A 72,089-nucleotide genomic window follows, 5' to 3' on the forward strand; every position below is an offset into this window, starting at 1 on the left:
AAATAGAAGGAAGGAAATATGTAGAGAAAACCAAAAGAGTAATGTCATTGTGTGGGTCATACCCGGGTGGGTAGATTACAGTACGAGATAGATAAATGGCTTGTTGGAACGTGCATACATGTGGAAAAAAAGTTGCGCTGAGTTTGTCGAAAGAAGGGAAAAAGTATGTGCAGAAACTTAAACAGTTAACTAAAATATGCGAGCTACCAGATAAGGGCCGGTTAATTATGAAGAAGAAAAAGGGCAAGTTAGAAGATAAAGGATTGTTACAAATAGCTTTGGCTTGGTATAGAACAGCAGAGAATTTGTCAAAGAAGGGTGGGTGGAGGAATAAAATACAGACAATAAGGGAAAGATGCCATGTTATGTGTATTACAAAGATACTGCTCTCCAGCCACAGCCCAATAATGGCAAACGGGGGGGGGGGGGGATTGACCTGTACTAATTGTGGCCAGCAGAATCCATTGTTAGCAGATTATTGTGTTGCATGTCACGCACCCCGTCCAGGAGGCCCGCCCCTCGCTACTCCTAGTGCCCCATCCTCATCTGTTATACCTATGTCTGCCCAAAGTTCCAACTCTTCCTGCAGCGGCCATGTTGCTACACCCATTGCATCACCTCCAGCTTCTGACCAGATGTCTCTTTGGTGGCGGCCATCTTGGCGCACCCTTCCTGTAGTGTGCTTCCTTCTGGTGGCGGCCATCTTGGCACACCCGGAATACAGGCCGCAATACACACTACACCCAAAATGTGTATGAGGAAAATCATCATGATCAGTGTGTGACAGAGCATTAGACGCCAATATGTATGAGAGTGGGGTTGACTTCTGTCAAGCCCTTAAAATATGGGCTCAGGATAACTTGACTGATCAATCCACCACCCTCACAGATGTAACTCAAGAGAAGGGAGAGTCGGTTGAGAAGTTTTGTGGGCGCCTTTTGCAGGTCTATAAGGACCTTGGGTTCTCCTTACATACTAAAACTCATTGCCAGCTGTTAGTGTCCGCCTTTATCCAGGGTTTACATACTAAATGCAGCGACAGTCTTGGAAACTCCTGTGGTGCCTAACCCACATACACTTCTCTCACAAATACCATCTACAGCAGCCTGGTTTACAGTAATTGATTTAGCAAAAGCCTTTTTCAGCATTCCACTACACAAAGACTGTCAGTTTCTGTTTGCATTTACATATCAGGGCAGGCAATTGACTTGGACGGTGATGCCGCAGGGTGCGCAGAATAGCCCTAATCAGTTTGCAAAGAACATGTCTAGCTGTCTGCTGCCGTGGCAGCTGGACAACTCTGAGGTAGTACTATTACAATATGTGGATGATCTTCTTTTGTGTGCCCCCACGGAGCAAATGTCCATCAGGGCCAGTGTTAGCCTCCTCAAGCATCTAGAAAAACTGAATTGTCGAGTCTCAGCCTTGAAACTTCAGTTCTGCCTCGGTCAAGTGGTCTTCTTAGGCCACTGCCTTACTCAGGGTGCCAGACATTTCACAGAAGAAAGGAAGACGGCCATCTACCTACTACCATTCCCAAAAGATCCCATAGAGCTGCAACGGTTCCTTGGACTATGTACATATTGCAGACAATGGATCCCAGACACCTCACGTCTGATGCAACCCCTATATGATGCACTAAAAGAAGACACTCTGGCTGATGTAAACAACAAGGACCACCAAGAACAGCTGCAACAAGCCTTTGAGCAACTAAAATCAAGGATAATGACAGCCCCTGCCCTTGGAAATCCGGACTATGCTCAACCTTTCCATTTGTATGTCTCTGAGACGGGAGGGCATACAGACGGAGTACTCACGCAGAGACACTGTACAAAGTAGCGCCCAGTCGGTTATTACTCAGCGCATCTGGACCCGGTAGCCAGGGCCTCCCCCAGCTGTCTACGAGCGGTTCACCCCACACAGCAGTTACTTGAGAAGACGGCGGACATCATCCTTGGACAAGAGACTCACATTTATGCTCCACACGATATTGCGGCTGTTTTGGCTTTACAGCAACCTAAACATCTGTCCACACAGAGACACCTGCGGCTGCAGTGTTTGTTGATTTTGCCAAAAAATGTGAAATTACATCGGTGTACCACCATCAACCCGGCCACCCTGCTACCGGCACCTGAAGGAGAGGGGAAAGAGGCTCCACCACATGATTGTCTGGAACAAATTACTGCGGAGTCAACTCCACTTGTTCTAGTGGGGGAAGTACCCTTGGATGATCCAGAACTTACGTTATATACGGATGGATTTAGATATGTTGACCCCCCTGGCAGGTTTCATACTGGATATGCTGTCACAACTGAAGATAAATTGGTAGAGGCTGCAACCTTACCACTGCCAAGAAGCTGGTCTCTGAAGTTGTTTGCCGGTATGGAGTCCCAGAAGTCATCGAAAGTGATCAAGGACCAGCCTTTTCCTCATGCGTATATCAAGAAATACTTACCATGATCGGATCAACAGTGGCGTTACATACTCCTTACCATGCACAGTCAAGCGGCAAGGTGGAAAGATTGAATGGCACACTGAAAAGGCAATTAACCAAAATGATGCAAGAAACTACGGCCCATTGGCCTGAGCTCCTTCCCATTGCACTATATCACATACGCACCACACCCATAGGGAAACACAAACTGTCACCCTATGAGATACTATTTGGGTCACAACCAGCTATAGCTAGATTTACCCCACAACAATTATCAGAAGAAACAGATCATGTTGTGCAATATGTGATTCAGCTTGCCAAAGCCTTAACTAACACCCATGCGTTAGTATCATCTTCTATTCCAGATCCAGCTGATGCAGAAGGTTGTCATACCCTCAAGCCTGGAGATTATGTGTATGTGAAGAAGCATATTCGGAAACACGGACTAGAACCATTGTATGACGGACCATACCAAGTGCTCCTGACAACCCCAACAGCAGTAAAACATGAATTTTCAGAATATAAGCCTAGTGATCCAACATGTGGCAATCCGGATGTTGGATATTGTAGTCCCCTGGGACAAATGTCTTCATGGTGTATGTTATCAAATAACACCGTTTTTGTCGATTTGGTACATAAATTAGTATTACAGCACTCTGCTTTATGGGATCTGCCATCAGCCACATATTGGGTCTGTGGGAATAATGCGTACAAACGGCTCCCAGTCGGAGTAAGGGGGACTTGTACGTTGGCCCGGTTAACTCCAGCCACTTATCTTATTCCCCATAGTAAAGTAGATTTGAGAGCCATCCCTCTTCATACCATCTATAAACGTGCTAAGGACAACACCCCACGCCCATCAGGAAGACCTCATTTAGTACAAATGAGTATACCCAATAAGATAGCCAGTACTGTCTTCCTCTACCCTATGGTTACAGAAATGTGGGACAAATTAGTGGAAGTCACTGATTACTTAGATGACCAGATTTGGAGTGTATTGGAAGTAATTAATACTACTGTTGCGGTGCAGAATCAACTTATTATAGTAGCTAATCAACATACTTTAGTGCTGGACTATTTGACAGCAGCTCAAGGAGGGATGTGTCAGGTTATAGGCCCAGCCTGTTGTCACTATACTGACCCCGACTCTACCATACGGTTAAAGACTAAAATAGAAGACATTAGGAAACTCAGGGAAGAGTATAATAAACATAATGAATTGACCAAAGACAATTGGTGGTCTGATACGTTCTACTTTTTAAATCCTGCTAATTGGTTTAAAGGGATTGGTGGATGGATTGCTGGAATATTACAAGGAGTGTTGCATATTGCTGCAGGCATCTTGTTAATATGTTTTACTAAAACTAGTCTTTTATTGTATCCCATTTTGCATGAGGAAAACCTGCCAGTCATCAGAGAGCAAGGAGGACGCTGCCAACCGACATCCAGTGCTATTATACACAGACCTCCCAGATGTAACCAGCATTGAGGACCTCAGCGACAAGGGAATGATGACCTTTACCCGCATGCCCCAACCAACCTCACGTCTGAAGATCACAGCTTTATGATTATGTCAACGAACAAGGGGGGATGGACATGCCGCGACGACCTCAATTGGTAACAAGGGCACTAATTGAGTGAAGACCAATGTCCCTCAGGCTTAAAACATGACCCTGGGAAAGCACCTCTATTGTTGATAATAACATAATTTTTAGGGGGGAATGTAAAGGACATATTAATATTTATGCTATCCAAGTGTAAAGGACATATTGATACTCATGCTATAGCAACTCCATTTTGTCTGCTTCCTTCAAAATCATGTTATTATACTCATAGGCGGATTATAATGAGGTCAATCCGGGCTACCGCCCGGGGCCCGGGACTGCCATGGGGCCCGGGGCCTGTGACCGGATTGACCTCATTATAATGTGTGACAGGAGGGCCCGGGAGTCGGAAGATGGAATCTGCTCTGCTGTGTCTGGCGGCGATGCGAGGATGACTCACCAGCTGCTGACTGTGTAAGTGCAGGAGAGGAGGCTCCACCCACCTGCTCCGGCCTCCAGTAGAGCACAGAGCCAGCTTACAGCATGGCCACTGCTCTCCCTGCCCCCTACCCGGGTCTGAATGTTACCTCTCCGCTCTCCCCCTCCTGCCCTGCAATTACACCAGAGCTCTGCAGTCGGGCCCCAAGAGGAGGGGAGGCTGCCCCACAGAGAAGATGGAAGAACCTGCATCATGTACAGAAAGGGTAAGTCCATGTGCAGTGTGTGTGTGTTATAGATATATATATGTATGTATGTATATATGTGTGTGTGTATGTATCTATATCTATGTATTTGTGGACCATCAGAGGGGCTCACTCGCTGTCGTGGCCCGGGCTGCTTCCTCTGTGCAGAACCGCTGGCCATGTCAGGTGAAGTGCCGGCAATCAAGCAGTGCCAGAGGTCCTACACAGATGCTGTAGAAGCAGCCCAGGCCCCAACGGCGAGTGGGCCCCTCTGATGGTCCAGGGCCATGTCTGTGACATGCCGGCGGCCCTGCACTGAGACATGCCTGAGGAGCTGCTGGACAGGACAGTTTTATGTGTTTATAAGATATGTACGTGTGCATGTGTCTGTGCGCATATCTGCATATCGTGCATCACAGCTAGAAGACACGGCCCTGTGCGCGCCAGTGTCTGCTAGCGTGACGTCATGCAGTGTGCCCTGCACTGCTTCTTACCACCATAGAGGAGCTGGACGACTGGAGCCGAGCAGGGGGACGGTGAGTGATGTGTCAGTGTGTGCAGATATCATTGTGTGATATGTCTGTTTATATGTATTTTTGTGTTTCAAATGTGTTTATGGCTATGTACCCACGATGCAGAAATGCTGCATATTTTTCCGCTTCTACCTGGCAGGAAAAACGCATGCAGATTTTACATGCGTTTTTCCCGCCAGGTAGAAGCGTTTGTCAAGCGTTTTTGCATGCATTTCCGCATGCAGGTTATCAAGCGCTTTCCAAGCGATTTTAGCATCACTTGGAAAAGTGCTTGACAACTTGTTCACACTATATAAATCCATGCAGCCGGCATATATAATGTGACCAAGTAATAGTTAAAAAAAAGAATATGAATGGTAAAAAATAAAGATTATACTTGCCTTCCGATGGCCCCCGGTCTCCTCAGTGATGCGTCCGGTGTGTTGGGCGGCTCACGGTGGTGTGAAAGGACCTTTCATGACGTCATTTAGTCATGTGACAGGTCACGCGACAGCCGGTCAGCTGTCGTGTGACCTGTCACATGACTAAATGACGTCATGGCAGGTCCTTTCACACCACCGCGACGCATACAACAGACCGGACGCATCGCTGAGGAGACCGGGGGCCATTGGAAGGTGAGTATAATCTTTATTTTTTTTATTTTAAATTCTTTTTTTTACAGGTACTATGGTACCCGGGTCTGGATGAGAGCCTCCTCTTCTCAAAACCCAGGTACCATCTGGACATTGAATCGCTTAATGTCCGCATGTGCACATGTAGTCATGCGGATATTAAGCGATTCAATGCAAGCCAATGGCGGTAATTACGCTGCGTGTCCGCAAAATTAATGGACATGCTGCGTTTTTTTCCGCAATGATAATCCGCCTTGGAAATTTCCGCAGCATGTGCACAGCACATGTGGATTGTCATTGGGGACCATGGGGCACGTATTACCAAGCGTTTTTTCAGCGTTTTCGCTGCGGAAATTCCGTGGCAAAAACGCTTGTAAAACGCACAGTGGGCACGCAGCCTATGCGTGTATGTATTTGTCTTTGTAAATGTCTGTATATATTTGTTTGTGTGTGTGCGGCCTCCTGCTGTATCTGGGGGGGGGGTTCCGTGCGTCCTCCGGCTGTATCTGGGGGGGGGCACCGTGCGTCCTCCGGCTGTATCTGGGGGGGGGCACCGTGCGTCCTCCGGCTGTATCTGGGGGGGGGGCGCCGTTACTCCTTCAGCTGTATCTGGAGGGGGGGGCGCCGTGCGTCCTCCGGCTGTATCTGGGGGGGGCGCCGTGCGTCCTCTGGCTGTATCTGGGGGGGGCGCCATGCGGCCTCTGGCTGTATCTGGGGGGGGGTGCCTCTGGCTGTATCTGTGGGGGGGGCGTCGTGCGGCCTCTGGCTGTATCTGGGGGGGGCGCCCTGCGGCCTCTGGCTGTATCTGGGGGGGGCGCCGTGTGGCCCCTGGCTGTATCTGGGGGGGGGGCGCCGTGCGGCCCCTGGCTGTACCTGGGGGGGGGCGCCGTGCGGCCCCTGGCTGTATCTGGGGGAGGCGCCGTGCGGCCTCTGACTGTATCTGGGGGGGGTGTCGTGCGGCCTCTGGCTGTATCTGGGGGGGGTGTCGTGCGGCCTCTGGCTGTATCTGGGGGGGGGCCGTGTGGCCACTGGCTGTATCTGAGGGGGGCGCCGTGCGGCCTCTGGCTGTATCTGGGGTGGGGGGCGCCGTGCGGCCTCTGGCTGTATCTGGGGTGGGGGGCGCCATGCGGCCTCTGGGGTGGGGGGCGCCGTGCGGCCTCCGGCTGTATCTGGGGGGGGCGCCGTGCGGTCTCCTGCTGTATCTGGGGGAGGACGCCGTGCGGCCTCCTGCTGTATCTGGGGGAGGGCGCCGTACGGCCTCCTGCTGTATCTGGTGGAGGGCGCCGTGCGGCCTCCTGCTGTATCTGGGGGGGGCACCGTGTGGCCTCCGGCTGTATCTGGGGGGGGCGCCGTGCGGCCTCCTGCTGTATCTGGGGGAGGGCGCCGTGCGGCCTCCTGCTGTATCTGGGGGAGGGCGCCGTGCGGCCTCCTGCTGTATCTGGGGGAGGGTGCCGTGCAGCCTCCTGCTGTATCTCGGGGAGGGCGTCGTGCGGCCTCCTGCTGTATCTGGGGGAGGGCGCCGTGCGGCCTCCTGCTGTATCTGGGGGAGGGCGCCGTGCGGCCTCCTGCTGTATCTGGGGAGGGCGCCGTGCGGCCTCCTGCTGTATCTGGGGGGGCGCCGTGCGGCCTCCTGCTGTGTATAGGAGGATTATGTGAAAGCTCATATTATACAGTATGAGACCCTACATACATAGGGAGATGTCAGCATACTTAATTGTCCTCAATATTAAGTCATACAATTAATATAAAAAATTAATTATAATTAATATATTAATATTGTGCAGAATTAATTTCACATGAACTATCACATGATCTATCAAAGGGGGATCATGTGACAAGTCATGTGATACATCAGGTGTGTGTGTGTGTGTGTGTGTGGGGGGGGCCCTTGCCGTCTAAACTGCCCGGGGCCCTTGCTACTCTTAATCCACCCCTGATTATACTCTTTGCATAACATACATTCTTTCCTTCTTTTCTAATGCTTCACATGCAACTTTCCCACACTAACTTTTTCTCTCAGGAACATTCTATGAGACACCCTGCTCCTGTTATCTAGCTAGTCTGAGCCGGGATGTACGACCTTGTAAATTTCCATCATGCGCCGAATTAACGATGATATATGACCATATGTTTGTCTCCGTAATAATTGCACTAACATTGGCCTAAGCCTGTAGTACTGTAGTACGGCTGTAGATGATTGGCTATTGATATACTCAAAACAATATAAAATGCTAAGTAGAAATAAACGGGGTTAGAGATTCTCTGAATCCTCCCATACAGAGCACTGCCTCCGTCTGGTTTTCTGTTGGATTGCGCAATCAACATAATAATTTGACACTCACTTGGTCAACCGTGAAGGGACGTTGGTGCCCTCCCTCAACAACCTGACCTCCCAGCTCTCACTCTGGACACGCCCCCAGCTTCCCAGTCACCTGACTCCTGTGCTCGCAGTCTGTCTTCCCCCTGCAACCAGAGGTTCGGCCCCGGCAGTTTCCTTGTTCTGAAAGTACTTACACCCCGATCTTCCCCCTTAAACCCCCGCTCTCCTTTAACTCGCCATTCCACGGGCAAGAGTTCCTTCACCAAATGTTCACATTCTTGGACTTCCTAGACGATATGGTGCCATATGAATTGATCTTGTTCGTAACGGTGAGGAGGCACTCCTGCTGTTGTCCTTTCTGACCGGCGTAGCTCAGTTTGACCGATGGGGGGGTGCAGGGTCACTCGGATTCCCAATCTCCGCCTGCCCAATCTCCGCCTGCCCGGTGGCTTCAACCGATGTTATTCCCTCACTGCCTGCATTGGGGACTGCAGGTAATCGAGGGCTGGGGCTCGGAGGTAGAATCATCAATTCTTCTTCGTCCACATCGTGGCTTGGGGCAACTGTGACAGGACCCTCTCTAGAAGCAGGTGATTCTTCTCCATCCTCGTCATCTTTAGACAGGGTCGCAGCATACTATGATAAACCACTCTGGTAGTGGCTCCTTCAGCCCCCTCGGGTTGAACTTCATACCCAGGTACTTCAGCGCCAATCCTGCGCTTCACTCGGTGCGGGGTCCGTACCCACCGCCTACTCAATTTGCCCCGAGGCTGCCTGTTCCGAACAACACCCGCTCCCCGGGCCTTAGAGCTGTCCCTCGAAGAGGCAATGTCTCATGATGTTTGAGCTCCTGAAACTTTTGTTGTACCAACCATCGGAGGGTCTGCCGTCGATGCCGATGTTCCCAGACCCAGGAAGACATCCCCGTCCGTGGGTAGTCCTCCTCGGGGTCCAGCTCTAACTCGGTAATCGCTCGCCCCTTTCGCCCGAACAGCAAGGTATAAGGAGTGAACCCCGTCGTACTATTCACTCGGATGTAGACCCACACCAGCTCGGCCACAAATTCAGGCCATCGTACCTTCCGATCTTCCTCCAACGTGCGGAGCATTTGGATCAGTGTCCAATTAAAGCGTTCACAGGCCCCATTTCCTTGAGGGTGGTAAGGAGTAGTCTGTGACTTCTCAATCTTGTACAACCGGTGCAGCTCTTCCATCACCCGGCCTTGGAAGCAGGCGCCTTGATCAGAATGGATCCTCTTTGGGCAGCCGTACACCCGAATGAAGTCTCAGCAGATGGCCTGCGCAGCTGACTCAGCGGTCTGGTCTCTGGTCAGGGTCACTACCGCAAACTTTGTGAAGTAGTCTGTCATTACCAGGCAATGTTCATACCCGAGATGCACCGGTCCAACAGTCAAATAGTCGGTCATCAGCACCTCCAAGGGGGCAGAAGACACAATGGTTTGTATGGGGACCCGTTGCTCTGGGGGCTTAACCAGCTTACAGCTCCGACATCTTCGACAAGTGTCTTCTATTGTTGCTCGCAGTCGGGGATGATACACCAGCCTCTGTAACCACTGAAACGTCTTCTCTGGTCCGAAGTGAGCCCCTCGTTCATGAGCCTCCTTAGCCACTACTCCAACCAACTTCTCTGGGATCACCATTCGCCAGGTGGTCCCGAACTCTCGCAGTAGCTGCACCCGTCGGTACAGCAGCCCGTCTCGCAAACACAGTCTCTCCCATTGTCCCATCATTTTCAGTGCTCCCGGGGACAGGGTACTCCTCTCTTCTCGACTGGGGACTTGCCGCAAAGCCACCCATTGACGTAATTGAGCAACTTCTCTGTCAGTCTGTTGAAGTCGGATCCAGTCAACTCTTGGCCGCCCTAGCACTTGTTCTTCTGACGTCTCTCCGATCTCTCCCTGCGCCACGGCCAGCGGTCCCACGAAACTTCGGAAGCTAGGGGTCTCATCCGCCTCCAAATCTTCATCGCGGTCATGATCAGGCTGTTCATATGTCACTCTGGAAAGGGCGTCGGCATGAGTATTCTCTGCCTTAGGCCGGTAGGCGATCTTATACCGATACCTGGCCATGCGGGCCACCAAACGCTGCTCTGGGGCCCCCAATTTCGCATTCTCCAGGTGGGCCAGCGGGTTGTTATCTGTTCTCACCAGTACTTCGGACCCGGACAAATACTCTGCAAACTTCTCGGTCATTGCCCAAACTAGAGCCAGCAACTCTAATTTGAAAGAGCTATAATTATCTGGGTTCCTCTCGGAGTCGTGAAGGGAGCGGCTGGCGTATGCAATCACGTACTCTTTCCCCTCCTGTACTTGGGATAACACGGCTCCCAGACCATGTAGGCTCCCATCAGTGAGGAGTATGAATGGTTGGGAGAAATCCGCATAGGCAAGTATTGGGGCCTCGGTCAGGGCCATTTTTAGGGCACGGAAGGCCTCTTCCTGGCTGCTTCCCCACCGAATCACCTGATTCTTGGAGCCCGCTGGCACTCCTTTAAGTAGCTCCAGCAATGGGTTGGCTATGCGGGTGAAGTTCTTCACGAATCTTCGGTAGTATCCGGCAAGTCCCAGGAAGGCCCGAACGTCCTTCACTGTCTTTGGGGTAGGCCACGCCTGTACGGCGGCCACCTTTTCCTGGGTGGGCCTGACTCCTTCACTGGACACAGTATGACCGAGATATTCGATCTGTTTGTAGAACAGGTGGCACTTCTGGGGCTTCACCTTTAGGCCATGACTCTGTAGGCGACTCAGTACTTGCTCCAGTTGCTGGAGGTGCTCCTCAAAGGTGGCGGCATAGACAATTATGTCGTCAAGTAAATCAGTGTCTCCTCGAAGTTCAAATCGCCCAGGCACCTCTCCATTAGACACTGGAACGTCCCAGGGGCGTTAGTCAGGCCGAAGGGCATCCAATTGAATTAGAACAGTCCCATGGGTAATATGAACACCGTCTTCGCATGGTCATGTTCGGCCACAGGCACCTGCCAGTACCCACTGGCCAGATCCAAGGAGGAGAAGTATCTTGCCTTCCCTAAGGCCGACAGGGACTCTTCGATTCGGGGTAGTGGGTAAGAGTCCCGTACTGTACAGGCATTCAGTCGTCTATAGTCCACACAGAACCGCAGGGTCCCATCTTTCTTCCGGACCAGGACAATTGGGGCTGCCCACGGACTCTGACTCTCCCATATCACACCATTCTGTAACATATGGGCTAGCATCTCCTTAACCTCTTTATACATCTGGGGAGGTATCTGCCGGTATCTCTCCCGCACTGGGGCAGTGCTCCCCGTGGGAATCTCGTGGGTAATGGCTTCGGTGCAACCAAAATCATCCTCATGGTGAGCAAAGACTTCCTGGTACCGCTCCAGTACCTCCTCAACCTGCTGCACCTGTCGAGGTATAAGTCCCGTCAATTCAGCCCGCATTCGTTCTAGGATTCTTCGTTCCCCCTTCGCACTAGCCCGGTGGGATTCTGGCGGCACGGTGACCGCCAGAGTCCAGGGGTCTCCTCGTACAGCGGACAGCTGTACCACATCAGGTCGCACCAACTTCTCTGGCATTCCCAGAATCTGGGCTATTTCCGCCCTGGGAGGGAGTGTGAGATCATCTTCGCCCAGATTAACACACCGCACTATAACATTGCCACCCTGAATGGTGGCCAGTGTCCGAGCCACCAAGAGTCCGGGGGGTACTTTGTCCATCGATGTTGGTTCTAATTGAACTTCGACCCCCTTCACGAGGTGTGCAGGCCCGTGCGGATAACGTGAGTACAGTTTGTCCGGGCGGTAAGGTGATCACCGTAGCTGCTGGCACTATTATTTTCCCCAGGATCTTCCCTTCACTCGACGTCTCCTGAGCCTGGGCAGCTCGGATTAGTTGTTGAATGACCCTCCTTTGGGGGTTCGCGGGTCCCACTGGCCTAGAGGAATCTCCTTCGACTCACTAATCAGGATTTGCCCAATCTCTTTCAGCACATTCATTCCGAGGGTCACCGGGGTCCACTTCAGGTTCCCCCTGCGACCAGGACGACTCCTTTTTTTCCCACATCTTTTTCACACACTCGGATCTTCATCCACACCACCCCTGCGACCGCGATGGGTAATTGATTAGCTGCCGTGAGTCTAATTACTGGACCCCATTCAGGCCGCGCTATCTCTGGAAATCGCTGTTGAAAGTAGGCTTCTGTTATCATAGTCACCTGGGATCCCGTGTCAATCAGTCAGTGAACAGCCCGACCGCTTATTTTGGCCCAGACAGTCGGGCTGGTGGAAACCAGGTCCTTGGGACTTCCTCTTTTTCTTTCCCCTTCCTCAGGCTCCGGGCTGTGTCCCCCAAACACGGAGCCCGCTAGTTTAACGGCTGCCGCGACAGGGGCCGCCCTCGGCTAGCACAGCCCCTGGCGTAATGTTATGCGTCTCCACACTTCCAGCAGGTCGTGTTTCTGTCTGTGTAGGGCTGCCTCACTCCTCTATGGAACTCTCCTGCAGAGGGAGGCCTTAATTCAATTCTTTCCATAACTGGGGCAATCGATCTGGAAACTAGGTCCTTGGGACTTCCTCTTTTTCTTTCCCCTTCCTCAGGCTCCGTGCTGTGTCCCCCGAACACGGAGCCCGCTAGTTTAACGGCTGTTGCGACAGGGGCCGCCCTCGGCTAGCACAGCCCCTTGCATAATGTCCTGCGCCTCCACACTTCCAGCAGGTCGTGTCTCTGTCTGTGTAGGGCTGCCTCCCTCCTCTATGGAACTCTCCTGCAGGGGGGGTCCTGAATTCAATTCTTTCCATAACTGGGGCAATCGATCTGGGTGTCTCTGGTGTCGGGGCAGGGGTCTTCTTGAGACTGGACCATTCATCCCGCATCTCCTGTATCTCCTTTTGCATCACTCGAGCCCATTCCGGTTCAGCTGCAGGTGGGGTGGGTACCTCGTTACTCCGGACCATCCCTGCCAGGGCCGTCACCCCCATCTCCTGCTCTCTCACACGTGCCTCCGCCCCCAGTTCTGGAAAAGTCATACGTGGGTTGGCGCGCAGGCGCTCCCGCAAGGCCTGCTTCAGCTGCACATCCCTGAGGCCTGCCACAAACTGGTCCCTTAAGATCACATCAGGGGGGCCCATTGCCAAATTCCCCATGTCGTCTTTTCTAGTGATATAGGCATGTACCCTCTGTAAGGCATTAACATACTGCATCACAGTCTCCCCCTCCTGCTGCACTTGGTGAAACAGCCATATCCTCAGCTCTCCTACATTGGTGGGATCCCCATGCATCTCCTCCAGTATCCGCACCACTTTTTCTACAGTATCCCAGTCATGGGGAGGGCAGTACATCACGGACTGTTGGGCCTCGCCGTCCAGAGCCAGTAAGGCTATTTCGGCTTGCATAGCTGGGGTCATCGGATGCATACGTGACATACTCCTAACTCTCTCAATCCAGTCCCACAGCATCATATTGTCCCCGGTGAACTTTGGGAGATTGCCGAACATGGCCCCCAGCGGCAAGTTAGATTTAGGGGCTCCCAGGATGGACTGCTCTGCAGTGTCTATGCCTAACGACTGCATCCTGCCGACTACGCCAAATGTAACATGGGTACTTTAGATTTAGTGACACAGATACACAGAGCGGCCAATACAGGGTTAATAAACAGGGGAGCTTTATGATAACAGGGTCAATCTCCACGCAGGGAGTAACAGGGGAAATATGGGGAAAAACAAGGGAAGTAGCAGGTAAAATTCTATAACTGACAGTTCACAGTTTAACTAGATGTAGCAGAGTCGAACTTGTTGTAATCGACAGTTTTTACACTTACTGACTCTTATCCTCCACAAGGTAGTTGCTAGCTGATGCCGGCGTTGCTTTCTTCAGGTTTCCCCGCCCAAACAATGCTCCGTCTTCTGGCAGCAGCGGGCGATCTCCGGTTTTACCTGCTGAGCCCCTAGTCCATAACATGGCACCTCACGTGCTCGGCTCCACGGAACCTGCATCTCTTCTCCCTCTAGTCGGCTTGACTCCTCCGGTCCAGTACTGGAGCCAGGAGCCTGGACCCTCTTACACTGCTCTCCTGAATGGGACTCTCTTGCCGCTTTCCCACGCAAAAGTCCTCGTCTCCCCCTCTGTCTAGCCACGCCACCAGTTTCCCAGTCACTTGACCTCCCAGCTCTCACTCTGGACACGCCCCCAGCTTCCCAGTCACCTGACACCTGTGCTCGCAGTCTGTCTTCCCCCTGCAACCAGAGGTACGGCCCTGGCAGTTTCGAATCCCTTGTTCTGAAAGTACTTACACCCCGGTCTTCCCCCTTACACTTCCGTTGCAGATAATGCCTGTGAGCGGCGCTATCACTGGCAGCTCACAGGCATCACGTGACCCCCGGCTGCAGCAGGCTCTGACATCCGCTGATGTCACGACAAGTGCTGGCAGCAGCTGGGGGTCTGGTTACCCCTTCCCCTGCATCACACCCGGCATCCAAAGCGTGCTTTCCCAATGAATGGGGAGAGGCAGAGCGCGCGGGGACCCCAGCGCTGAGTCACGCCTCACTTGTCGTGACGTCAGCGCGGGGTCACGTGATGCCTGTGAGCGGCCACCGATAGCGCCACTCACAGGCATCACGTGACCCCCGGCTGCAGCCGGCTCTGACATCTGCTGATGTCACGACAAGTGCTGGCAGCAGACGGGGGTCTTTTTCTTCCTGGTTCCATGGTGGATGCCAGGCTGTGGGCGGGGTTACCCCCCCGCGTCACACCCGGCATCCACCGCGTGCTCTGCCTCTCCCCATTCATTGGGAAAGCGCACGGTGGCTGGGGTCCACGTGGTGGCTGCTGGTTGGGGTCGAGGTTACCTCACCCCCGCGTCACACCCAGCAGCCACCACGTGGACCCCAGCGCTGAGTCACGCCTCACTTGTCGCGACGTCAGCGCGGGGTCACGTGATGCCTGTGAGCAGCCACCAATAGCGCCGCTCACAGGCATTATCTGCAATGGAAGGTATTTACAAAAAGTCTTAGGGGCCCCGGGGGGGGGGGGGGGGGGGTACATTGGGGGGGTAACAAAGTAGTGCACAACTTCTTTAATGTGGATTGCGAGCTTGTGTATTTTGGCTGAAACATTGACCAATACTTCAGGCATTTTTTACATGTTTTTCATCTCTCGTGTTGCATATTTTTTTTATCTTTTGCAGGGTGCAGCTGGACCGTATAGCGTTGGCTGGGGGAATTTGGAGGTGCAGCCTGCCTGATTTGATAGTATGGGCTTGTCCAATAGACTGTAAACCAGCATGGTACACTACATGTACAGTATCTGTGTGACTAATGCCCTGTACAAGCCTTATTCGTGTACATTTATAATACTAGGCAGCCACCTTCTCCATGAATGGTAGTTGTGTGAGTGGTTGTTTCAGCAGTATTTTGCACCTGTGTTGGTTAACTACTCGATCTGAAATGGTTGGTTGTTATAACTAACATTGCTATTGTCGTCTTCATCATCAAATTCACACTGAAAGCCTTGTCCACTGTGTATGTCTGGTATCTTTCAATGTACCCATCCATATCTAGCTGCTGCTGCTCCTCCTCCTCATTTTCCCTACTCCATATCCTGCTGCATGTGACATTGTCCTTGAGGGTTCCCAAGAGGTATAGGATGGTGATAAACACATAAAAGTTGCTGTTCTTCCTCCATCCCTTGTTGCATTCTTGTGTTTTTTTCCCAATATAAATATAAATGAATGACATAGTTGATGCCACAAATGTCCCTACTGACAATTTTAGTAGTCTCTTCAAAGGACCTTAGTAGGCTACGCATGTCCCTCATCACCTTCCAATGGTGGATTTCAAAGTAACCCAAGTTTTAGTTTGCATATTGCCTGATATAGTCAGTCACTGTTTTATGCTTTTCGTATGGACGACCCAACATGTGCAGCATTGCAACTTTGCAAATTAGCAGGTGGTCCCGCAGACCATTCAGTTTTTGCAAAACCTGGAGGCCATGCTTTGCCACGTAAGAATGGTTAAAATGCCCAGATACTCTCCTTGTCCTGTCCACCACATTCCTTAAGTGGGTATATTTCTTTAAAAATTTGTGCACAATCAAACTTAGGATGTGCACTGTGTGGGGATCATGAGTTACTTTACCCAAACTGTTGCTTACTACATTGCACAGTTGCAGTTGACTAGTCGTTCCGCAAGAGATTTTATGTTGATGCGGAAGAGCAACGTGTCTGCTGTATGACTTTTGTCACCCATGCTTATAAGCTATAAAACAGACTGGTAGCACTTAAAGAGGACCTGTCACTTGTTCAAAAAATTTAGTTAAAGAGAATCTGTCAACAGGTTATTACTATGTAATCTGAGAGCAGCCTGATATAGGGCAAGAGAACATGATTCCAGTGATGTGTCACTTACTGAGCAGCTTGGTGTAGTTTTGTAGAATCCCTGTTTTATCTGTTGTAGATGTAGCAGTAATCAGAATGCTGAGCTGTGTATAACCCCGCCAACACCACTGATTGGCAGCTTCCTGTGTACATTGTACATTGCCATTAAGCTGCTGATTAGTGGTGGGGGAGGGGTTGCACAGATTAGCCTAACTGCCATCCACATGAGACCTAATCAGGCAGTGATAATCTCCTGCTGCTAAAACACTGATTGAGTTGAAACTACAACACACAAGCTAATAAGTGACATATCACTGTAATCAAGCTGTCTTACTCTATATTATGCTGCGCTCAGATTAAATAGCAAAACACTCCTGACAAATTTCATTTAAATACTTTCTAAGAAACCCTGAGCTCCCCTGATTCTGCTGCACTTTTCCATTTTTTGCTGAGTTACTCTATTTATTCTGTCCCCATGGCCTGTGGCTGTAAATATGGCTCTGTGAGAGGGGGTCTATTCACCCGTACTTACAATGGCGATGGTCGCAGATAGCTTAACTCGGCTGCAAGCAGGCACATTGTGAAGAATTCAGAAGAGACTTTGTTTTTTTTAATAACTCTTGTTAAATGCATACAAGAGCAGGTAAAAAGAACTTTTTCCTGAGACAGGCTGAAAGCACATGAGCTTCTAATGGTGGTTAACATGGGGAATGAGGAAATGCAGGGGAAAAGAAGGGAGGGGTTAACTATATTACAGTCACATGAGAGGGAGACAGGAAGAGAGAAGGGAAAAACTTAAGGAAGGGGAACCTTACAGCAATGCAATGAACAGTAATATATAGCAACTCTGAGAAGTCTGTTATTGTCCATGAAATTCCCAATCATGGGACAGAACACTATTGTTAAGATACTTACATTTCTTGCTTTTGGAGAGTAGTATGTGAAATCTCTTCTTGTTGTTCAACTTTCTTCAAAGTCTTCTCTGGGCGCGTGCACTTTCACTCCTCCCTCTCAGACGCTGCCAATTTGGATGGAAGTTGGTCTGCTCCCTATTTCAGACGCCACCACCCTGTGATGAAATCGCTTCCTTGTGACCCCGATCTGGCTCCCAGGTCATGTCCTTCACACAAGTGAGGCCAATAGTACTACTGCACAGATGGCTGGATTAGTGGTGGTGGTACTGCTGCTGCTTTCAGCTTCCACATTCTCATTACCAGATGCTGTGGTATGGGTGGTTGTGCATTTTTGGTAGTTTTCTCAAAATGAATTGCAAATTGTTCGATTTCACAGTTTCCAGGTAATTATCAAAAATGAAACATTAATTTGTTTTACATTGAACTGATTTTCTCATCTTTAGTATATACATAAAGACAGGGAAAAAACTCTTTGGCCCCTCTACATGAGCCAGAGCAGAGAGACACAAGAATTACATGTTTTCGCTCAGGAACTTCTGCACAGCACAGAATGACTGTTCTAAGTACAGGCGCTCACTGCATCATTCCGTGGCCAAATATTTAAGTGCTCCTTCCCACCTGCTTGTTTTCCCTCTATATCCCCTCCTTTCTTTGACTAATGCAGTAGAAATGCTGGAAAGCAAAACAAGCTCAGATAGGGTCTTAATTGGTAAAAGGAAATAAAATAGAGTAATTCGCTTACCTGATAAGGTTGCACATTTGCAACCTTTCGAACGCAGAAATCAGCTGCTGCAGGCCACGGGTCATCAGACCGAAGAAATTGTGGTTTACAGGCAAAATGTGTATAAACTGCGCTGCTGATGAAGATTCTAAGACTCCAATGTGTTCTTAATGAATTTTATTTGAACATGTTAAAAGTCAACGCGTTTCAAAGTCATACACAACGTCTTCCTCAGGACTTAACGTAATAGGTACCATGTGTAAATCATTGGATTTACTGTATAATATGCTATGACTATAATTGTCATTAAGGTTAAGTGCCCACGATGCAGCTGATTTTTTCTGCATTTCCCTGGCAGGAAAAATGAATGCAGATTTTACAAGCGTTTTTCCTGCCAGGTAGAAGCGTTTGTCAAGCGTTTTTGCATGCATTTCTGCATGCGGGTTATCAAGCTCTTTTCCAAGCGATTTTAGCATCACTTGCCAGCATGGATTTATATAGTGTGCTCAAGTTAATAGTTAAAAAAAGAATAAAAATGGTAAAAAATAATTAAAAAAACATTATACTCACCTTCTGATGGCCTGCGGTCTTCTCTCCGGTGCGTCCGGTCTCTTGTACGGCTCGCGGTGGTGTAAAAGGACCTTCCATGACGTCATTTAGTCATGTCACAGGCCACGCAACCGCCGACGTCAGCGGTCATCAGAAGGTAAGTATAATGTATATTTTTTTATTTTTAATTCTTTTTTTTAACAGGTACCATGGTACCCGGGTTTGGAGGAGAGTCTCCTCTTCTCCAGACCCGGGTACCACCCGCACATTGAATCTCTTAATATCCGCATGGGCACATGTACTCATGCGGATATTAAGTGATTCAATGCAAGTCAATGGCGGCAATTATGCCGCGTGTCCGCAAAATTAATGGACATGCTGCGTTTTTCCGCAATGATAATCAGCAGCGGAAATTTCCACAGCATGTGCACAGCACATGCGAAGAATCATTGGGGACCATGGGTCACGTATTACCAAGCGTTTTTTAAGCGTTTTCGCTGCAGAAATTCCGCTGCAAAAACGCTTGAAAAACGTATAGTGGGCACTCAGCCTAAAGGTGTTTTCTGGTATCATTTTTTTACTGCAATGACTTTCCCAGTGTACAATAACAAAATTAAATTACCTCACCCTCCACAGGTCTATTGATGCCCCCTCCCTCCCCCCACGACTGCTGGAACCATGATGTCAGTACTACTGTAGCCATTCACTGGGCTCAGGTATAATCCCGATGTAGACAGCACACTATCACTGAGCCAATGATTGGCTGCAGCAGTCAGGTGCACTGTAGTTGTAGTAGTAGTCACTGCTGCAGACTGTCAACAACAGGGGTGGTACGGTCCCACTGTTGGTAAATTAGCTTAATTTAATTATTTGTACCCTGTGAAAGCTGTTGCTGTAAATATATTTAATCCAGGAAAACCCCATTAATAAAAGGTAATTAAATTAAAATAATACACTGGTAATGAAATGTAGAATTCTGTAATCTGTATGAGGTTTTATGGCCTTATATACACAGCTGTATGTAAGCCAATAAAGCCTGATAGCTTTTCTTTCTCATACCCTGGTGATTTCTTGCTTTTCACCCCTGTGGACGGCTTTCTACAGCTCTACAATAAGCTCCATTACTGTACTGTGCTGCTTAGTAGATCGAGCCCTATATTTAGTCTTTTTCTCTGTTTAAGGGTCATTTATACATTTGAAACTTAGGAAAGTGAAGGGGTGGGGGGGACTTGACAACATTTTCTCCCGATCTATATTGGTCCTCTCTCCCCACCACGCAGCGCCTCCGTTTCCACGGTAACTGGGCCCTGCTTTAGAATTATTTCCACAGTGACCGAATTTGGCAAAAGATCTTGTGTTTTTTTTTCTCTATTTTATTTTTTTTTCCTTAGTCTCTAAATATAGCCTTATAACTAACTGAGTCGATATGTAAAAGAAAAAATAAATTATTTTTATTTCACCTACGGACGCATTGCATGTTTCTCCTGCTTTTAAAAAAAAAATAACACTGATCATATTTAACTCCTGAAAAGTAAAAATGTAATTGAAACATAAAAGCGTAGTTTAGATTTGCATTATCTGCTGCTTGTGTAATATTCCACATTGAATAATGTAGCATTAGCGAGTTCGTGATATGGGAATTTTATTTTCTGTGAACGCAGGTAAACAAAATCTGTTGAGGTGCGATATACGGACCTCACGTTCTCCTCCCTGGTGCAGAACGTGAATTTTGGCGGTGCTGTGGGAAACTGTCTGGGTTCAGACTGACCCCCGTCCATCCTTGCTCCCTGAAGTTCACTATGATAGTTTTCGGATGGACAATAATTTGCAAACTCCCCATTTCACAAGTCCTGTATCACATTGCCCTGCCAAAGCTGACTTCATTCTGTTAGACAGCCACAAAACATGCAGGGATTGCCGTGTATGTCAGTATTATCGATTTCTGGAAAAAAAACAAAACAAACAACTGTTACTAAAGATAAGGGGATCGATCAGCGGAGGATCGAGTTCAAGTTGAATTTCCTGAAATTCACAGTTTCAGGCAAATTCAAACATTATGAGATTTGATTCGCGGTTCACAAAATAAAAAATTTCCCGGCACCATTTCCCACACTGCTGAAGCATCAGAGCGCAGGCTAATGTCATTCTGCATTGCTGCTCAGGCCTCCTCACAATACCCTGCAGCTATGACATCTAGCGGATTACCATACACTGTCCAGTGGTGGTCAGCACCGGGGCCATCACAGATCAGAGGTTCACAGCTGAGTACAGTTTATACGGCAGAGTCGTTTTCCATCTCCAGAGTCACTGGGAAAGTCTCTCTCTTCTGTAGAGTGTAAGCTCTTAGGCTGTGTGCCCACGATGCGTTTTTTAAGCATTTCCGCAGCGGCAAAAACGCTGCAGAAACGCTTAAAAAACGCTTGGTAGAAGGTCTGCCATGTTCCCCAATGATAATCCGCATGTGCTGTGCACATGCTGCGGAAATTTCCGCTGCGGATTATCATTGCGGAAAAAAACGCAGCACTACCAATTATTTTGCGGAAGCGCTGTTTTCGCCGCCATTGACTTGCATTGGAACGCATGGATTTCGCATCACTGTATAGATGCGCATTCCACGCGTTTCAATGTGCGGATGGTACCCGGGTCTGGAGAAGAGGAGACTCTCCTCCGGACCCGGGTACCATAGAACCTGTGAAAAAAAAAGAATAAAATAAAAAATAAATGTTATATTTACCTTCTGATGGCCCCCGCTGCGCTTGTCCTCCCTTGCCGGCAGATCGTGGTGGACTGAAGGACCTGCGCTGACATCATAGTCATGTGACGGCAGGTCCTTCAGTGCAGTGTACCGCGATCTGCCGGCAAGGGAGAACCGAGCGAAGCAAGACTCCGGGGGCCATCGGAAGGTAAGTATAGATTTATTTTTTTATTTTTTACCATTCTTTCGGTCACACTATATAAATCCATGCCGGTTGCATGGATTTATATAGTGTGACCAAGTTGACAAGCACTTTCCAAATGATGCTAAAATCGCTTGGAAAGCGCTTGTCAACCCGCATGTGAAGAACGCTTCACATCCGCATGTCCCTGGCAGGAAAAACGCATGTACAATCATGCGCTTTTTTCTGCCAGGGAGATGCAGAAACGCTCAGGAAAAATCCGGAGCATTTCTGCATCGTGGGCACATAGCCTTATGGTCAGTGGGATCCTCTCACTTTGTTTCTGTCTTCTGTAGGGTGTAAACTCATGATCAGCAGGCTCCTCTCTCTCTCTTTCTCTCTGCTGTAAAGTGTGAATTCTTAAAGTCAGTGGGGTCTTCTCTCTCTTTCTCTCTCCTGTAGAGTGTAACCTCTTATGATCAGCAGAATTCTATCTCTGTAAGCTTATATGGTCAGCAGGGTCCTCTCTCTTGTCTGTAAAGTGTTAGCTCTTATGGTCAGCAGTGTACTCTCGCTCTCTTTCTCTCTCCTGTAGAGTGAAAGTTCTTATGGTTAGTGGGGTCCTCTCGCTCTCCTGTAGAGTGTAAGTTCTTATGGTTAGTAGGGCATTCTCTCTCTCAACTGTAAAGTGTAAGATCTTATGCTCAGTTGGGTACTTTTTTTCTTGTAGAGTGTAAGCTCTTATGGTCAGTAGGGTCCTCTCTCTTTCTCTCCCTCACTCTCCTGTTGAGTGTAAGCTCTTATGATCTGCAGGGTCCTCTCTCTCTCGGCTGTAGAGTGTAAGTCCTTATAGTCAGTGGGGTCCTTACTCTCTCTCTCCTGCAGAGTGTAAGTTCTTATGGTCTGCAGGGTCCTCTCTCTCATTCCTGGAGAGTGTAAGCTCTTAGGATCAGCAGAATTCTCTCTCTCTCCTCTAGAGTGAAAGCTCTTATCGTCAGTGGGGGTCTTCTCTCTCTACTATAGAGTGTATGCTTTTATGGTCAATGGGGTCTTCTCTCTCTTTCCCAGAGAGTGTAATCTCTTAGAATCAGCAGAATTCTCTCTCTCTCCAGTAGAGTGTAAGCTCTTATGGTCAGTGGGGTCTTCTCTCTCTCCTATAGAATGTAAGCTTTTATGGTCAGTGGGGTCTTCTCTCTCTGTCTCAGCTGTAGAGTGTAAGCTCTTAAGGTCAGCGGGGTCCCTGCTTTCTTCATCTCTCCTGTAGAGTGTAAGCTCTTATGGTCAGCAGGGTTCTTTCCCTCTCTCCTCTCCCTCAGGTGTATTTTCCTAGCAATTACAAACTTTCTAGTAATCAGATTCGCACAAATTTATTCACCACGATTCAAATTTTTTGAAAATTCGTCGAGGTGGTGAATTTGAATTTCAAAAGATCCGCTCATCTCTGTTACACATTAAAGGGAACCTATAAGGTCAGATGACGATCTTAACCTGCAGATATATGGTTAACCTGCATTAGGAAGGTGCCCAGCCGCCATACCAAAAGGGCGGAACTTGAGACAAAATTAACTTTATTATTCTCGGGCGCTGCCGACTTTCAGTCATACAGGTGACGCGCCCCCTGGGCCGTGGGGTACTCGGTAGCCGGGCCGGTCGTTGCTAGGGGAGATGTCACAGTGGCGGTGACCCGGTCCGTGACCCAGGGCGGTCAATAAAAGGGGTTATTATAGAAAGGGGATTATAGTTTTTACGTTTATTGTTCGTGACGCCACCTGTGGTATGCGGCTAAAGGGAGCCGCCGCGGCAGAGCAGGTCCTCTGGAGCTGGTGTAAATGCAGCAGAGTTGGTTTAGCTCTCCACAGGTAGAGCATAGCTCCAGGGCAGTGTAGATGTTGTTGGTATGAAGTAGCACTCGTGGTGCAGTGTAGTGCAGGGAGTGATGGCGCAGCAGCAATAACTGACAGAGACGGTGGGGTGCAGTCTTCAGGGTTTTACTCACGATTTTCAGACTCCAAGTTACCAGGACCAGGGTAACCTCCCATGTCGTCCTGTGCTTATTCAGGGAGGGGTTCAGCCAACCCTCAGGTACCTCCAGAGTACATAGCGGGACCCCCTTCTGTGTGTTCCTTCTGGCCGTCTCCCTGCACCTCACACCTAGTGTCCCAATCCAGTGACCGCGGACCTTGTCGGGCGACGTAATCTCTGTCCCCTGGGTCCTCTATGGCTACCTTCTTGGTGAGACAGATGTGGATTGTGGCTGCAGTACCTTAAATACTACAGCCTCCGGTTTCCTAGTTGAGACTTGAAGAACTCTGCTAATTTAAGGACAGGTCCCCTCTGTGCGACCTGACCCCTCCACCGCCTGGCATATTCGGGCGTACAGGTGGCCTCCAGCACTTCCCGTACCCCTGGGGTCCCTTCCACGTTCCTGGAGCCTTTCTCCTGCTCCTCTCCTCCTCAGTCTGTCCTGGGTCTCTCTTCAGGCCCTCCTCCTGAGCAGAGCTCCTACAGAGCTCCTGCTCCTCTCACTGTCCTCCTCTGACTGACTGGCTACACACCCAAGATGGCTTCGCTCTTTTATATCACTTCTAACAAGTGCTCCCCTGATCTACGTCCTCCACCCACACCCACTACATGGTTCCCCCTACTTTGGTTCCCCCCACAGCAACCAGGGTCAGGGCTCAGCAGGAAGCACGACACATCTTGCCCCTCCAGCTGGTCTGGAGTAGTGTAGTGTTGGATGCAGGTGTTAGGGTCCTGGACTGTACTCCTTTCTTACCTGAGAGTGAGGTACCACACCTCTGGGTGAGATGCAGTACCTCTGTGGCGACCGAACCCTCAGGGACGCCACACAGGCACGCCGACATGGCTACAGTCACCGTTCACAGCACTGAGAGCGGCAGCTGTAACCACACACTGACACTTTGACTGACAGCCGGCTCTTCAGTGTAACACTAAGCTTCTTCAGTAAAAAGCTGGCGGCTTTTTTCCTGAAGTGACTTCGCCGGCGGTCTTGCTTTCATTTTTGTGGCGGAGCCACCGATCTTTTACCTGTATCTTCTATTCTAGAGAGAAGAATGAACTTGAACCCTGAAGTGGTTAAACAAAGTGACATGAGCAGGAACATGTTCACAGCAATGCCGTTTTGACATTGCTGTGCATTACGTCCATTTTTTTTTCTGTGCTTTTTCAGACGGATTCTGGGTATAATCTGCCTGAAGACGACATTGTATGCACATACTCTTTGGTTAGGTTTTAAAGCTTAAGTTTAACCTGTATGTTTTGTATGGATTATCAGAAAATTAGAGGTTGTGCTAGTTCTATTTTTGTTTTAAGAATTGTGAATTATCATTGATCTTTTACTTGTGTGAATCTGTTTGTTGTGCAGATATGTGGGAAAGACACTGTGGTGAGCTATTACATTTTTATTTCATGCAAAGCCACTTCCCTAACCTCTCCCAGTCCTTTATATGTGCCCACACAAAAATATTCTTCCTAGTGAATCCCATTAGTGTTCCTACACAGTACTGGTTTATGGCCCCCACACACAGTATAATGACGCGCCCCCTGGGCCGTGGGGTACTTGGCAGCCAGGCCTGAGCCTCTGTAGATGCCGGTGGGGGATATCACGGTAGCTGGCCCGGTCCGTGACCCAGGGCAGTCAGTAAAGGGGGAATAGTTTATAGGGGATTTGGGAAAGTGTTCGTGACGCCACCTGTGGATTGCGGCTAAAGGGTGCCACCGCTGCGGAGCAGTCCTCTGGAGCTGGTGTTACGGCAGCAGGGATGGTGTGGCTCTCCACAGGTAGAGCTAGCTCCAGGGCAACGTGGGGTGTAATGGATGGTGGTGCAGGGGAGAGACGGCAGGACGGTCCCGGAGGAAAGAAGGACACTCACACGGGGGTAAGCTTCAGTACCTTTACTGGTGATGATGCAGGCACGGTCCTGGGTACTCCGGATGAAGGGCGCACTTTTGGACTCTCCCCAGTGAGCGGGTATAGGGCCTCCTGATCCGTTGCTTTACTCGCTAAGCTTCTGACCTGCCTGGAGCTAGGTCTAGCTTGGTTACTGTCTCTCTCTCCCTTGCACCTGCTGACCTGGTGGTAGGGCCTTCTCTTGGAGATCACTCTCCCTGGTTGCTGGGGCCTCCGTGACTCCTAGCCCTGGTACTGTAATCAGCATTTGGTGAACCTGTGACCTGTAGTCCTCCAGGGGTTCCGGTGGTTCCTACTGGCTGTAAAGGGTCCCTGTAGGCGCGGACCCGGTGTCCGGTATATATATCGGGGTGAGCCTGGTATGCTCCTCTGCCCCCTCACTACTTCTTCCTTCTCCTCTCGCCTTCGGCCCACTCAGGGCCCTCACTAGGCCTTCACACGTGCTGTAGGCCTTGGCTCGCCTAAGCACAGCAGCCAGCTTGCTGCCTCTTCACTGCTCTCTGAGCGTCAGCACGCTCTCTGCTCAGCTCTGAGCTCACTGAACTGACTTCTCACTTACTGAGCTGCCTGGCTCCACCCTCCCTATATATATCCCTAACGGGCTCCCTCTGCTGGTCTGAGGTGGTAGGGTGGAGGTGTGTGAATGTGTGAGGGCCTCTTGTGGAGAAGTCCATAAATGCACCCTTCTGGGTTCTGTGGCACCAATGCGCAGCAGGGCACCACATATAACGTCCCCAAATTGTCCCCCCTAGCACAAAGTATGATGCCTCCTCACACAGTATAAATGCCCCACATAGCATCCCACCCCACACACAGTGTAATGCTTATATAGCACCCCACTTACAAGCATCCAGGCTGATCTCTCCTGCTCAGCCACCTGAGATTGTGACCTGAAGGTTCTTGTAGGTCCTTCAGTCTCTAAATAGACAAAATCAGGGAGCAGGGATGTGACAACTCCTTGCTTCACCACTATAATAAATTCTATCTGTGTCTTGAGGACACAGGTACAATTGAAGTTGGAACATATATCCAACCTCCCTGGACAGCAGGACAGCTCCCTAAATTTGAGACTGTCCCACTGGATCAATACATTTATGGAAGAAGCACACATATACAATATAATATGAATGCAGTCATTCAAATAGAATAGGCTGGTATACTAATATTTTATGGGGGAGGCACGTGGTGGTGACCTTGGTTACAATTTTTTAATTATCTATCTGCAATATACTAGTCTAGTGAAGGTACTAATTATATACAGCAAGAGATGAGCAGAGTAATGATGAAAGGAACATTGTCATTGCTGTGGACTTATTTTATTCTGTAATGAATATGACAGCTTTAATTACATCTTAATGATACAGGGGCAGGTCTCTGTGTTCATCTTTAAATATATGTAAAATAAGACTTTATACAGTTATATCAATATGTGACTAATTATAGTCTACAATGGAGGCGTTCTACAAGCTAGTAGCACTGGTCCTAAAACTGTAAGGGTATGTTCATGCGTAGCTTTTTTGATGCATTTTTTTTCTACCTGAAAACCACAGCTGAAAATTATGCACATTATTGAAGTGGTTTTTAATGTGTATTTTTGGTGCTAAGCCATTTTCATCTCAATGGGGTGTAAGGTGGCAGCTGGACAGGTCCTGGTATGTGTCATCAAGGTGCCAAGCCTCGGTGATGTAAGACTTAGAAAAATAGTCTCCAGCATGTATAGTGTTGAGAGGTGTTTTTTAATGGGCCCGGATTTTGGGACCAGGATTGAGGAACAGCCATAGAGTTGGGAGTGACTGGCCGTTCCCATACCTCCAGTGTCAGGCCTTGGAATGGCCTATTTAAGGCAGTTCAGCTGCCTCATTCAGTGTCTTTGAGTAGAAGTGGAAACACCTCTGGGGTTTGGGCCTGTGTGTGAAGGTGAGAAGACCTGTGAATATTACTTAATCGCTGACAAAGGTTTAGAGCTGGACTTTATTCTGTTCGGGTGCTTACTGCATGGACTGTTTATTTTCTATTTATCTTTGTGCCCGAAAGGAGTCCTATGGAAGTTTATGTTCTTAAGGCCATGGCCTCATTATCAGTTTTTGGTTAGTATTCGGTCAGTATTTTTTCTCAAGAGTGGGAACCAAAGCCAGGTGAGGAACAATCAGAGGAAAGGTATAATAGAAACAAGTCACCAACTCTGCATTTATCACCCACTCCTGGTTTTGGCTCCCACTCCTGAGAAAAAATACTGAGCAAATACTGATAGTGGGGCCGTGACCATAATAAATCTTCCTGTTGCACCAAGAGACTTTGTACCTGTGTGAATGCTACCAGCTGCCTGAAAGTGAGCGAATCCCTACAGGGGAAAGACTAGTAAAAACTAAGGCCGTGTTCACGTGTAGAATAAATACTGCTTTGTCTTCTGTTGCTTTCTATCTTCATGTTTTCTGCCAGTGTCTGCAGCAAAATATGCAATAATGATCTTCTCTGATTATTGTGTTTTTTGCTGCTTATTTTTATGCGTTTTCCCCTTTTTGTGTCTTTGGTGCAGATTTGAAGCGTTTTTAAGTACACGTTAACACGCACGCCGATAGGTTCAGATAAGGGTGAGACAGGTTACATGAATTCTTTGGAGTCCTGGGGGAACCGTTATTCAGGGCGACCATAGACCATGTGCTGCAGCTTCTCTCAGGCACACTGGGGTATTGACCCTCAGGCACAGACACGTAGGTTGTTTCACTAGGTGACCAGACACACTTGACAAGAGTCCTCATAAATGGTAGAACAGTAGCATTTAATAAGAAGCCGCACAGCCAGTGCAAGTTAAGTCTTATGAGCAACAGGCTCCAGTGACAAACAGTACAGTTTCCTTAGCAGAACAGCAGTTCAGTCTTCCCAGTGGTACAGGACAGCACAGTTCTAATGCAAAGGCACATTAATGAACACAGCATTCTTTACAGCACAGTGAGATGGAGGAGGGGAGGGGGGTTTGCTGAGGGAGATGATCCCTGTGACACCATTTCTTCCAGTCCTTGTCTTTATGCCTGACAATACTCTGCACTGCTAGTTCAGGAACTCTACCTGACCTGTGCTTAGCTTCACTCCTGACTTGAATCCTTTTCACTTGCAGGGGCGCTTCTGTGCGCTACAGAACACACACACCACCTTTCTCTTCGGTTCCAGCCAGACAGTAAACAACTTCCCCACAATCCCCCTGGGGCTCTGCTAAAACACCCCCCTTCTCCTATGACTGTGTTAACCCTCTAGTTGCTCGATGCTTCTGGAGCACAACACTTCCTGTCTCATGTTCTTGTGTTACTTCTACTGGTTGCTGAATGCTTTTAAAGCAACAGCACTACTTCTGCATGTCACATACAAAAATGCTTTGACTCTACACTTGAAAACGTAACTTATTAAAAATGCATTTTTTTCATGCTCCCTATAGAGAAAAAATACACCAAAAATGGCACAGTTCAACGTTGTAATTAAACGCATAGTGGGTAGAAGTTTTCATGAAATCCACTTTGCTTGGATTGTTAAGCAAGCATATTTTCTGCACAAAGAAACAGTAAAAAAAAAAAAAACAGTATTTTTGCTATGTTAGAATGTGGCCTCAAAGAATTGACACGTGCTTTAAAAAAAAAAGTGAGGTTAAAAATGCACCTTGTGAATGAGTTTTACACATTTTATTCATTTTGCTATTACTATAAAATGCGGGTCTTTTTCTCTGCATGAACATATGCTTGGAGAAAATGCAACAAAAATACTACGTGTGAACAAGCCTTAAGGGTTTGGGCACAGAGTATTACTGAGGCTATAAAAAATTGAGTTTTCTAGTGGAAACAAATTTAGGAGTCAGGGCTTCTCTGGGAGTATTTGGAGGTGCTTTTTGTTTCCTTAATTCCGAAGAGTTTTTGATGCATTTTTTTAGAAGGTTTTTTTTTTGTCCCTTAAGCGTTTTTTTGCAGCCTTTTAATTGGACAGTGTTTACTTTGGAGCAGATTTCATCATCCGCTGCTTCAAGAATGTGACCGCTTCAAAAAAAACAACAACTCCATATTCCCTTAGACTTTCTCTTTTAGGAAATATGACATACTTAGATTATTTTTTTTAAATCTTTCAATAAATTCACAAACTAATCATTGGTTTTGCACATGTGAAACCGTAGAGTGTCAAGCCAATGTGGTCACCCGATATGGAGGGATAATGTAAATATCTGTAAAATAGACAAAAACAGCTATAGTCTTTATTCAATTTAATAAGATAGGAGATATGGGCTAGGTGATTTATGACATGGCTATCAGAATACTGAACTTGGCTGAAACAGTTAACTGTTTGCATTCTGGCTGTAACATCCTTGTACTTCACACGCCCATTATAGGCACTTTTCGGAGGAGGTGAACAGGAGTAAGCATGAGCATTCTGACCAGCCTGTGGCTATGCAGCCCCATACACTTTGCGCTACGAGAAGTCTTCCGCTTCATTGGACGAGTCAGGCTTATCATAGCTTCCCACCTGCATCAATGCGCCCCTCACCTTGTTGCCAGTTTGTTGGTGGTTTTTGACCACTTTTGGTAGGTCATTTTGGATATACGCTGACCCATTGACCCATCTATCACTATTTGGCCCTTGTCAGAGTCACTCGTATCTTCAACCTGTACGCTATAGAACTACAGTAGAATAAAGCAATATTAATATGTTCTTCTCTCAGCTGCAAAGCAAACAGGAGCCTGAGACATTTACCTAAACTATTTTTGGAAAGTCTCCTAGCAACATCTGATCACTGTTTGGGTTCTTATATAGGTACTCAGTTGGGGCTTCGTCATGCTGATCTTCGTGGGGAAAGGATTAACCCTTATGGTTCCCTGAGCCCAACCATGCTTACAATGTAGAGCATTTTTATCCAGTTTGGAGGAGTAATATTTGGCCAATGTATATCTTCATCTGGCACCTATGTAAAGGAAGTACACTTGCATGAAAAAGTTGAGTAGATCACTAATCTACACAAGCACTGTATGCCAGGCTAGGCTGTAATACTGCAATATAGTGTCAGATAACAAACTGTCACTTTCAGTAGAAGAAATTCTCCTATTCAACATAACAGGAATAATGTCTTTTTTACTCATTAAATTTGTAGGCAGGACTAATCTTGCTTGTCTTTTCAAATACAAATCTATGAATATTTTTTAATGAAATATACTTCTCTGCCAACACATTCAGGAACCTGATCCACAAAAAGGTTCACGGTCTAATTACCCTATCACAGGCAGCAACACAAGGGTCAATTTCATAGGAAGTCAGTTAGCTTATCAATAAATATATTTAGTGTTTGGATGGAAGCTAGAAAAAACAGGACATGTGCATAATAGAAATAAGTGAAGAGATCTGTGGAGGATCGAGTTGGAGTCAAATTTTCTGAAATTTGCAGTTTCGCATGTGTTCAAAAACTTTGCAATACAATGTCACACGCACGCCGCTAGGTTCAGATAGGGGCGAGACAGGTTACATGAATTCTTTGGAATCCTGGGTGAACCATTACTCAGGGCGACCATAGACCATGTGCTGCAGCTTCTCTCAGGCACACAGGGGTATTGACCCTCAGGCACAGACACATAGGTGGTTTCACTTGCTGACCAGACACACTTGACAAGAGTCCTCATAAATGGTAGAAAAATAGCATTTAATAACTTTCACTGGCTGTGCGGCTTCTTAAGTCTTATGAACAGGCTCCAGGGACAAACAGTACAGTTTCTGTAGCTGCACCGCAGTTCAGTCTTCCCAGTAGTACAGGACAGCACAGTTCTAATGCAAAACCACATTAATGAGCACAGCATTCTTTACAGCACAGTTAGATGGAGGGGGGAGGGTTTGATGAGGAAGATGATCCCTGTGACACCATTTCTTCCAGTCCTTATCTTTCTGCCTGACAATACTCTGCACTGCTAGTTCAGAACTCTACCTGATCTGTGCTTAGCTTCACTCCTGATTGAATCCTTCACACTTGCAGGCGCGCTTCTGTGAGATACAGAACACACACACCACCTTTCTCTTCAGCTCCAGCCAGACAGTAAACAACTTCCCCACAATCCCCCTGGGGCTCTGCTAAAACACTCCCCTTCTTCAGTGACTGTGTTAACCCCTCTAGTTGCTGGATGCTTCTGGAGCACAACACTTCCTGTCTCCTGTGCTTGTGTTACTTCTAATAGTTGCTGAATGCTTTTAAAGCAACAGTACTACTTCTGCATGTCACAACAATTTATGTCTAACAAAAAAAAAGCCAAAAAAACTTTGATTTCTCACACTGCTGAACCATCAGAGAAAGGGTAACATCATTCGTTGTTACGCAGGCTTCCCATAATGCCCTGCAGCTATGACATCTAGCAGGTTAGCATACCTTGTATAGTGGTGAACAAACAGTGGCCCACCTTATTAAGCTAAACGGACCCTGGTGTCTGGTCAAAAGTGCCAGACCTTGGGCCGGTTGTTACCTACTCATATAATAAACATGTTGAAAAGGGAGAAGAGATGAGTATTGTGGCATAAAAAACATTATTTTATTCAATAAAGGTTACATCATTGCATATACAAAAAATGACATCACAAGTTAGGAGATATAAAGTGCAAGGTGCCAGATATCAGAGGGTCACACGGATGATGGATCATACAGATTGAGCAGATGTTCTGTATAGATTCTACTGGTGAGTATGGGAATGTACGTCAAGAGAGTTACAGGAATCACTGCTTAATAGTATACTGCTCAGTGCTAGTAAAACACTGTTAGCCAAGGTATGTAAGTGACCCTATTTGAAACTTGATCCTCTCCCCTAACATTAAAGTATCACAGATATATCTCACCCAGGAATAAGGACCGTAGGACAATCAGGTCACAGTGACCCCCCCGACCCCCCGACAGATGTGGTGATGGTGATGGCGCGCCCTTATTATAGGGTTATGCAGTGAGTCCAACGGCTGACAATTTTAGGAAAAACCCCACTAATAATTTAAAGACACACGGAGCAGGGCCACAGTAACAAGGTACGACATGTTCCCATTAGAAAGGAGAGAGTCTGCTATACAGTTATAGGGTATGCAGTGAGTCCAACGGCTGACAATTTTAGGAAAACCCCCACTAAGAATTTAAAGACACACAGAGCAGGGCCACAGTAACGACAAATTCCCATTAGAAAGGAGAGAGTCTCCCATAGTGTTGGCCTATGCAGTGAATGCAAGGGCTGCCAAAAATTTGGAGTCACTTCAATGACCCTTGGAAGAGACGTGGAGGAGGGCCTCATAAAAAAATGTTCCCATTAGAAAGGAGCGAGCTTCCTATACTTGTAATGCCCATGCACTAAGTGTATGGGCTGACAAACATACATGAAAATACTGTCTAAAAAATTTTTTTACGGGCATCATAAACACCCTTTAAAAAAATTAGGTGGATGTTGCATCACGGACCACGGTCACCCTGGTGATATGGTGGTGGAGGATGAGGAGAAGGAGGAGGACAAGAGCAAATAGCCAAAATCAGGAAGCGTATACCCATGTGTGGGTGTGAAAAGGTGCATGGGATTACATCTCCCAAGAAAAGACACTGGATTTGAGTTTGTTACGCTGCTATCATTCGGTGGTGTTGAGAAGTCTGGCCCAATCCAGCCCTTGTTCATTTTTATAAGAGTCAGCCTGTCAGCATTTTCAGTTGACAGGCGGATGCGCTTATCAGTTATAATTCCACCAGCGGCACTAAAAACTCGCTCTGATAAAACGCTGGCGGCAGGGCAGGCCAGGACCTCCAAGGCATAGAGAGCCAGTTCATTCCACGTATCCAGCTTGGATACCCAATAATTATAAGGCACAGCAGAATCACGGAAGACGTTGGTAAGGTTGCCAAGGTACTCCCTCAGCATCTTCCCAAACTTTGCACTCCTTGTGAGAGTACCCCGCGCCTCAGGGCCTGTCCGATGGGAGGGTCTGAGAAAACTCTCCCAGAACTTTGACAGTGTTCCCCAGCCTCTGCAGGATTGAAGTTGTGTCTCTCTCGCCTGTACTCCTTGGTTGTCCAACGAAGTGTGCCCTCTGCCGCCAGCGTTTTCAGATGGGAATTTTTTTAATAGTTCCGCAACAAGGGCCTTCTGGTACATCCCCATTTTCGTAGACCTGTCCGCCTCAGGAATAAGAGATATGAAGTTCTCCTTGTAGCATGGGTCTAGAAGTGTCACCAACCAGTAATGACTGTCACCAAAAATTTTGAGAACGCGAGGGTCATGGGAAAGGCAGCGTAACATAAACTCAGCCATGCATGCCAGACTACTAACAGGCAAGACTTTCTTGTCCTCACCAAGAGGATGACTGACCATGCTCTCCTCCTCTCTGTCCTCTGGCCATCCACGCTGAACAGACGGTATGACAGCTGTGCAGGTAGTACCATCTATAGCGCATGAAACTAGCTCCTGTCCTTCCTCCTCCTCCTCTTCCTCATTGTCACCCAATCCACGTTGGGATGGGATGAGGCTAGGCTGTGTGTAATCACCCTGTATGGTTCCTTGCTCCATCTCATCGTGGTCCGTCTGCAATGCATCCTCTTTGATTGTGAGGAGAGAGCGTTTCAGAAGACAGAAGCGGGATGGTGACACTAATTATGGCGTCATCGCCGCTCACCATCTTGGTGGAGTCCTCAAAGTTTTGGAGGATGGTACATATGTCTGACATCCATGTCCACTCCTGAGGTCTTATGTGTGGAGTCTGAACTGAATACCGACTGCCTTGTTGATGCTGGTACTCAACAACTGTCCTCTTCTACTCACAAATCCTTCCCAACATCTGCAGTGTAGAGTTCCAACGCGTGGGGACATCACACACCAGTCTGTGAGCCGGAAGCTGCAAACGCTGCTGAAACACTGCAAGGGTGGCGCAAGCTGTAGCTGACTTTCTAAAATGGGCACACAGGCGACGTACTTTAACAAGCAGATCCGGCAGCTCCGGGTAGGATTTGAGAAAGCGCTGAACCACGAGGTTAAGCACATGGGCCAGGCATGGTACGTGTGTGAGCTCACCTCGCCTCAGAGCCGCCACCAGGTACCGGCCATTGTCACACATGACCATGCCTGGCTGTAGGTTCAGCGGTGTGAGCCACAGATCTGCCTGCTCTTTCAGAGCTGTCCACAACTCTTCAGCATTGTGTGGTTTTTCACCTAAGCATATTAGCTTCAGCACAGCCTGTTGCCGCTTGGCCGAGGCAGTGCTGCAGTGCTTCCAGCTTGTGACTGATGTGGTCATTTCGGAGATGGAGGCTGAAGAGGCTGAGGAGGATGAGGTGCAGGAGCTGTAGACCGTGGGGGCAACTCTGATTGACCTAGGGCCCGCAATCCTTGGCATCGGGAGGACGTGTTCTGTCCCAAGTAGAGATGAGCGTTGTTCTACTCGAACTGTTCGCCAATCTCAAATTCGAGCTGTTTTGGGCGGTGTTCGAGCCGTTCGGCGAACACGAACAATTTGAGAAAAATTCGGCTGTTCGAGGTTATGTTCGATAACTGTTCGTGCACCAAAATCATAACTGGATTTTTTCTCAGTAATGATGAAAATTAATGTTAATACGCAGTTTGAGTGTACAGCGGGGTGGGGGGAGGGGCAGGGGATGGATCTCTGCAGGAATAATGAAGATCTCCATTTTTTTTTTTTCTCTTTCCCGCATTTGCAGTGGGGAGGTGCAGTCTATCAGCAGCGCACACACGGAGCGAACTGCTGTTTTTCACACAAGCAAGGGCATGTGTCATTGGCAGTGTATGTCACATGTCCTTGCCCTATAAGACCAAGCCATTTTCCCCGTCGCCACCATTTTCTCACTGCTGCAGCTGCGTGTTAGACGGCACCACTGTTGCTGTGTGCGCTATACCTTGTTAATTTCAAGCCAATTTTCGCACAAATCTACAGATAGCTTGGGAGTAGGGAATAGTTGTGATTGCAGTCCTTTTAAGGACTAGGTTACAGCATTTCCTACGACTTTTATCAGGCAGGTCTGTGCTCTTAAATAGATTGTGGGAGTAAAGACTAATTGTAATTGCAGTCCTTTTCAGGACTAGGTTACATCAGTTCCTATCAGTTTTTGCCAGGCAGGTCTGTGCCAGTGCTGTGCAAGTTTTTTTCACAGCATTTGGCTGAATCTAGCAAAGCTAATCCTTTTTGGCCTATTGCAGAGTGTGTTAGTCAGTGGAGTAGCCTATCTGTGTTGCAAGATATACCACCTGTGTATAGAATACCAATTTTTTTACTGCACCTAGTGAAGTAAAATCTTTTGGGCATAGCATCATTCTATTAGTCCATCTATATACTGACCTCCATCAGGTTGCAAACTGAATATAATTTTTATCTGCGTCTAGCTCTGAAAAAATATTTGGCCTTCTAGCAGTGTGTGGGACTTTCTCTATTAGTCCATCTATACTGACCTCCATCAGGTTGCAAATTAAAAATAATTTTTTTCTGCATCTACCTCTGAAAAAATATTTGGGCTTCTAGCTGTGTGTGGGACTTGTTCTATTAATCCATCTATACTGACCTCCATCAGGTTGAAAATTCTTGGAGAACAGGAGAAGTCCCAGAAGACTGGAGAAGAGCAAATGTTGTTCCTATCTTCAAAAAGGGGAAGAAGGTGGACCCAGGGAACTATAGGCCGGTGAGTCTGACTTCTATACCAGGAAAGATCTTTGAACAAATTATTAAACATCATGTATGTAAGTACCTGGATAAGAATGAAGTGATTAACCAGAGTCAGCATGGGTTTGTAACTAACAAGTCATGTCAGACTAACTTAATTTCCTTCTATGACAGAATCACTGACTGGGTGGATCAGGGAAATGCTGTAGATATAGTATATCTTGACTTCAGCAAAGCATTTGACAAAGTATCTCACACCATCCTTATTGAAAAAATGACCAAGTATGCAATGGACCAGGCAACTGTTAGGTGGATTCATAACTGGCTTAGTGATCGGACTCAAAGGGTGGTTGTAAATGGCTTCCCATCCAGCTGGATGAATGTCTCAAGTGGGATACCACAGGGCTCTGTCCTGGGACCTGTATTGTTCAACATCTTCATCAATGATTTAGATGAAGGAATTGAGGGTAAACTGATTAAATTTGCTGATGACACAAAGCTAGGAGGGATAGCTAATACTAGAGAAGAGAGAGAGAGGATTCAAAAAGACCTAAATAAACTGGAGCAGTGGGCAGCAACCAACAGAATGGTTTTTAACAGGGAAAAATGCAAAGTACTACATCTGGGCAATAAAAATGAAAAAAGCATATACAGAATGGGAGGAATAGAGCTAAGCAACAGTACATGTGAAAAAGACTTAGGTATACTAATAGATCATAGACTGAACATGAGTCAACAGTGTGATGCAGCAGCAAAAAAGGCAAATACAATTCTGGGATGTATTAACAGAAGCATACAGTCTAGATCACGTGAAGTCATTATCGGTCTTTACTCCTCTTTGGTCAGACCTCATCTGGAATACTGTGTACAGTTTTGGGCACCACATTTTAAAAAAGACATAGACAAACTGGAACAAGTTCAGAGAAGAGCGACCAGAATGGTGACTGGTCTGCAAACCATGTCCTATGAGGAACGGTTGCAGGATTTGGGAATGTTTAGCTTGCAAAAAAGAAGACTGAGAGGAGACTTAATAGCTGTCTACAAATATGTCAAGGGCTGTCACATTGTAGAAGGATCATCTTTATTCTCATTTGCACAGGGAAAGACTAGAAGCAACGGGATGAAACTAAATGGGAGGAGACACAGATTAGATATTAGAAAAAACTTTTTGACAGTTAGGGTGATTAATGAGTGGAACAGGCTGCCACGAGAGGTGGTGAGTTCCCCTTCAATGGACGTCTTCAAACAGAGGCTGGACAGACATCTGTCTGAGATGATTTAGTGAATCCTGCTTTGAGCAGGGGGTTGGACCAGATGACCCAGGAGGTCCCTTCCAACTCTACCATTCTATGATTCTATGATTCTATGTTGCAAACTGAATATAATTTTTTCTGCATCTAGCTCTGAAAAAATATTTGGCCTTCTAGCAGTGTGTGGGACTTGTTCTATTAGTCCATCTATACTGACCTCCATCAGGTTGCAAACTGAATATAATTTTTTTCTGCATCTAACCCAGCCAATAGTTTTGGCCTAATACCACAGTTTGGCCACTCAGCTCTGCTCGGTTCCCATCCATTGTTTTTTTGTGCAAACAACTCCAGAGTTGTGAATTAGTTAACCACCAAAATGAGTGGAAAAAGGCCTGCTGCTGGTGGAAAGGGGAATAGGCGTGTTGGGAAGGGGAAAAAAGGTTGTGTCCGTGGGGTAGGTGTTAAAGCAACAGTAACATCTGCAGAAGAAAGACCATCTTCCAGCCAAACTAAAATGTCTACTTCTTTTAGCGGACAATGTGATAAGATCCCTTTCTTACGGCCACGCCAATCGCTACAAATTCCAGATGAGGCACAAAAACAGCAGGTGCTTCAACGGATATCAAGTGCTCCTTTAAGTGGGCTCTCCTCCACATCAACTTCAACATCACAAATACTCCAGTCCTCAAAGGTGTCACCCCAATCGCACTTGCTTCCTCACAGCTCCCAAATCTCCAGCTGCCCGTCTGAGTATGAGGTAGAACAGATGGTTGAGTCTGCACAGCTGTTTACTCATACTATAGCCTGGGAATCAGAGGTCGACTCCAGCGCTTCTGTGAATCCAGACGAGGAAATGATCTGCACTGATGCCCAGAATCTTTATGAATCGGATCCAGGACCAGACGCAGAAGGTTCTGACCATAATGTAGACCCTTATTCCCAAACTGTAACTCCTGTTGGTGGAGACAATGAGGAAGACGATGATAAGACTCAAATACCTGATTGGAGCGACAACTTTAGTTTTTTGTCAGGGCAGGAACAGGTTGGCTCTGAGGACGACGGGTGTGATAACGCACAGGGTGATGATGATGAGGTTGGAGATCCCACTTACTGTCAACCCACAGTCAGCCAAGAGATGAGGTCAGCAGAGGAGGTGGAGGAAGATGCTAGTGAGGACGAGGTCAGGTTGCGCCTTCCTGGACAGAGACTTAGTACTGGAAGCACGTCAACAACTGCATCCTCAAACACAACTCTGCCTCTCACCACAAGTCGTGGTGGCTCTTCAGGTCGCATGGGTGCTAAGCCTTGCATAGCCTGGGCATTTTTTCAGATCGATAAAGATGACCCAACTCGTGTTATCTGTAACATTTGTCAGCAAAAGCTAAGTAGAGGCCAAAAAATACATAGTTTGAGTACTTCATGCATGAACCGCCACATGGACATGAAGCATAAGTTGCAGTGGGAAGCTCAGTGTGCTACAATGCGGCATAGCCGGCCGGGCCAACCACCGTCTGCCATATCTTGTGCATCCGCGGCCTCTTCATCCTCTGTGACTGGGGGGACAGCAGTCACACCTGTTTTGGAGCGCAGACCTGCCACCTCTTTACCCACAACAGCCAGCGTGATTGGCAGGTCATCATTTTCTTTGGAGGTGGTAACACCAGCTGGTGTTGAGCGCTGTCCGACATCGATAGCACCACCTTTGGATCAAGGCAACCTAACATGTCCGCCTGCATCTTCCTCACAGACCGGCAGTTTGCGGGGGACACCCTTATCAACCCCGTCTAAGCACAATAGCCAGCCCTCGGTCCCTCAGATGTGGACAAGTAAAAGACCATTTCCTCCTAGCCATGAGAAAGCTAAGAGGTTGAATTTCACCATCTGCAAGCTCTTGGCTACAGAAATGCTGCCTTTCCGCCTGGTGGACACACAGGATTTTCGAGACCTTATGTCCGTCGCAGTGCCCCAGTACCAGATGCCCAGTCGGCACTACTTCTCAAAGAAAGGTGTGCCTGCGCTCCACCAACATGTCGCACACAACATCACCGCTTCTTTGAGAAACTCTGTGTGTGACAGGGTGCATTTCACCACAGACACTTGGACAAGTAGGCATGGACAGGGGCTTTACATGTCGCTGACTGGGCACTGGGTAACTATGGTGACAGCAGGACAAGGGGCGGCTGTCCAAGTCTTGCCGTCCCCACGAGTTGTGCGTCAATCCTCTTTATGTCAAAGTTCCTCCACTGCTTCTGCCTCCTCAACCTCCTCTCGGTCTTCCACCTGCACCCAAAGCCTGTCTGGTCATGCCATATGCTGGCAGTAGGGCTGAACGTCATCAGGCGGTTTTTACTTTGAAATGTCTGGGAAATGTGAGTCACACAGCTGAGGAGTTGTGGTCAGCTCTGGAGAACCAATTTCATGAATGGTTGTCTCCACTGGACCTGAAACCAGGGAAGGCCGTGTGCGACAATGCTGCAAACCTGGGTGCGGCCCTTCGCCGGGGCAATGTCACACACGTGCCTTGTATGGCTCACGTGTTGAACCTGGTTGTCCAGCAATTTTTAGCCCACTATCCCAGACTAGATGGCCTTCTGCAGAGGGCACGGTCGCTGTGTGCTCACTTCCGCCATTCGCATCCCACAGCTCAGCGACTTACATCTCTACAGAAGTCATTGGGCCTGCCACTTCACCGGCTAAAATGCGATGTGCCTACCCGGTGGAATTCAACTCTGCACATGTTGCAGCGACTGTGGCAGCACCGACAAGCCCTGGTGCAATACGTTCTGACGTATAGCCTGGGCCAACGAGATCCGGAGGTGGGGTAAATCACGCTGGAGGAGTGGTCTCAGATCAGGGACCTATGCACCCTTCTGCACAGTTTTGAAATGGCGACGAAGATGTTTAGTGCTGACGATGCCATTATCAGCATGACTATTCCGGTGATTTACATGCTGGAGCACATGTTAAACAGAATTCGGAGTCAGGTGGTGGCACAAGAGGAGGTGGAGGAAGTAGAGGAGGAGGAGTTGTATGCGGAAGGGCTAACATCTGCAAGGTCCAGACGGTCGGCAGCACCAAGGCGGCAGGCATGTGAGGGTGGGGGAGATGGTTTTACCAGGGCGCATGGTAGCAGCCAAACTAGTGAGGAAGGTGCAGGAGCCCAGGAAGAAGTGGAGGACGAACTGATGGAAGACTCATCAGATGAGGGAGACCTTGATCACATTTCTGTTGTGCGAGGTTGGGGGGAGAGGACAGAGGAAGGAAGCATGATTGTTACCTCGCCACCAACACAACAGGGACTTGGTGCTCCTGGATGCGCAACACACATGAGTGCCTTCTTGCTGCACTACCTGCAACATGACCCTCGAATTGTGAGAATTAGAAATAATCCTGACTACTGGGTTGCCACACTGTTAGATCCCCGGTACAAAAGTAAATTTGCAGAAATTATTCCTGCCATAGAAAGGGATGCACGCATGCAGGAGTATCAGCAGAGACTGTTGCAGAATCTTACATGTGCTTTTCCACAAAATACCAGTGGTGCACGTAGTGAATCTCACAGTTCCAACTTGCCAACCGTGGGACCGTCAAGTGTTCAGCACTCAAACCGTAACAGAACCACAGTATCTGCTGGTAACATCAATTTTGCGGAATCATTTCACCACTTTTTTAGCCCATCCTTTGCAAGGCCACAGGAGACAAGAAGTCTGACACATAGTCAACGCCTAGAGACGATGGTACAGGAGTATCTCCAAGTAAACATTGAAGCCACGACTGTGTCACTGGACCCTTGCTCTTTTTGGGCTTCCAATCTGGATAAATGGCCGGAGCTAGCCACTTACGCCTTGGAGATCTTGTCATGCCCCGCAGCCAGCGTTCTGTCTGAACGTGTGTTCAGCGCTGCTGGTGGTGTGCTGACAGATAAGCGCACGCGGCTCTCCACTGATAATGTAGACAGACTCGCGTTCATAAAGATGAACAAATCATGGATCCGAAACGACTTTTCTACCCCTGTGTCATCCTGGGGAGAGTAAAAGCTTGATGATTGGTTAAAATCACCCTACCAACCGTTTTAAGCTTTCAAATTACTAATCATGTTTATCTGTATCTTGACTGGAAAATAATTTGGGCTTTGTAGCAGTGTGCAGCACTGATCCTATTAGGCCATCTATACTAAGCTCCACCAGGTTTAAAATTAATAATAATTTTTAGCTGCATCTAGCCCGGAAAATAATTTTGGGGCTCCGAGATGCGCAAGACACATAAGTGCCTTCTTGCTGCACTACCTGCAACATGACCCTCATATTGTCAGAATTCGAAGTAATCATGACTACTGGGTTGCCACACTCTTGGATCCCCCAAACTTTTCGATCAACCTTTTCATTTTAATAAAGACCAAAAAAATGGTCATTTTTGAAATTATAAGCATTAGCAGGTTATTAGAAACTGAAATCAAACAGTTTTCAACTCAAAACTTTATTCTAGGTGATGTTACATTTGCACATAGGACCCCTTGTTCGAAAGGAGCTTCTGAACTCTCTCGTCCATTGAATTTGTCAGGTTTTGGATGGTTTCTGCTTCAATTGTTTTGCATGAGGACAGAATACCCTCCCAGAGGTGTTGCTTAGATGTGAACTGCCTCCCGCCATCATAGACACTCCTTTAGATGATGCTCCAGAGGTTCTGAATGGGGTAGAGGTCAGGGGAGCATGGGGGTCACACCATAAGTTTGTCCCCTTTTATGCCCATATCAGCCAGAGATGCAGATGTTTTATGTGCAGCATGAGATGGTGCATTATCATGCAGAAAAATGATCTTGCTGTGAAATACACGGTTCTTCTTCTTGAACCATGGCAGGAAGTGCTGTTTGAGAAAATCCACATACATTATGGAGTTCATCTTTAGCGCCTTCAGGGATCCTAAAGGGGCCGACAATCTCTCTCCCCATGATTCCAGCCCAAAACATTACTCCACCTCCTCCTTGTTGGCGCTGTAGCCGTGTTTGCGTGGGGTGTCCATCAACCAGCCATCCTCCACTCCATCCATCTGGACCATCGAGCGCTGCACGGCACTCATCCGTGAACAAAACAGTTTTGAAATCAGTCTTCATGTAATGTTTAGCCCACTGGAGCCGTTTCTGCTTGTGTGAAGTGGATAGAGGAGGTCGACAGGATGGCGTATGCACAGCTGCAAACCTCTGAAGGACCCTGCATCTTGTTGTTCGGGGGACGTTGGAGGCACCAGCAGCTTCAAAAACTTGTCTGCTGCTATGACAAGGCTTTTTTGCCGCTGCTCTTTTAACCTGACGTAATTGCCTGTAGGAAAGAGTCCTCAATTTGCCCTTATCAGCACGCACACGTGTGTACTGTGAATCAGCTACATACTTCTTGATTGCCAAGACACTTCATCCTGATCATCGCACAATGTTGATTGTAGTCATGCCTTGACCTAAACACTCCACAATTTGTTGCTTCTCAGCAGCCGACACATCCTTTTTCTTTCCCATTTTGGCAGAAAATGTAGGCTGCTTAATAATGTGAGACAGCCTTCTTAAGTAGTCTTGCCTTTCATTGGACACAACTGCCAAACTAATTAGCACAGGTGTCTGCAATTGCTTACAGTGATATAAAGAGCCCTGACACACATCACCATCAATGAGTTTAACTGACAAACAAACAAATTCTTCCCTTATCACTCCTAAACACTTTTTGCATAATAATTTGGAACACAGTGTACATGTGCTTTTCCACAAAACACCAGTGGTTCACGTAGTGAATCTTACAGTTCTAACTTGCCAACCGTGGTCTGTATGGAGTTGTTCAATAAAGGGCCCAAAATTAAGATAACATAGATGGGAGAGGTCTCTATGAATAGGAATTCCTAAGTATTTGATACCCTGTGAGGGCCAGGCAAAGGGAAAGTTGGACTGGATGGAATCCTATATGGATTTGGGGAGGGAGACATCGAGGGCCTCAGACTTCGCTGCATTGATTTTAAAATTTGACCATGTAACAAAGTGATCTATTTCAGCCATAACAGCATGGATGGATATATGTGATTGAGTGATATATACTAGGACATCATCAGCAAATAGAGAGCACTTGTACTCGGTGCCTCCCACCTCAATCCACCTAATATTGGGGTTATGGCGAATTGATGAGAGCAGGTGCTCCGTCACTAGGATGTATAAGAGAGGGGACAGAGAACATCCCTGCCTTGTCCCATTGGTGATTGTGAAAGGTGATGAAAATGTTCTGACGCGCCCCCTGGGCCTTGGGACACCCGGAGCCGGACCCTTTTTGGTGGATGCTGGTGGTTGTAGTCTTCGTGGCGGCGACCCGGTTCCGTGGCTCAGGGTGGTCAAACCAGTGGCGGAACTATTTATGTGGTTTTGATGTTTAAATGTCCGACTACGCCACCCGTGGATTGCGGTCAGAGTGAACCGCCGCTGCAGGGCAGACCGCTGAGGCTGGTGTTGTGGGTGCAGCAGAGCGTAGCATAACTCCCCACGGGAGGAGTATAGCCTCAGGGCAGTGTATGCGGAGGATGGGGGTGATGGTGCAGGGCAGCAGCAGTAACGACACGGAGTCAGTGATGCAGTCCAGGGCCTTTACTCACAGTTCTTATTATCCAGACCACGTCTGCAGGTAACGGCTGCCCACGTCGTACTGTGCTCACCAGGTGAGGGGCTCAGACAACTCCCAGATAACTTTGGAGCGCTTCACAGGATCCCCTTTGTGTGTCCTTTGTCTGGCCTTTCTTACCAACCCTTCTGTCCGGCTGCCTCGGGCCTCCTCTTGGTAAACTTGGCGCCAGTTTCCCTGACCCTATGTGGTGCCTTCCTAGCGGGTGTAGCGAGGGGCTGCGCCACATTAAAATGTCAGAGCCTCCGGTTTCTAGCTGAGGGTCGTTTCCTGCCTCCACTAGTTTCGGGGACCGGTCTCCCCCTTTGGCCTGACCCCTCCACACAGGTGGATTCGGGCGTGCGGTGGCGACTCGCCCGTCCGCACCCCTGAGATCCCTTCGTTCCTCGTTCCTGGAGCCTTCTCCGCTCCTCTTCCTTCCTTCTCCCTCTTCCAGGCCTGGGCCTCTGTTACTAGGCCCGGCCCCGGAGCAGAGCTCATGCAGAGCCCCTGCTCCCTGCCACTTCTGCTCAGACTTCTCTGCACTGAACTAAGATGGTGCCCACCTTTTATACTCCCTTCTCAATGCACCCAGGAACTGCTTCCTCCCTGCTCCTGCACTACAGGGTTCCCCTTCCTCAGTGTTCCCTCCCCCCACTCCAGCCAGGGACAGGGACTGTCGTGCCCATCTCAGGGGCATATTGGTCGCCCTGCCCCACGGCAATGTGGTGTAATGCATGCAGGTGTCGGGTCCTGATCCACACTACATCCTTACCTGAGAGTGAGATATCACACCTCTGGGTGAGGTGCAATACCTCTGTAGCAACCGAGCCCTCAGGGTGCTACAGTTCCATTTATCTTCAGCCTAGGTGACGTATTGCGATACAGGGCCGTGATTTTGGCTATAAAAGGGTCCCCTAGACCCCTACCCCAAGCTTTTTAAGAGAATCATATATGGCGTGCCAGGAGACTCTATGGAATGCTTTCTCAGCATCCAACGAGAGTATCTAATTACAAATTTTTAACTGCATCTAGCCCAGGAAATACTTTGTGCCTAGTAGCAGGGTCTGCTAGTCAGCGGATTATCCCGGCTGTTAAGCAAGCTACACCACCTGTAGTTTAGACACTTCATTTTTTCAAAGGAAATGCTTCGGGACCACGGGATACTCAGTGAAGAGCATCAGGAGGCACCCCAAGGCATAGGGGCTGGGACTGGCAGTAGGATGCCTTGCGGTGGACAGCCGAGCTCGATCCTTATAAAAGCTTTTTAACTGCAGCAGCTTTAGTGGACGCTACTGGAGCTGGAATTACGCGGCTGCTGGCATGAGACTTGCCCTCCAATAGATCCTTGTAAATGGATTTAAAGTGTATTCATTCAAATTAGAGAGACAATTTAAATTAAAAAGCTTAGAGCTGCCTCCACCACAGGGGGGCTCGCTCGACCCACCAGCGGACAGGCACCAGTATTGGGAGAGGGGGGCTGGCCGTCAGGGTTCACCGCGGCTCTGGCACAAACCCGGCGACACGGAGGTGGCACGGGCAGGAGCGGACTGAACGTGTCGGCTTCTCACTTTTTGGATTTTAGAAGGGCATGACATGCCTATATCTGTGTCTCCCCCTCCTTTTACTCCTCCACCTCTTTTCTTTTCGCATGACTATATGTACTTGTCACTTTTCCATGTGTTAGTTGCGTCTTCTGAGCAGTTTGTCAGCTTTTGGACACCTTTTGAAGGTGTTTTCTATGTGTTTCTATGTGTTTTTGTTTGCCTGCCATTGGTTTTAACGGTGTTCGAAGGTGTTCGACGAACCGAACCGAACTCTAACACTACGGGGGTGGCTCAACACTAGTTGTGACATACCATCATAGGTGTAGTTAGGGAAGGAGGGTGCAAAAATAGGGTGAAAGAAACAAACGTGTTCCTTCCTTCCTTCAGCCCCAGGGATTTCCCACCCGGCTCCACAGTATTGATGAGATCCTTTACCTTTACCTCATGCAGTTCCACATCTATCTTCCTCTGTACGGAAGGGGTTAAGGTACTCCCTATAGCACCTGTTTCGAGCCTTAGGCTCCGGATATTGCAGGAAAGCCCGCAGGGAGTCTTGTAAGGTCTCAACACAATATGTACTCCTCTCGCTGTTAGCCCACTGCAGCTTGTACTTGACCTTGTCACTGTCACCAATGAACTCTCACGCTAACTAACTAAACTAGGAAGTGATTCCTTTTTTTACTTTTTGTAACTATTTCTGTTCCTGCAGTCTGTTGCTTGGCAGATCTAACCTTTCACCTACTTCTAGCACACAGCTTGCATTACTTTCCTACATTAATACTATAAAACAATGCTTATACTATACCTAACTCCATTGTCATCTACTAACTGCAGTTACCATCTTACGTTCTAAATTTCACTCTATGTTTCTACCTATACTTACTCTGCATTGTACATTACCAAAACTAGGCATTACCTTTACAGTACTTGTACTTCAGCAAGATTACATAAAACACTATGCATTACTACTAGTAGTGATGAGCGATCACTAAAATGCTCGGGTACTCGTTACTCGGGTCAAGCAAATCGTAATGCTCGGGTGCTTGACCCGAGTAATGAGAATGATGTAAGTCAATGGGAAACTGGAGCATTTTTTCGGCAACCATCCCTCTCCAACCCCCCCCCCACTCCGAGTTCTGGAGGGGGTCTAAAAATTGGTCAGATCAATGGAAATAGTGCTGAAATTGCATGGGAATAGCATGTGGAAGCATCTCTGAATCCCAGGTTGCTGCTGTGAACAATGTTGTCAGAGTATTACCCCACTTTTACGGACTGACAATAAAACATACAAAAACAAAGATAAAATGGATTTTCCTGGAAAAAAATGTTAAGAAACATTCGTTTCAAGATAATGACTTGTATATAAGGCAAAATAAAAAAATGCTCCTCCACACCTTGGGCTATGTTTACACAAAGTGTTTTTACTGTGTTTTTGCAAGTTCGCATTGCTTTCAATGGTGAAAAATACATTCACCAGTAAATGTAATTTTAACATTTTACTACCTTATCTGGCCATGTGGTGTGTGAGACATGATCAGACACATCTTGTTTCATTTATGAAGGAGGGACTCTGAAAATCACCACGCCTATTTTTACAGGGCAATCAGGCCCTCTACTATTTGGTTAGGACCATTAGGGGGCCCTTACTATTATTAAAGGGCCAGCAACTGGCTATGCCATAGCTGTATATTGAACATTTCCGACTGAAGAGTATATATTATGGAATGTGAGAGGTAGGCCTCTAAAAATTGTTCCTACGGGCATCATAAACACCCTTAAAAAATGAATGGGGGTGTTGCATGATGATCATCCTGTTGATATGGTGGTGGAGGAGAAGGAGAAGGAGGAGGACGACATAAAAAAAACGAAATCAAGAAGCATACACACATGTCTGAGTGTGAAGGGGTGCATGGAAATAGACCAAAAAAAAACAAACACTGGATTTGAGTTTATATTATGCTGCTGGGTGCTGGGAGGATCTGAGAAAACTTACACAATACAAAGTACAGAATATTAAAAAATAATGAACTTTTTTTTCTCTGCCAGGCTCTACAAATGGCAGAAATAACACCAGTTTTTACCGGCCTGTCTGTAAATTTACGGACAGTTGTAAACCCTGTCCAACAGTTAACCTGTTACTTTTTGGTCATAGAATGATGTGTTGTATATAATTATAGTACCTCGGATGTACATTTTAATTAACATTTAATTAGGTATGCAAGTATTTGACCAATGAAAAGTCCTGTCTTATAGAGTACCAACATTTTTTTTTCACACATAATCCGAATCAGCAGTGAAAAATAAACAAAAGAATAAATACTCTTACGAAGTATATAAAGTTGTAATAAAATTTTACGAGTATTTATAAACTTTGTAAGTAATTTTGATTTTAATTACCTACTCATCATTCTGTCTGCCTCCTTCTTATTCAGGTCTGATCAAGCTCCCCTTTCCTGTTGCAAGGATCAATCCGGACACCATTTACTGGAACACTGTGTACGACTCTCACTGATTGACAGCTAGCGGGGCGGACAAGAAAAGAGAAACAACATCATCCTGCTCATCAATAGCTGTCTTTCAGGTAAAGAAAATTGGCAAACTGCTTTGTAATAGTGAGATCACAGACATCCATGCAAGCACAGTGAAACACATGTTACACAAGTCTTGAATGGTGGCTCAAAAAAGGTGAAGAAGCCTCAACTTCAATATCGTCATAAGAAGCATGACGTCGGAGGTCGCGTGACCTGTCACATGACTCAGTGACGTCATGTTAGGTCCTTTTACACAACCGCGAGACACCGGGGAGACCGGACGCATCGGAGTAGGAGACTGCGGGCCATCAGAAGGTAAGTATAATTTTTATTTTTTACCATTCTTATTCTTTTTTTAACTATTACTTTGTCACACTATATAAATCCATGCCGGTTGCATGGATTTATATAGCGTGACCAAGTTGTCAAGCACTTTTCCAAGTGATGCTAAAATCGCTTGGAAAAGCGATTGATAACCTGCATGCAGAAATGCATGTGAAGAACGCTTGACAAACGCTTCTACCTGGTGGGAAAAACGCATGTAAAATCCGCATGCGCTTTTCCTGCCAGGGAGCATTTCTGCATCGTGGGCACATAGCCTCATAGGAATGTCCATAATGACAGACAAAGGGAAGATCTGCAGACCCTCGGCTGTCATAGTAACTCATCGGGCCCCACAATCATGTCAGACACTCTGATGGGTGGGTGGTATGATGCGCCAAGGTTTAGAGCCTTGGGCGGAGCTCCACTTCACCCACGGCTGTTAAAGGTAGAGAAAGATGTGGGTTCGGTGTGAAACCCACATTAAAGTCTGGGACACGACCTTTGACGTACATGTACGTCAAAGGTTGTAATGGGGTTAAAAGAGGCCTTATTTTGGTGGAAATTGCAATATTTCATACCACAAGGATTGGGTACGTACATGTGTGTGTGACTCACGCGCGCCTCCTGTAAGCCCTAACCTTGGAGATGGGGGACTCGGAGTCGGGTCCTGTGATGTAGATGGGGTGCAGCCGTGGCCAGGACCCGCTCCGTGCCCAGGGCCATCACACTAAAAGAAAGAGATGGTACGGGCTTATCCGGGTTGAGTGGCTGATCTCGACTATGCCACCTGTGGCACCTGGTGAAGGCCACCAGCGCTGCTGCAGTCCGCTGAGGCATGGTGTTATCGCAGCCGTCGTTGTTAAAACTCCCCACAGGCGGAGCAGGGCCTCAGGGAAGAGGGACAGGATGGAGGGGATAGTAGTCAAGGAGGTCTGGTGCTGCGTAGTGCGGTGTGGTGCAGAATAAAGAGTCTGGAGGCCATAGGGGTCAACTTCCAGGGCTTTTACTCACGGTGGAGATTGCAGTCGGAAGGCGTCTCCCTACTCGTCGCGGAGTTCTGCGGTCACCAAAGGCGGGGGGTCCGACAACCTCCGAGTAAGTCCAGTGTTAAATCAGAACCCCGCAACAGAGTGTTTCTAGACTTCAGACAAGGTCCTTTCCTGTCTGTGTGTGTGTGTAGATAGGCCGGGTCTCCCTCTGAACTTCACTCAGAAAAAGGGTATGGGTGGCAGCTCCGCTCCTTCCGTTACCCGGTGAGATCCTCAGGGCCTACTGGGCTTCCCTGACCAGGACGTGGAGTAGCAAGGTCAGGTATTGGGGGCTGGTACCCATCTTGCAGCCGGAATCCCTCTGAGTAGATCAGGTTGGCGAGGACAGGTGGCGTATACCACTCCATCAGCATCCTCCCTGGGATCCATTTGCGGTGGAGCTACACTCCTAAGCTCCGGGCCTTCTTGGTCATGGTCCTTGACCGGGCTGAGACATTCATTAGCTACAACCTGCCCCTCGACCCAAGGCCAGGGTACGAGGGCTGTGACTCCATCCACTGCAGGTCCACACAGGATCCACGTTCAGGGTGGGAGATCACGATCGAAGAACAGTCAAAGAACCAAGAGCCAAAATGGCTGTGTATTAAATATGAAATTTAAAGTGTCACTAAAATGTGAATCCTCCACCCTCACCCACTAATTTGGTTCCCCTATCTCTTGGTTCCCCAGCCTCCCGAGTGCCAGTAGGTGCAGCACCTAGTGCCTTCTAGCCCCCTCTGGTGGGAGAAGTGTGGTGTTGGATGTGGAGGTAGGGTCCTGACCATCACACTATTCTTACCTCAGAGGAGGAACACCACACTCCATTAGAGAAGTGCAGCATCCCTGTGGCGGTCGAACCCTCAGGGGCGCCACACATGTACGCCAAAGGTTGTAATGGGGTTAAAAGAGGCCTTATTTTGGTGGAAATTGTAATATTTCATACCACAAGGATTGGGTACATGGGCTTTCTGTTCATTTGAATCCATTTTTTTGAGGGGCAATGCAAAAAAATAACTATTTCTCCGTATTAAATTCTATTTACCATATGAGTAAAAAACATTAATGACTTTTTTGTTTCTAAAAGCAATTTTTTATTTTTGTTTTTTTCTCTTTCTATAAATTATTAGTAAGGCCATGTATATCCCATTAATGCATAGTAATATATAGAAGAGCAGGCGTATACAGCGTGTATTACAATGTATGCTGCACATGTAGAATATGCATTATGAGGTAGCAGTGAGGTAGGCATTAGGACACATCATGGAACACGGAATGTGAGGTAATGACATTTTGACATCATAATTGCCTCGGCTATTACTGGGGCTGTTGTTGTGTTGATCAGTGGATTCACATTGGAGAAGCATCTCTAGTGAGTGCCTCTTTTCATATCACTATTTTTTGGCTAATACCAGAAACTATTTCCTGGAAGTTTATCAAGAAGAATTCTACAACTTCGCATTCTTCATTGTTGTCAAGACCAAGAGACTTACAGCATCTTGGCCCTTTGAGAAGAACATGTCTTCTCGGGACATTTCTAATGTCCTAAACATCTCAGAAGAGCCTTCTGCAAATGGCATTGAAAGGCCTTCTATATCAGGTAAGACGGGAAGCGCATAAAAGCCACTAATACTTCCATCTACAAGTCTCTAAAATATGGACACAACATTCCTACATTGGGGTTTGTACCTGTTACATATTATTGTATTTTCCCTGCTCATTTGGATTTAATTTTATACTGATGAGCTTTCTTCACCATGGGTACAATATGGTGATCTTTACTAATGAGTAGTGTTGAGCATTCCGATACTGAAATATCGGGTATCGGCTGATATTCGCGGTATCGGAATTCCGATACTTAATTCCGATACTTTTACAATATCGAATACCGGAATCGGAAGTTCCCATAATGCCTGCGCTCTGCAGTGTCTCTGAAGGATGACAAGCTGGATGGCAGCGCTCAGCTGTGATCCAGCCTGTCATGAGAATGCCATCCCAGCGTGGGAGAATTCTCCTGATTGTTTAAAAGCCGGCGGGCGGTAAAAAGCCGCCGGCTTTTAAACAATCACACAGCCCCATACTGCTTCCCCGCAGCCTCCCACCCCGATCCTCCGCTCCCCTCGCCACCTCCCATCCCGATCGTAAGTTAGGACCGGGCGGGGAGCGCAGCACCAAGGAGCGGGGAGCGAAGGACCCGGGCGGGGAAGCCGGCAGTGAAAAGACTTCAACGCCGGCTTTCCCGTTCTGTGCTGCGCTTTCCCGCCGGTTATTTCAAATGAACAGCTGAGGTATCAGGTGATGCCGATCAGCTGTTCATTTGAAGCAGCCGCGGTGCCCTCGGAGGGTTCATGTGAGTTCATGCTTCACTGCATTGCATGAACTCACATGAACTTTCCCACGGTCGCACAGGTCAGCCTCACCTCCCAGACCGGTCATGATTGGTGTGTGTGGGTGTCTGTGCGGGTGTGCGCGGTGTGTGGGGTGACTGTGCGGTGTCTGCGGGTGTGTGCGGTGTCTGCGGGTGTGTGCGGTGTCTGTGCGGGTGTGTGCGTGCAGGCAGACATAGGCCGATGTGACACTACTACTCCCATCGGCCTATGTCTGTCCCCCGTCCACTCGTGCCAGCAGGATCAGCTCGATGGGAGCAGTAGTTCCCATCAGCCTGATCCTGCTATTTAAATTGCCCTACTGTGTCCCCAATAAATGTTAAATACATGTCATTGGTGGCCAGTGGTTACCTACAATAAATTAGTTTATACATTACCTGTCCCCGCCGATCGCCACCTAAAATAAAGTAAAAAACTACACCTATACTCACCTAGACACCTAATTCCCCGAAGCCATCGATCTCCTGTAATAAAATCTAAAATAATAAACCACAACCTTATCCTTACCCCTCCGTAGTAGTCCACGAGTGTCCCACGAAGATCTCCAGTTCAGAGCAGCCACATAGAATGTGACCGCTCTGAACCGCTGCCGCCGCTAGAATGATGGGGCCGTAAAGCAGCCCCGTCATTGCATAAGCGGGTTCGCCGGAGTTCAGGCAGCGCTGCTCCGGTCAGCTCCTTTACGGCCCTGCTGTATTGTGAGAAATTCCCACGGTACAGCAGTGCCATAAAGGAGGTCTCCGGAGCTGCGCTGACTGAATGCACTCCGGTGACCTCAGTCAGTGGCTCCCGCTGCCGGGAGCGGACGTGTTCCCAGCAGTGTGAGCTTACAGCAGCCATGCACAGCTGTCACCATCTCCAGATGTGACAGCTATGCATGGGAGATCAGCGCAGGAACGTGGACAGGTAACTATTTTTTTTTAGTAAACTAAGAATTAAATAAAATTGTGTGTTTTATTTCAAATAAATTATTTTTTTCTGGGTGTAGTGTGTTTTTTATTTTTAACACTTTGTAGGTTAGTAATGGGGGTGTCTTATAGACGCCCATCATTACTAACCTGGGCTTCATGGCAGCTGGCGCTGACATGAACCCCAACCCCATTACCCCCTGCCACCGCACCAGGGCAGCGTGGAAGAGCGAGGCTAAGTGCCAGAATTGGCGCATCCTATGGATGCGCCATTTCTGGGGCGGCTGACGGCTGGTGTTTCTAGCCTGGGAGGGGGCCAATATTCATGGCACCCTTCCTGGGCTATTAATATCAGCCCCCAGCTGTCTGCCTAGCCTTTGCTAGCTATTAAAATAGGGGGGACCCCACGTCATTTTTTTTGGGGGGTCCTCCATTTTAATAGCTAGTAAAGGCTAGGTATTCAGCTGGGGGCTGATATTAGTAGTCTGGGAAGCTCCGTGGGTATTACCCCCTTCCCAGGCTTCAAACATCTGCCCCAGCTGTCTGCTTAACCTCCGCTAGAGACTAAAATTATGGGGCATCCCACGCCAATTTTTTTTTTAAATAAATCCTTTATTTTAACACTAAATGACATTTGAGGAGTTAATAAAGATGCAGTCCCTAAATTATTTATTTTTTAATTAATTTTTCCCAAAAATTTTGACGTGGGCTTTGCCATATTTTTGTATGCCAGCCAGGTACAGCATCCAGCTTCTATGAACGCGCCATTTTCTGGGGTGGCTGCGGACTGCAATTTGCAGTGGGGGGGGAGGCCCAGAAAGCTTCGGCCTCCCTGCGCTGCAGATTCCATCTCCCAGCTGCCTAGTTGTACCTGGCTGGACACAAAAATAGGGAGAAGCCCCACGTATTCTTTTTTTAATTTATTTCATGAAATATTTTTTTTTAAAAAGGGCTTCCCGATATTGTTGTGTCCGGCCAGGTACAAATAGGCAGCTGGTGGTTGGGGGCAGCCCGTTCCTGCCTGCTGTACCTGGCTGGACACAAATATAGTGCGAAGCCCCACGTCAATTTTTTTTTTAATTATTTCAGGAAATTCATGAAATAATTAAAAAAAAAAAATACGTGGAGCTTCGCCCTATTTTTGTGTCCAGCCAGGTACAACTAGGCAGCTGGGGGCTGGAATCTGCGGCGCAGGGAGGCCCAAGCTTTCTGGGCCCCACCCGCTGCAAATTGCAGTCCGCAGCCGCCCCGGAAAATGGCGCGTTCATAGAAGCGCCATCTTCTGGCGCTGTACCCAACTCATCCAGGGCCCTGGTGCGGTGGCTCACTGGGTAATAAAGGGGTTAAGCCCAGCTTGGCATTATCAGCTGGCCCTAAGCCCGAAATTCATGGGGTCACGCCAATATTAGACATGACCACCATGAATTTCTAGTAAAGTAGTTAAAAAAAACGCAACACCCAGAATAAAGTCCTTTAATTGAAATAAAGACACAATTCTTTATTGTTCTAAATTAAACCATACTTACCGTCACGCCCATTCCAGCTGAAGCCAACGATCTCCTGCAATAAAAGAAAAATAATAAAGCAACCTCATCCTTACCTTTCCATGGATCCCACGACCGCTTCAGCTCTGCTACATCGAGATGACAGGCTGGACCGCAGCAGAACGCTGCCATCCAGCCTGTCATCCCGCAGACACTGAGAAGCGCATCCATGCTTGCGCTCCTCAGTGTCTCTCTGTGACGTCATCCAGATGAGCCGAGTTCATGTCCAATGAACTCAGCTCACCTCATGCACGTCACTGACAGCGTGGGAAAATTCTCCTGCAATCAGCGCGAGAATTCTCCCACGCTGTCAGTGATGTGCATGAGGTGAGCTGAGTTCATTGGACATGACCTCGGCTCATCTTTATGCCATCACAGAGAGACACTGAGGAGCGCAAGCATGCCTGCGCTTCTCAGTGTCTGCGGGATGACAGGCTGGATGGCAGCGTTCTGCTGCGGTCCAGCCTGTCATCTCGATGTAGCAGAGCTGAAGCTGTCGTGGGAACCATGGAAAGGTAAGGATGAGGTTGCTTTATTATTTTTCTTTTATTGCAGGAGATCATTGGCTTCAGCTGGAATGGGCGTGACGGTAAGTATGGTTTAATTTAGAACAATAAAGAATTGTGTGTTTATTTCAATTAAAGGACTTTATTCTGGGTGTTTGTGTTTTTTTTTTTACTTTGACTATGGGGTTAGTAATGGGGGTGTCTTATAGACGCCTCTCCATTACTAACCTGGGCTTGATGTCAGCTGGCATTATAAGCTGACATCAACCCCAACCCTATTACCCCACTGCCACCGCTACAGGGCAGTGGGAAGAGCGAGGCTAAGTGCCAGAATTGGCGAATCCTATGGATGCGCCATTTCTGGGGCGGCTGACGGCTGGTGTTTCTAGCCTGGGAGGGGGCCAATATTCATGGCACCCTTCCTGGGCTATTAATATCAGTCCCCAGCTGTCTGCCTAGCCTTTGCTAGCTATTAAATTAGGGGGAACCCCACGTCATTTTTTTGGAGGGGTCCCCCATTTTAATAGCTAGTAAAGGCTAAGTATTCCGCTGGGGGCTGATATTAGCAGCCTGGGAAGCTCCGTGGGTATTACCCTCTTCCCAGGCTTCAAACATCTGCCCCAGCTGTCTGCTTAACCTCCGCTAGAGACTAAAATTAAGGGGAACCCCACGCCAATTTTTTTTAAAATAAATCCTTTACACTAAATGACAAGTACAGTAAGCAACACTGTCACTGTACTTCATATCTATGTGACTGACATGTTTCTATCTATCTAATCTATGTGTGAAGCTCTATTCTGTCTGTTATAAATTGTCGGGTACCGCTGCTGAATTGCCGGCCGGCTTTCTTAAAGAGACAGTGCATGAAAACACTATTATTTTTTTTAATAAATCCTTTACACTAAATGACAAGTACAGTAAGCAACACTGTCACTGTACTTCATATCTATGTGACTGACATGTTTCTATCTATCTAATCTATGTGTGAAGCTCTATTCTTTCTGTTGTAAATTGTCGGGTACCGGTGTATGCGCTGCTGAATTGCCGGCTTTTCGCATAATACATTCTACATTATTCTTAGTTGTTTTACTTCATGTAGAATTAACCTACAAGGAAAGAAAGGGTTTATTTTCATTCCGATATTTCTGTCCCATTGACTTTCATTGGTTTCCGGTATCGGAATCGGCGATATCCGATACTTTTTGAGTATCGGTCCGATCCAATCCGATACGATATTTCCTGATATCGGAAGGTATCGCTCAACACTACTAATGAGTTGTTTATTACTGTAATTTTACTGTAATATTACTGTCTAAATGAATTTTAATCAGTTTTGTTGTAGATCAATTTTCAATAAATATATTTAATATTTGGTTGCATTTCATAATTGTTGGTTTTATTTGTGTTATTTCAATGTACAACCATTTCTTTATGTATTAATAATCTTGGTCTCCAAAATATGTATTTCTTATAGGGTTAATATTCCACAGGGGAAAGTACTAATAATATGTGTGTTGTTTGTCTTTTTTACATAGAAACATGGAGGCATAGCAGGGACCAGTCCCCTATTGCCTACAGGACAAGGAGCAGGTTCGCCCGCCAAAGACTGGAGATAACACCATTAAATACAAGTAGGAGGCAGAGACGAAGGCCACCACCACCACAGGAGAGGTCTGGAGACAGGAACTCATCCTCCACTAACACCCAGCCTGAAGTTGCAAACTCCTCCATGCTCACACTGCCTACTTCCATAAGATCGGTCGAGGACCCACCTGCAACCTGCTCCATCTGCCTGGAGGACATTTTAACTGGAGATCGAGTGAGCTTCATGCAGTGCGCACACTTTTTTCATACTGCCTGCATAGGAAGATGGCTCCTAAATAATATCACCTGTCCTCTCTGCAGTCACATAAATAGCCAGTCAGAATTTGGGATCCTTGCATATCTGGAAAACATTGGGGAGATTATGGTAATATCCAATGACCCCAACATACGATACCATCCCCCATTTCCTGTTTATGCAAATGGCGCGTGGAGAAGTATAGTGTTCCGTTGAGGGACTGTATTTTTCCACGAATAGACTGACAGGCTTATACTTACAGAACAACATGGCAGTTTTCCATTGGCTGTTGCTCTTATGGTTTCATTGGTCACCTGGCAACCAGCTGCCAAATCCCATCACAACTCAACTTTTCTATTGGCCGTTGGAGATACGGCGTCATACATCACTAGGCAACTGGCTAGTGATCTCACTGATACATGTGTGTCACAGACAACTTCTTTATTTCTTTGATTTAAAATAAAAAGTTCATAATAGATAAAAAAAATATCTTGTATGAATTGTTTGTGTTATCGTTAGCATTTAATCATTTAATTTCCTTTGAATCCTTTAATATTGGTCCCCATCCTATAATAACGTAACTCCATCCTGGCCCCCACCTGCACATCACGCACACAGGCTCCGCCACCTGCAACATGCAGTTAGTTCTTTACTACAAGCAACCTCATAACAATTGCACAATTACCATACCACTCTGCAGACACACAGCCTCACACAGTGCACACTGCACTGCCAATGACAACACATCATGAGGCTGGAAACTCACTGCACACAGTCCTACACACTGCATACAGTTCTACACACTGCATACAGTTCTACACACTGCACACAGTCCTACACACTGCACACAGTCCTACACACTGCACTGACGCCGGTCTGAGCTCAGTATATTATATCCTTACATGGCAATCACTTGTGCTCTCTGGGATTTCATGCCCGCATTCTCAACCAATTGTAGAGATTCAATCTCTCTGGTAGGCATTAGGCCTAAGGTAGCGTTCACACAAGGAATGCAGTTTTGGTCCAAACACATGCAGTTTTTATTACTTTCCACAGGTTGCACAGCACCAAAACATATTCATAAGCATAAATCCATAACCTTGTGCAGGCACTAACTAAACAGAACAGACCCTGGCTGCTCATACACAACTAAGCTAGCCCCAGCTCGCTCAAACAAAACACCTATTGTGTATAGCAACCACTGATACTTGAGGTTCTCCGCACGCGGCCTGTGCAGAGTCTTCTCATAGAGGAATTCTTGCCTCTGCTACTTCCAGCAGATTGACTGACTTGCCAGTCACTCCATTCAGAGAGAGACCCTGGCATGTCTCTCTCCCAGCTACAGCTCACATTTTGGGATGGACACCCTCATCAGCAGCACACTCAACTCTGCTTCATCCAACAGCATTACACTCCTTCAGGAGACTGCAACACAATGAATCTTCTTCCTGCTTCTTAGAGAAACCATGCAGGAGCTTCTAATCAAACACTGCAGAGCTGGGATTTAAACTTATCCTTCCCAATTATGCTACAACACGTACAGCATACGGATGGTAACCATGTGCTTTCGAGTGCTGTACGTGTTTAACATTGCAAAGTATAGGAGAAGCTTTGGAATTGATTTTCATTAAGCCATACTGGAAAAAAATGGACGGCACACTGATGACACACTGATGGCTCACTCATGGCACACTGATCCAAAACACTGATGACAACAGTATTGTTTTTTTCCGGTATCAGTATTATACAGACGTGTGAAGGGGACCTTACAAAGTAAAATGCACCCTTTGTGCCCTCTGAATGGTAAAAATGCCCCCAAGAATATATTACTGCCTTCTTTAGGTGCCATACAAAGGTATATGGCTCATACTTAGCTGTTTAGAATATAATAATGCATCCTATGTGCTGCTTTCACAATTATAATACTCTGAGTGCCCCTATAATGCCCTATAATGTACTAATGCCTGTTAAATGTCCACTTAACATTAAATGTTGTCTACTGAGTCCCCCTAAAAAGTAATAATGTACCCTGATGCCCCAACAGTTCTCATCCCAACAGCCTTTCACACAGTATGATGCCCCCACACAGTGTGATGGCCTCACAGTTGTCCCCCCCACACACAGTATGATGGCCCTGCAGTAGTCCCCCTACAAACACAGTATAATGACCCTGCAGTAGTCCCCCCACACACAGTATGATGTCCCCAAAGTAGGCTTCCAACACAACCACATTAGGATGGCCCCGGCAGCACCCCCACACAGTATGATGGCCCTCTCAGCACCCCTCACACAGTATGATGGCACCACAGTATAGCCCACACAGTAGTTCCCCAACACAGTATGATAGTCCACACAGTACCCCTACCACAGTAAGGAAGCCCACACAGTAGTCCTTCTACAATATGACAGCCCCATGGTACTCACACCACACAGTAAGATTACCCCCACAGTAGTTCCTCCCACAGTAGTCCACCCCACACACAGTATGATGGTCCGCACAGCACCCCACATCGTACGATTGTTAGAATCCTCCTGTTTGTTTTTTTCCATCTTGTGTTTTGTGGTCACATGACCACGTGGCCTTTATATTCCACCTCCGCCCTTTTGGCTGTGCTGGACTTCAGTGTTTGACTGTTTCTCTAGCTAGGTGCTTCGGTGCCTTTCTCTGTCAGTTCCCTTGGTCCTTCTGAGACCTCTAGTACCTTTTTGTCAGTTTGTCTTTTTGTGTTCTGCAACAACTTCTCTGTTTAGGATGTGTCCCATTTTTGTCCCAGTCCTGTTAGAACCTTGCTGTTAGGTTTTTTTTCCTTTGCTGGTCATATGACCTTGTTGGCCTATTTAATCCTGCTCCGCCCTTCTGGCTTTGCTGGACTTCATTGTATATCTACTTTCTAGCTAGCCTGTGCTCTGTATCTAACTCTGTTAGTTTGCTTGGTCTACGGACCTCTATGTTCTATCTATTTTGTTTGTTCGTCTGTCTGCTACTATTTCTGTTAGGAGGTGTCCCATATTCCTCCCAGTCCTTAGTACTTGTAGGGATTCCCTCCTCAAATCTATAGGTCTCCGTACAGACTAGATTAGGACTTTAGCAGGTCTGATCGCAGGATCAGGTTCCCTGTTACATCGTCCGGATATCATCCTGAATCTAATGGCCAGACAGAAAGGAAAAACCAGGATGTTGAGCAGTTCTTGCGTTGTTTTGTGGCAGACAATCAAGAGGGGTGGTCTGAGTTTCTGCCACTTGCCGAATTTGCTCTGAACAATCATACATCTTCTTCTGCTGGTTGTTCGCCTTTTTTTTGTTGTTCTGGGAGACATCCGTCGTTTGGGTCGTTCTCCAAGTTGGGATCTGCCGTGCCTGAGGAGGAGAATTTTTCCGGTGATTTGGAAAGAGTTTGGACGGATGTGCGTGGTAATCTTCAGGAGGCCAACAGAAAATCTAAAGACTACTTTGATAGGAAACGACAGGAGGTTTTGTTCGCTGTTGGTGACATGGTTTGGTTGTCCTCTAGGAATCTGCGGTTGAGGATTCCTTCTAAGAAATTGGGTCCCAAGTTTGTAGGGCCCTTTAAGGTGCTTCAGGTTGTCAACCAATCTGCTGTTAGGTTGGAGGTTCCTACCTCCTGGAGAATTAATCCGGTCTTTCATGTCTCTCTGTTAAAAAAAGCTGTTGTGTCGGATGGTGACGCCTCTGCCTCTGTTCCTCCGGTGGTGGAGGACGGGGAATATGAAATTTCTCGCATCCTTGACTCTAGACGGTATAGAGGTAGTTTGCAGTATCTTGTGGCCTGGAAAGGTTTCGGACCCGAGGATAACTCTTGGGTGAGGTTGGATGATGTTTCCGCGTCCAGACTTATCAGAGCGTTTCACAGGAGATTTCCTGATAAGCCTGGTCCTAGGGGATCCGGAGGATCCTCTTAGAAGGGGGGGTACTGTTAGAACCTTGCTGTTAGGTTTTTTTTCCTTTGCTGGTCACATGACCTTGTTGGCCTATTTAATCCTGCTCCGCCCTTCTGGCTTTGCTGGACTTCATTGTATATCTACTTTCTAGCTAGCCTGTGCTCTGTATCTAACTCTGTTAGTTTGCTTGGTCTACGGACCTCTATGTTCTATCTATTTTGTTTGTTCGTCTGTCTGCTACTATTTCTGTTAGGAGGTGTCCCATATTCCTCCCAGTCCTTAGTACTTGTAGGGATTCCCTCCTCAAATCTATAGGTCTCCGTACAGACTAGATTAGGACTTTAGCAGGTCTGATCGCAGGATCAGGTTCCCTGTTACATCGTCCGGATATCATCCTGAATCTAATGGCCAGACAGAAAGGAAAAACCAGGATGTTGAGCAGTTCTTGCGTTGTTTTGTGGCAGACAATCAAGAGGGGTGGTCTGAGTTTCTGCCACTTGCCGAATTTGCTCTGAACAATCATACATCTTCTTCTGCTGGTTGTTCGCCTTTTTTTTGTTGTTCTGGGAGACATCCGTCGTTTGGGTCGTTCTCCAAGTTGGGATCTGCCGTGCCTGAGGAGGAGAATTTTTCCGGTGATTTGGAAAGAGTTTGGACGGATGTGCGTGGTAATCTTCAGGAGGCCAACAGAAAATCTAAAGACTACTTTGATAGGAAACGACAGGAGGTTTTGTTCGCTGTTGGTGACATGGTTTGGTTGTCCTCTAGGAATCTGCGGTTGAGGATTCCTTCTAAGAAATTGGGTCCCAAGTTTGTAGGGCCCTTTAAGGTGCTTCAGGTTGTCAACCAATCTGCTGTTAGGTTGGAGGTTCCTACCTCCTGGAGAATTAATCCGGTCTTTCATGTCTCTCTGTTAAAAAAAGCTGTTGTGTCGGATGGTGACGCCTCTGCCTCTGTTCCTCCGGTGGTGGAGGACGGGGAATATGAAATTTCTCGCATCCTTGACTCTAGACGGTATAGAGGTAGTTTGCAGTATCTTGTGGCCTGGAAAGGTTTCGGACCCGAGGATAACTCTTGGGTGAGGTTGGATGATGTTTCCGCGTCCAGACTTATCAGAGCGTTTCACAGGAGATTTCCTGATAAGCCTGGTCCTAGGGGATCCGGAGGATCCTCTTAGAAGGGGGGGTACTGTTAGAACCTTGCTGTTAGGTTTTTTTTCCTTTGCTGGTCACATGACCTTGTTGGCCTATTTAATCCTGCTCCGCCCTTCTGGCTTTGCTGGACTTCATTGTATATCTACTTTCTAGCTAGCCTGTGCTCTGTATCTAACTCTGTTAGTTTGCTTGGTCTACGGACCTCTATGTTCTATCTATTTTGTTTGTTCGTCTGTCTGCTACTATTTCTGTTAGGAGGTGTCCCATATTCCTCCCAGTCCTTAGTACTTGTAGGGATTCCCTCCTCAAATCTATAGGTCTCCGTACAGACTAGATTAGGACTTTAGCAGGTCTGATCGCAGGATCAGGTTCCCTGTTACATCGTAGGGATTCAGCTGAGTCTTATAGTAGGGACAGATCTCCTCTCTTTCCTTAGCTTTGGTAGCAGAACATAACAAGTCCTTAGTTCTTTTAGGGACCCCTCCCCTTATGCTATAGGTCTTCGTTCAGACTAGCCAAGGACTAAGGCGGGTCTGTTCGCTAGGAACAGGCAGCCGCTACATCGTAGGGATTCAGCTTAGTCTTATTGTAGGGACAGCCTTCCCCTATCTTTCCTTAGTACATGTTACAGATCATAACAACGATGGCTCCCACAGCATCCCCCACACTGTTTAATGACCCCCACAGTAGTCAATCCACACAGTATGATGGTCCCCACCGCACTCCAACACACTATGAAAGATCCAAAGTAGCTCACCAAAACACACAGTATGATGGCCCTACAGTATTGCCCACTTAATAATCCCCCTACAAACAGTATGATGGCCCTCACAGCATCTCCATACAGTACAATGGCCCCATAGCACCCCACACAGTATGATGGTCTCACAGTATTGCCCACATAGTAGTCCCCCTCACAGAGTATGATGACTCACACAGCAACCTCTCCCACAGTAATAAAGCCCCCACAGTATGATGGCCCCCATAGCGCCCCAAATAAAGTATGATTATTATCCACAGCACCACCACACAATAAAATGACCCCCATAGCACCCTCTTTTTAGCACAATGGCTCTGACAGCACTCCCACCATAGTACAATAACAACCACAGCACCGCCTACACTGTATAGTAATCCCCACAGCACCCTCACATGGTATGATGGTCCCAAAGTATTGTCCATAAAGTAGCCCCCTCACACTCAGCATGATGGCCCCCACAGCACCCCCACACCGTATGATGGCCTTACACTATTGCCAACACAGTAGTCCCCACACACACTCTATGATGGTTCCCACGGCACCGCCAACTTAGTATGATGGCCCCCACACAGTACAATGGCACCCACAACACCCCCAACACAGTAAAATGACCTCCCCAGCAATGCTCACACAGTACAGTAACCCCCCACAGCACCCCCTCATGGTATGATTGCCCCACAGTATTTCCCAGACAGTAGCCCCCCACACATATAGCATGATGGCCCCAACAATATGTCCACACAGTATGAAGGACCCAAAAAATTGCCCACAAGGTAGCCCCTACACGTAGTATGATGGCGCTCACAGCATCTCTCAAACAGTAAAATGCCCTCACAGTAGTTTCTCCCACATAATAATATAATGACTCCCATAGTAGTTCCACGACACACAGTATGACGGCACCTATAGTAGTCCCCCCTCACACGGGATGATGGACCCCACAGCACCCCCTCACAGTCTGGTGGCCACATAGTATTCTGTCTCCCTTCCCTTCAGTATGATTCTGTCCACATTCCCCTACAAGAGCTGAGTAATAAAATAAAAAAATATACTATATGCTCACCTAGGCCCAAATCCTGGAGAGCCCTCTGGTACAGTTAGCGTCCCAACGGAGGCAGAGACCCTGATTCCAGCAATGTGTCACTTACTGGGCCGCTTGCTATCATTTTGATAAAATCACTGGTTTTATCGGTTGCAAATCTAGCAGTTCTGTGAATTTTGTGCACCGTACAACCCCACCCACACCACTGATTTACTGACTGCTACTGGTGATAATATTAAGGTTAGTTCTGTTGTTTTTTAAATGATTAATGATCAGTGTAGTGGTATTATTCAGTTATCACTAAATATGCTAGTAATTAGTGTTGAGCGAGCACTAAAATGCTCGGGTGCTCGAAGCTCGGGCCGAGCTCGCCGTGATACTCAGGTGCTCGACCCGAGTAACGAGCCCAATGTTAGTCTATGGGAGTCTTTTAAAAGCCTAACAATTGCCCAAAACGATAGTGACAGTGCTGAAATGACATGGGGACAGTATAGGGATCGCCCCAGGAAGCATTTCTGACCTCCAGGTCACTGCTGTCAACAACGTGGTCAGAGGTATTAAGCCACTTTTACGGACTCACAATAAAACGTTCAAAAACAAAACTGAAACTGCTTTCCTGTGAAATATGTAAAGGAAGTTCCTTTCCAGGGTAAAGACTTGTGTATAAGGTAAAATAAATAACCCCCCCAAAAAAATACTCCTCCACACCTTGGGCTATGTTGACAAGTAGCATTTTTTATGCGTTTTTGCACTTTTGTATTGCTTTCAACCGTGACAAATGCATTCACCGGGAAATGTCATTTTAACATTTTACAACCTTATCTGGCCATGTGCTGTGTGACACATGCATACAGTGCTGAAAAGACATGGGAACAGCATGGGGAAGACCCCTGGAAGCATCTCTGACACCCAGGTCACAGCCTAAAAGTGTGCCCATCAGAAGTCATCCTTGCCGCATCAGAGGATGCAGATTTGCAACTATCCCCGAGTAAGTTCTTGTCCCAGGGCACTGTTCAATTGTACCTCCCCAATTCCTTGCAATGCAAGCGCAAATATGCAGCCAACCACCCACCCACCCCCAGGCTGCAATACCATACTGCTTGCTTGCACTTGAAATTGAGCCTTTTAGGCATGTGGAGGCGGAATCTGGCCACCACGTCATGGCTGCGTTGGCGGCCTGGAATCCATACTCAGTCCCCAGCCGCCCGGCGGCCGGGTGTCCACACTCTGTCCCCAGCCGCCAGGGGGCGGCCGGGTGTCCATACTCGGTCCCCAGCCGCCCCGCGGCCGGGTGTCCACACACGGTCCCCAGCCGCCTGGGGGCATCCGGATGTCCATTAACGGTCCCCAGCCGCCCCTATTTCTCCAGTCAACTTCCCCCCACACACTTTTATTAGCCCGGCCTGCTTTAGGTCAGCATTGGACGAACCCACCAGAGAACCAGACTCCTCCGGTGGGCCCTGGCTTCTCCATCAGGGGAGTTGAGAGTGCCAAGGTGAGGAGCATGATGATGATGATAGAAGTTAGCATCTGCTTTGTTTTCTTGGAAGGCAAGCATAATTGTGCAGCCTGACACCCACCCACCCACCCCCAGGCTGAAATACCATACTGATTGCTAACTTGCACTTGAAATTGGGCCTTTTAGTTTGGAAGAGGCCGAAGCTGGCCACTATCTCATGGCTGCTTCAGCAGCGAGGTATCTATACTCAGTCCCCAGCTGCCCCTATTTGTCCCAGTGTGCCTTATACATAAGATTAAGCGCGCATACCAAAACATTACCTGTGCCCTCCCCAGAGCATTTAGTGGGAAGGACAGCCTATTCCGCTGTAGTGTGTGCATGCCAAACCCCTGTTCATGGTACATGCGAAGATGCCTCCCACCCTGCACCTGTCGTTGCAGACTTGCAACTATCCCCGTTCAAGTCCTTTTCTCAGGGCAGTGTTCAATTGTACCTCTCCCATTCCTAGTAATGCAAGCGCAAGTATGCAGCCTGCCACCCACCCACCCACCCCCAGGCTGCAATACCATACTGCTTGCTTGCTTCCACTTGAAATTGGGCCTTTTAGGCATGTGGAGGCGGAATCTGGCCACCACGTCATGGCTGCGTTGGCGGCCTGGAATCCATACTCAGTCCCCAGCCGCCCAGCAGCCGGGTGTCCACACTCGGTCCCCAGCCGCCAGAGGGCGGCCGGGTGTCCATACTCGGTCCCCAGCCGACCCGCGGCCAGGTGTCTACGCACGGTCCCCAGCCGCCAGGGGGCAGCCGGGTGTCCATAAACGGTCCCCAGCCGCCCCTATTTCTCCAGTCAACTTCCCCCACACACTTTTCTTAGCCCGGCCTGCTTTAGGGCAGCATTGGACGAGCCCACCAGAGAACCAGACTCCTCCGGTGGGCCCTGGCTTCTCCATCAGGGGAGTTGAGAGTGCCAAGGTGAGGAGCATGATGATGATAGAAGTTAGCATCTGCTTTGTTTTCTTGGAATGCAAGCGCATGTATGTAGTAGCGGCTAGGCCTGAGTTGGTCAGCGTTTTGGAGCATATCCTACCTCCTCCGAGGATTGCTGGATGTTTTCCTGCTACTATCCCAGTTCTATGACTCCGGTTAAAACAAAGCTTCAGGTGATAAATGATGGATGAGGTAGTGGCAAAGGAGAAAGAGCAGGAGGAACAGGGACCATTCACATCAATATAAGGCCAGTCAACCACATATGTCTTGTAGGATATGTTTCTGCAACAAAAGGAGCGGTTCAGCTACACAGTTATAGGGCATACAGTGAGTGCAATGCCTACCAAAAATTTTGAGGCACTCCAATGCCCCTTGGAAATGACATGGAGATCAGAGGGCCTTAACTAAACCGTTTTTTCCATTTATAGCAACTGGGTCTCCTGTACACTGTTGGCCTAAGCAGTGAATGGAAGGCTTTCCAAAAATTATGAGGAGCTGCAATGCCCCTTGAAACCGACGTGGATTACAGCGTACTAAAAACCTTCTACCCGTTATTGGGGAGTGGGTCTCCCTTAGTTTTTTCCTTTGCATTGAAAAGCAAAAGCTGACTAAAATTAGGAGGAAATGCAATGCCCGTTGGAAGAGTCGTGGAGGTTAGAGGTAATTAAAAACAACATTTCAATGCCCCTTGGAAGAGCTGTGGAGTTCAGTGTGGCTTAAGAAGACGCTTTTAATGCCCCTTTGAAGAGACGTGGAGGTCACAGTAGCTTAACAAGACGGTTTTAATGTCCCTCAGAAAAGACGTTGAGGTCCCAGTAGCTTAACAAGACGGTTTGAATGCCCCTTGGAAGAGACGTGGAGGTCACAGTAGCTAAACAAGACGGTTTTAATGCCCCTCGGAAAAGTGGTCGAGGTCGCAGTAGCTTAACAAGACGGTTTTAATGCCCCTTACAAGAGCCATGCTGTACAGCATATTACAAACATTATTCCCATTATTGGGGAGTGGGTCTCCCATAGTATTTGCTTATGCCTTCCAAGCAAAAGCTGCCAAAAATTAGGACGGAGGAACTTGCAATGCCCCTTACAAGAGCCATGCAGTACAGCATATTACAAACATTATTCCCATTATTGAGGATGTAACGGGTCTGGGAGGCGGAACCTCTGAGCTACTATACAAGGGGGCGGTCCTTGTAAGGAAGCGGGTGGTGACCAGGGAAGACGGGCAGGTAGTCACAGCAGGTGACCGGGACAGTCTCTGGGTAAACGGGCAGGTCGTCACGGCAAGTGACCGGGACAGTCTCTGGGTAAACGGGCAGGAGGTCACAGCAAGTGACCGGGGCAGTCTCTGGGTGAACGGGCAGGAGGTCACAGCAAGTGACCGGGACAGTCTCTGGGTATAGGGTAGGTACGACCTGTGACGGCTGAGCCTCCAGGTAGGCTAGCAGGCGGATGACAGATGAGTGCTCCCAGGTGAGCAGGCGAGAGTCTCTGGAAAAGCAGGTGGTCACAGCATGTGACGGCGGAGCCTCCAGGTAGGCTAACAGGCGGATGCAGATGAGTGCTCCCAGGTGAGCAGGCAAGAGTCTCTGGATAAGCAGGTGGTCACAGCATGTGACGGCGGAGCCTCCAGGTAGGCTAACAGGCGGATGCAGATGAGTGCTCCCAGGTGAGCAGGCGAGAGTCTCTGGATAAGCAGGTGGTCACAGCATGTGACGGCGGAGCCTCCAGGTAAGCAAACAGACAGGTAGCAGATGAGCGCTCCCAGGTGAGCGGGCAAGCTGGTCCATAGACAGACTGACAGGGGTAGGAAGGCAGACCGTCGGACCTCAGGCTAGCAAGCAGGTAGGAGGAATGTCAGGCAGGAAACAGACAGCAAACTGGCAGGTTTCTGGCAGGTAACTGGCAGGTAACTGGCAACGGGACCTGAGGGCTGAAGCAGAGTAGTGAACAGTGCAACAACATTGCTCGGGCACCTCCATTTTGGAGGAGGTGCCTTATATATGGTGAAGTCCTCCGGCCATTGGCCGGGGACTCCTTAGGACGGCGCGCGCGGCCCCTTTAAGAGGGAGGGAGCGCGCGCGCGCCCTAAGCACATTAGCCGGGAAGGAGCGCGCGCTGCCAGCAGAGCGGGAGGAGGACGCCGGGCTCGGAGCAGAGGGGTGAGGGGAACAGCGTCCCTGCCTAGCAGAGGGCAGGGACGCCGGCGCTACAGAGGAGAGTGTCTCCCATAGTCTTTGCTTATGCCTTGCAAGCAAAAGCTGCCAAAAATTAGGACGGAGGAACTTGCAATGCCACTTACAAGAGCCATGCAGCACAGCATATTACAAACATTATTCCCATTATTGGGGAGTGTGTCTCCCATAGTCTTTGCTTATGCCTTCCAAGCAAAAGCTGCCAAAAATTAGGAGGAAATGCAGTGCCCGTTCGAAGAGTAGTGGAGGTTAGAGTTAATTAAAAACAACATTTCAATGCCCCTTGGAAGAGCTGTGGAGTTCAGAGTGGTTTAACAAGACGCTTTTAATGCCCCTCAGAAGAGACGTGGAGGTCCCAGTAGCTTAACAAGACGCTTTTAATGCCCCTCGGATAAGTGGTGGAGGTCACAGTAGCTTAACAAGATGCTTTTAATGCCCCTTACAAGAGCCATACAGTACAGCATCTTAAAAATATTATTCCCATTATTGGGGAGTGGGTCTCCCACAGTCTTTGCTTATGCCTTCCAAGCAAAAGCTGACAAAAATAAGGACGGAGGAACTTTCAATAATGGCAACACGGACCACGGTCACCCTGGTGGTATAGTGGTAGTGGAGGCTGAGGATAAGGAGAAGAACATAAAACAGCCGAAATGAGGAAGCGTATACCCATGTGTGGGTGTGAAGAGGTGCATGTGAATACACCTCCCGAAATAACACAGTGGATTTGACTTTATGTTCCTCTGCTCTCATTTTGTGGTGATGAGAAGTCTGGCCCAATCCAGGCCTTGTTCATTTTTATAAGGGTCAGCTTGTCAGCATTGTCAGTTGACAGGCGAGTGCGCTTATCAGTTATAATTCCCCCAGCGGCACTAAAAACACGCTCCGATAACACGCTAGCGGCAGGGCAGGCCAGGACCTCCAAGGCGTACAGAGCGAGTTCATTCCAAGTGTCCAGCTTGGATACCCAATAATTAAAAGGCACAGAGGAATCACGGAGGACGCTGACACGGTCGGCAAGGTACTCCCTCACCATCTTTTGAAACTTTCCACTCCTTGTGAGAGTACCCCGCGCCTCAGGGCCTGTAAGCTGGGCGGGTCTCATAAAACTGTCCCAGAACATTGACAGCGTTCCCCTGCCTCTGCTGGATTGGAATTGCCTCTCTCTCGCTTGTACGCCTTGGTTGGTCAACGAACTGTGACCTCTGCCGCTAGCGTGTTCAGATGGGAATTTTTTTTACAGTTCTGCAGCAAGGGCCTTCTGGTACTGCCCCATTTTTGTAGACCTCTCCACCTCAGGAATAAGAGAGTGAATGTTCTCCTTGTAGCGGGGGTCTAAAAGTGTCACCAACCAGTAATGACTGTCACCCAACATTTTGACAATGCGAGGGTCATGGTTAAGGCAGCATAACATAAAGTAAGCCATGCGTGCCAGACTGGTAAAGGGGAAGACTTCCATGTCCTCACCAAGATGATGACTGACCATGCTCTCCTCCTCCTCCTCCCCCCTGTCCTCAGGCCACCCACGCTGAACCGACGGTATGACAGTTGTACTGGTACTACCGTCTACAGCGCATGATACCAGCTCCTGTTCTTCCTCCTCCTCCTCCTCTCCCTCATTGTCCCCCAATGCACGTTGTGATGAGATGAGGCTGGGCTGTGTGTAATCGACCGCTACGGCTTCTTGATCCATCTCATCATACTCTGGCTGCAATGCCTCCTCTTTAATTCTCTGCAGAGAGCGTTGCAAAAGACAGACAAGTGGAATGCTGACGCTAATGATGGCGTCATCGCCACTCACCATCTTGGTGGACTACTCAAAGTTTGTCAAGATGGTACATATGTCAGACATCCAGGTCCACTCCTGAGGTCTTATGTGTGGAGTCTGACCTGAATATCGACTGCCTTGTTTCAGCTGGTACTCCACAACTGCTCTCTTCTGCTCTAAAATCCTTTGCAACATGTGGAGGGTAGAGTTCCAACGTGTGGGGACATCACACACAAGTCGGTGTGACGGTAGCTGCAAACGCTGTTGCAACACAGCAAGGGCGGCGGAAGCTGTAGCCGACTTGCGAAAATGAGCTGACAGGCGGCGTACTTTGATGAGCAGATCTGGCAACTCGGGGTACGATTTAAGAAACTGGTGAACCACGAGGTTAAGCACATGAGCCAGGCATGGTATGTGTGTGATCTCGCCTCGCCTCAGAGCCGCCACCAGGTTACGGCCATTGTCACACACGACCATGCCTGGATGTAGGTTCAGCGGTCTCAGCCACAGATCTGCCTGCTCTTTCACAGCTGTCCACAACTCACAAGCAGTGTGAGGTTTCTCACCTAAGCTTATGAGCTTCAGCACAGCCTGTTGCCGCTTGGCGGAGGCAGTACTGCAGTGCTACCAGCTAGTAACTGATGTGGTGATATCTGAAATGGAGGCTGAACATGAGGAGGAGTAGGAGGATGATGCGCAGGAGCTGTACAGTCTGGGGGCAACTCTGACAGACATAGGGCCCGCAATCCTCGGTGTGGGGAGGATGTGTTCCGTCCCAAGGTCAGACAGGGTCCCGGCTTCCACTATGTTTACCCAGTGTGCCGTCATGGAGATGTACCGTCCCTGGCCACAAGCACTTGTCCACGTGTCCGTTGTCAGGTGGACTCTCCCAGTAACTGCGTCGCTGAGGGCATGGAAGATGTTTTGGGACACGTGCTTGTGTACTGCGGGGATGGCACACCGAGTAAAATAGTGTCGGCTGGGGACCGAGTACTGAGGGACGGCCATCGCCATAAGGTTGTGGAAGGATTCCGTCTCCACCAGCCTAAAAGGCAGCATTTCCAACGCAAGCAGTCGTGAAATGTGCGAATTTAGGACTGTGGCCTGTGGGGCGTTAGCTGCGAATTTCCGCTTTCGTTCAAAGGTCTGGGATATGGACAATTGAACGCAGCGGTGGGACGTGGACGTGGACGTTCATGCTGTTTCTTGAGAAACTGCCATAACAAGTGAAGACTGAGAGGACGGGGCATCTTTGCATGCAGTATGGACAGGGGATTGCCTTGCACACACAACAGGGGGTTCTATTGCACGTACAACAGCGGAAGAAGCAGTGGTGACACCCGCTCACACTGGTCGTGGACCCTGGGGTTCGCCCCACAAAGTCGGGTGCTTTGCTGCCATGTGCCTGATCATGCTGGTTGTGGTCAGGCTGGTAGTTTTGTCACCCCTGCTGATGCTGGCATGGCAGGTGTCACAAATGGCCTTTTTGGGGTTATCAGCAGAGTCATTAAAAAAATTCCAGACTCTGGAAGACCTACAGGTTGTACTGGCAACGTCCCTTGTGTTGGTGTTACAGGGAACTGTTGTCCGCCTTCTGTGTGCGGCCACCACATTGCTTCTTCTTGCCTGTTGGAGTACTCAGCCTCCCTCACCCTGTGTGCTGCTGGCCTCGCTCTGCATGTCCTCCTGCCATGTTGGGTCAGTTACTAGATCATCCACCACCTCCTCCTCTTCCACTTGCGCACCACGATCCTCCTCCTCACTTCCTGGCAATTGTGTCTCGTCATCATCCACCTCTTGTGACAAATTGCCAGCGTCGACTTCCTGTGGCCGTGGCTGTTCAAATATTTGGGCATCGCTACATGGGATCTCCTTTTCCACCACTTCAAGCGGAGCAGGCGAGGGGAACAAATCTGGAAATGGACCAGTGAACAGCTCTTCAGAGTGTCCACGTGTGGGATCAGTTGCTGTCTGACGACACTGGTATGGTTGGAGGAAGGAGTATCAGGGTGAGGAGGAGTATGCAGTCGAGACTCAAGGCTACTAAGAGTTGACCGTGTGGAAGACAGACCAGAGGTGGTGGTGCCCAGGTAACTGGAAGTATTATCTGCTATCCAATTAATAACCTGTTCACACTGATCAGTTCGCAATACTGGTGTTGTTCTGTGCTTCCCTAGTAATTCGGTCAAGAAGTGGGAGCGAGAAGATGGGGCTGTTGGTTGTGGCACATT

General features: G+C 48.0%; 1 long non-coding RNA gene across 1 annotated transcript; it reads left to right on the plus strand.

Moving 5' to 3' along the window:
* The first annotated feature begins 4,481 nt into the window (after nt 1-4,481).
* Nucleotides 4,482-56,981, plus strand: LOC141156521 (uncharacterized). Its single transcript, XR_012247653.1, has 3 exons — nt 4,482-4,682; nt 47,967-48,115; nt 56,295-56,981. It is a non-coding gene; the product is annotated as an uncharacterized lncRNA (long non-coding RNA).
* The last annotated feature ends 15,108 nt before the right edge of the window (nt 56,982-72,089 follow it).

The sequence above is a fragment of the Phyllobates terribilis genome, unplaced genomic scaffold (assembly GCF_046119375.1).
Source record: "Phyllobates terribilis strain yellow unplaced genomic scaffold, ASM4611937v1 Scaffold_8__6_contigs__length_399053987, whole genome shotgun sequence".
Taxonomy (NCBI): domain Eukaryota; kingdom Metazoa; phylum Chordata; class Amphibia; order Anura; family Dendrobatidae; genus Phyllobates; species Phyllobates terribilis.